General features: G+C 39.4%; 1 protein-coding gene across 2 annotated transcripts; it reads right to left on the bottom strand.

The window, feature by feature from the left end:
• Positions 1-11,124: 11,124 nt before the first annotated feature.
• On the bottom strand, positions 11,125-30,924 carry opn6a.S (opsin 6, alpha S homeolog). 2 transcript variants are annotated; one of them, XM_018265189.2, is made up of 6 exons: positions 30,603-30,920; positions 27,842-28,047; positions 16,897-16,996; positions 14,620-14,724; positions 13,461-13,684; positions 11,125-11,639 (listed from the first exon to the last, which is right to left on the bottom strand). In XM_018265189.2, exons 1-6 carry the CDS (start codon positions 30,721-30,723, stop codon positions 11,187-11,189), a joined length of 1,209 nt encoding a protein of 402 aa, XP_018120678.1. In that variant the 5' UTR covers positions 30,724-30,920; the 3' UTR covers positions 11,125-11,186. The 2 variants fall into 2 exon arrangements, with proteins under 2 accessions (XP_018120678.1, XP_041420348.1); XM_041564414.1 differs by lacking the exon at positions 14,620-14,724 and having other exon boundaries at positions 30,603-30,924.
• Between the last annotated feature and the right edge of the window lie 30,024 nt (positions 30,925-60,948).

The following is a 60,948-nucleotide window of genomic DNA, read 5'->3' as shown; positions in this document are numbered from 1 at the left end:
ATTTGATTTTTTGTTAATTCTTTTTCTGCAAATTTTCTGAAAGTTATGGAAAGAATAACTTTGGATAACTTTGAATACATTTGCCCCTACTTGCATCAAAGAACAGGGCACCAATGTGGTGTAAGGAGTATAAAACCTTTTCAGGGGAATGTAATAAAAGTCGCAAAGAGCAAAACAATTCGCACCAATAAGACTAAAAATCCACATCTCGCAATGTAATATTGTTCCTTAAACTGTTATTGTATTGCGAATTTTAATTGCGCACTCATAAGAAGTGCTTGAAGGTGTCGTAATCTTTTGGAACAAACATAACGACTTGGCGCAAACTATAAAATTCGCAAACGGTCTTTCACTGTCGGAAGTGGTCGCTAAACAGTTTCCGGGCTCGCAAAAGCTATATTAAATTTGCACAAAGCAAAATTTGTTCACGCAAAGGCATAAATTTTCGCATTGCGAATAGTTTTTCCGTTAGCGATTTTTATTACATTCCCCCGTTTATCTTTTTTGGACTTTTTTGGACTTATTAAATTTGCATAATGAACCATGTTGTATGATGTCCAGTAACTTGTAAACCCTTTTGCAGTTGGATTAGTATTGTTAACCTGTCATTGATTCATGCAGTTTTTCCATATTTTGGATCTCCATGCCTTAAAAAAGACATTTAAACATCAAATAAACCCAAAATAATTGTTTTTACACCAATATGGATTCATGCAGCTTAGTTACTATCAAGTACAAGATATTGGTTTCTTATTAGAGAAAAAATAGACATGGCTTTCCCATAATTCAGAGGTTTCTTAATATCAGGTTTCTGGATAAGAGATCCAATATGACAGATTGAAATAAAAAGGAAATACAGAGGAAATTAGAGACTGAAATGTAGCTATGGTATCAGGCTTAATACATTCATCAACATAACCTGAAATTGAAGAGCTACTCATTTAAATTCCACCATATATCATAACTATATTGGTGCAAAAAAAGTATAAAATAAAAAAAACTGTAAACTATGACTTTCAAGCAGCAGTGTAAAGTTTACCTTAAATATCATGAATAAGGTGAATCTTGCCAATTTCATTTTGCTGGAAATGTATATTTGGCAACTAATACTTTTTGAACTTCAAAGAACTGCACACTCCTTTGATAAGATTTGAATGTGCCTCTGGCACCAAAGCTCATAAAGGAAGACAGCAAATAAATTGCAGGTTGTTTTTTTTACCTTTAAACCATAGTTTAAATTGCTAAAATATGATGTAAGATATACCATTATGTTTTGTTATTGGGTGAAACCTTACTCAGTGCCTATTAAGAAAAAATGTACAGTACAAGATCACATCTCAGGGATATGTCTGGATTTGGAAAGTAATTAAGTGCAATATCCTGGTCATTGAACAGCTTCCACCGCTTGTCATTTCCTTTTGCTGAGCAGAATCCCTGAGTCTCATTAAAGGATGCTGTTAGAATTGATAAAATAGTTGCTAATATTTAACAGATGCTGCTGAAAAATGTATCAACTCATGTAGCATTTGTAACAGTTCCGAATCTGCGCCTGGATTACTGAGCTGCCAGACTGAAACCCCAGAAACAGGAACATTCAGCTTACATTTTGGAAAAAACTGTAAAAAAAGGGGTATAAAAAAAGAAAGCAATTGACAAAAAGTCTTTATTTTTGGTGAACAAGCTCAAAACAAATGCTTAAAAACAATAAGCAAATTGTAGGCAGATTTAGGAACAAGTGGGAGCTTGTCAGCAGCACTCTTCTCATAGTCAAGATGGCAGCACACATAGCTGCACACTGATGTCATTATGCTGTGATGCTGCAGGGTGTGACATCACCATGTCATGCTTTAGCAGTAAAATATAAAATAAAAGCATGCTGGAGACCCAGGTTCAATTCCTGAATATAAGTCTTTCTTGCTAAAGTTCCTGGGTGCTCCTAAATTTAAATCTTGCCTTGAGCTATCTGTTCCTGGCCTCCTACTTCAACTTGACTTTAGCTTTCAAGTGACCCACCCACTCTGAGTATCTGTAACCATGTTACGTTAACCTGTTCGGACTATACCCAAAGGGCAATCCCTGAAAAAAAAAATTTTTTTAAATCCTTTGTACATTTTGGTTTTGGGTTTGTTTTTAAATAAAAGCAATAAAAAAGATTATGGAAAAAAAATCTGCATTGCCAAAGCCTATTTCCAGTAAACACCCAATTACAGTATACCAGTTATAATTTAAAGCTAGTATCTTAGCTGTAAATTGTTTTTATTCTGATATTCTATGCCAGCCTATTACATTCATTCGCATTCAGCAGTGATCTCCAACCAATGACTCATAAGCAACATGTTGCTCTGAATCCCTTGGATGTTGCTCTCAGTGGCCTCAAAGCAGGTGCTTATTTTTGAATTTCAGGCTTGGAGGCAAGTTTTGGTTACATAAAAACCATTTGTGCCATGTGCTGCCAATCCACATAGGGCTACCAAATAGTCAATATCAGACCTATTTGAACCCACTATGACCCTTTTTCATGCTTGTGTTGCTCCTCAACTCTTTTTACATCTGAATGTGGTTCATGGGTAAAACCCCTGGCGCACAATATAACGAATGCTTTAGCGCATCAAACAGATAATTTATAAGCTCTGTCAAATCAATTTATTTGTTTTACCATTGATTGTAATTTTAAAAACAATTATCTGGATATTCTTAAGCATTAACACTTACAAAAACCTTTTGTGTTCAGGGATTGCCAGTAAAATGCCACAGGCTTGGCTTTCCCCCTTATAGAGAAATAAAAGTGTTTCTGTTATTCCAATGAATCAACAACAGGCTCTATTTATCCTTTGTTAAATCAGAGGTGGTCTCTCATATTAGACTTTTTCCACAAGGAAGGTGTTGGCACAGTATCAGTAAAGTTCAGTAACATTTTACACTGCCTCTTATTGTAAATGGATTATTTGCAGTTCATTCTATTCCAGACCAAGTGAAATGATCCCACGCCTGAACAACAGTGCTTAAAATAACTGTCACTGATCAACATGAAGAACAGGGCTGTGCTTGAGTGAACAGAACATTTCTGTGTCAGTTTCCATGCAGTTAATAACATGGAGTGACTGCCTCGAGTATTGTGGGAATACAGTTATTTTAAATCAAAAATTAACATCATAGGGTCCCTTAACCCATGTGTGATTAGAAGAAGATAGACACTGATAACTGTGAGAGTAACTAATTCACACATAGTAGAGTGGGGTCAACCGTGCAATTACAATTTTACAGCCAAAAAACAGTCAGTGCTGCAGGACTAAATAAAAAATCAATGAAATCATTGAAATGCATAATCTATTTTATTAGAGGACATAATACCTAATCTGCTTGTCACACCATGCAGTAAACCATTTTTAAGGGGATGAACAAGACACAGATTGTTAAAGCAAATATAAAAGATAAAAAATTGCTGACAATGCAGAGCTATCCCTGCAGAACACTGTTATTATAACAAATAAGACAAGGTACAGGTCCCATTCTTCATGACTGGTAAAACAAAGTAAGAAATGAAAGTTTGTGTGTATGTCTCTACACTTGCTGAAACTGCGTATACATATATGTACTGTATATGTGAGTGTGTAAATGTGTCCTAATAAGTATACAAAAAAAAAAGTTAATTTTGTAATTTGATGTTTGTGTAAATGTTTGTGTGTCAGCAAACATGTTTGTGTGTCAGCAAACATAGATTCTAGGTTTTTGGCACATCAGTCCTTAGCCTACCAATTAGTAGTAGAATCTACACACTCGGCAGGCAACAGGTTGAATATGAAGTCCATCACCAGTGGCGTAACTAGAGTGTGTCGGGGTCCCTTTTCAAGAATGGTATCTGCACCTCACACTTTTCATTAAATAGTGACATATGAAAATGGTTCCCCTTGCGTTGTAATCAGGTTATCAAATATTACTGCATTTGTTTCTGGGTGATATTAATTCTCTCCTTTGTAAACAGTGGGCACTAGCGTCGCTTGATAGAAATGTGTGATCCAGGTTTCTTTTTGGTTTTTGCTTTTGACATTATATATGAAAGCCTGCCTGGTTAACTGCTTCTTGTATTTATCACTCGACACTTTGCTCCAAGAGTTTGGAGCAGAAACTGTCAACACTTTGCCTAATTCCTCGAAAACAGTTTTCTTCCCATTACTCTAAGATGAGATTTATTACAGTAACACGTTTGTGTGCTGGATTCTGTCTTGTATACATCACTGCCAGGAAGTTAGTAACCAGCCTGTCATTCCATGATGTCCTTGCCACTACTTAACCACTCCATATTTGTTCCTTCTTTAGCAAGAAAGAACCTTTCTTCTCTGTTTTTACAGTTTATACAGTAGTTTTTACAGTACATACATCCCCACTTGCCATTTGCTTCTATATCTTCTTTATACTCCCCCCATTATTTTATTTTTTTAATAGTGTTAATTATTCCTAATGCCATTTGCTACTGCTCTTTAAATTCATATACCTCTCCATAACACTCTACTTCATTTCAATGTCATTTACCCTTTCCTTTCTTCAAAGTTGTCTTAGCGCCTCTGTCCCCAATATTTATCCTTCTATGCCGTTTTTATTCCTCTCTTCTGATTTTATTATACCATGGGTCAGACTTTCTCCTTTTCATTTTATTCTTGACTTGTTTGTGCAATAAATTTTTAGGCCATTTACTAACCTTTTTGAGAAAGCATTTGAATTCTGAAAAACAATTGAATCAAGTCCATGACAAACAAATTAGAAAAAAAAAATTCCAATATTTGGAAATATTTTTAAAAAGATATTAATATTGAACATTTCAAATGTAAAAGAATCTTTTTTTAATACCTCTAATTTTTTAAAAATTTCAAGTACCTAGGATATTTGAAAGGTATTAAATGTATTAAAGTGGACCTGCCACCTACACATATAAAGCTGAAAAATCAAAGTAATTTACAAATTAAACATGGAAAACTAATTATTTTTTCATTAAAAACAGCCATACCTGTTATAAAGCTGTTTAAATATCTGAGTTGTCAATCAAATATTATCTGCCCCGCCTCTAAGCCTGAGGCACAGAGACAGGGCAGACAATTACTTTCACTTTCCATTCAGCACTTCCTACATGTCACTGCACTCCTCACATTTCCCCTTCCCTCCTCAGGCTCTTCAGTTGTGTAGGGCACTGTGCATGGGCATAAGGTCCACCATTCTGGTGCATACACAAGATGGTGTGGTACACAATTTATCTTAATAACAGTGCCCACAAAATGGCTCCTGCCTGCTTGCTGTGATTTTGTAATTCCAAGACTGAAGGAAACAACATTTATGTGTAAGTTAAGTTTATTTTGCTCAACTAACATGAAAATAATTTGGAATTATTTCTTAGGGCGACAGGTCCCCTTTATTTAAAGGTAATTAATTGTTTGTGGTCTGTCCTATCTCCTCTTCTACATTCAAGGGTAAGTCTGGCTTGAAGGTAAATATTTCAGCTTGCCTTGCGTTATGTCAAAAATGCCCCTTTTACTCTTCTATTTCTGAATATCAAGTCTGCAGCTTGTGATAGGCCTCAAAGTAAAGTGTCCCAGCTCTCATTTTAATGGCTTCTGCCTCAAAGCAACTGTAAATCATTCTTTTTTATTTTTACTTGCAGCTGTCTGGTAAGTATAGCAGCTTACTGACAGATGAGTAAGTCAACCAATATTTTAATAAGATTTTAGAGACCAGCTAGATAAAGATCATACTTTTTATGCACTTACTTTTATTATGTAATGTGTATGAAACCAGTATTTAATTACCATGTAAACTTTGTTACTATGATATTTATTTTACCTTATGGTTCATTCAGAATCCCTCACAGATAAAAGGACCTGAGTCCCCAATGGGGAAGTTAGAGGCAGAAGATCATGCTGAGATTCTTTCTGCATACTTGACTTTAAAGAATGTGCATCCTTATACAGGTATGGCATCTATTATCCAGATCCTGTTACCCAAGTATGAGCCCCTCGCATAAAGAAGGTTGCATGGCATAAAAAATATGCAGCCCTGGTGGGCCCCCAATGTTTCAGTCTAACCCTGGAGGTGTCTACATACTTTTGTCCACTTGCATGTATTTCTATACTGCTTTCTACAGTAAAGTAATTAAAAATATTTTTCCAGTAATGTACTATCACAGACAGGGGAACAAATATTGCAGTAAATTTACATATGTAAGCTTATAGTAAAATCAGCGGCACAGTTGCTCAGTATAGGTGGCCATAATCTGGCTTTCTCTAGAGAGACTATTACAGGATCTAGCTACCCCTTACAAGTCCTGACTAATGATGTCTCCACGAAAGGCCCAAATCCACTTATGTTGTTTAGATAACAACCCTGATCAAAAACCTCTGGCCAGAGCCTAGGCAACCTGGCCGGGCATGGCGCCGGCTGTGTGCGTGCTTGAGTGCGCATGTGCAAAAGTGCACTCGAGCACGCATGCGCAAAAGTACACGCGCTCGAGCAAGCATGCGCAAAAGTATGTGCGCACATGCACAGAAGCGCATTATTACAAAAAAATATTTGTGGCAGTCGGAGAGAGACGAGACCGGACAATGGGGTAGGTGTCAGAGCAGGAACGTGCCTGGCGCCCCCCCAGCTTTGCGCCCTAGGCACGTGCCTACTCTGCCTACCCCTAGTTCCGGCTATGCAGTCATACTATGACCCAACAAGTGGGGAATTACTCCCTTCCTTAGATTAAGGGTCCCCTTTGGGCACAATCTTTGGGGGAAGGCAAAAAAATAGGGATACATTTACCAGTCCCCTACATTCTCCCCCCTGGCAAACTCCTTCTGTCCTGGCAAGAAACATATTCAAACATGAAGGGGGGAATGTAATTAAAGTCGCAAAGATAAAATCAATTTGCACCGATAAGAATAAAAATCCACATCTCGTAATGTAATATTGTTCCTTAAACTGTTATTGCATTGCAAATTTTAATTGCACATTTCGAATTTTAATTGCGCTCACTTAAGAAGTGCTTAAAGGTGTCTTAATCTTTGGAGCAAACGTAACGACTTTTTCAGTAAGAAGTTTTATTACATTTACTGCGCATTGTCACATACTATAAAATTCGCAAACGGTCTTCCGCTGTCGGAAGTGGTCGCTAAACAGTTTCCGGGGTCGCAAAAGCTATATTAAATTCGCACAAAGCAAAATTTGTTCGCGCAAAGGTATAACTTTTCGCATTGCGAATAGTTTTTCCATTACCGACTTTTATTACATTCCCCCGTAAATGTATGAGATAGCATTCAAAATACCGTTAACATTCTCTTCAGTAGCCTCTCCAGAGGACTACTAGGGATTAGGGAACAACAGTTAACCTGAAGATGTATTTAGTAAAGACACTTTACTTTGAGGCCTATCACAAGCTGCAGACTTGATATTCAGAAACAGAAGAGTAAAAGGGGCATTTTTGACATAATGCAAGGCAAGAAGTCTTTTAAAAGTTAGTTAGTAGACAAAACTTTTGCATTTCTTGACATCAAAACACAATATATACACCAACCACTTTTAAAAATCCTTCACAGGTATATCCTTCATACCCTCAACAATGGAGACGCTGTAAAGGAAAATGCAAAGTAACCACATTCTGCATTGCAGGTACTTTTATATCCCAGTCCAATAAAGTCCCGAACTCTTGACCCTTTAATACGCACTTAAAGGAGAAGGAAAAGTAAGCCTTATCAGAAAGGTCCATCTAAATATACCAGTAAACCCCCAAAGTAATGTTGCTCTGAGTCCCCTGTCAAAAGAAACACTGCATTTCTTTCCTTCTATTGTGTACACATGGGCCTCTGTATCAGACTTCCTGTTTTCAGCATAAACCTCATTGCCCTGGGCAAAAGCATGCTCAGTTTGCTCCTCTTCCCCCTCCCCCTTCTCTGCTCTAATCTGAGCCCAGAGCAGGGTAAAGGTCTTTCCCTCCAATGAGGTCCTAACAAAGCTCCACATATCTCACAGTGGAGAGAAATATTAACCACTTTGTGGGCAACATACAACAGAGGAATGGCCAATCACCAGTCAAATCATATGGAGGAAACGGATCTTGGTTTCCTTATAGGGTATATAATATTTGGGATGTGGCTTGTCTACCAATCTACCTTCCCCAACATAGATCTCTTCAGTGAAATATTTGATAGGATTATACTTGCCACAGCTCCTTACAGTGTTTTTCAAAATGGTATGGCCATGCCACCACTCATGCTCAACTGAGCAGATGTATTCCCAGTCCTGCTGCTGCCTCTTTGTCAGGATTGGTTAGGCAACTGGGGTGCATTTTCTCTTTCCTGAAGATCTCATTAATTACCCAGTTTTCAAACAAGGTAGCCCCCCTTGTCATAAACCTACACAGGGGGCATATGGCATGAAATACCCCCATGATGGTGCACCTGAAAGTTGATAACCTGCTGGATGCGGGATACAGACCTAAACACATTGGGGTCTGCACAGCCAGGTAGCACCCAGACGTCTTTCTCCTACTAGGCACCAATCTTAGGGGGAGCCAAAAAAACAGCAGGGAGAGATTACCTTTACTGTAACCTTTACTGTAGTCACCTTGTATTCCTCCCATCCAGGTGTGGTGGCCATGGTGGAGTCTGAAGTAGCTTTAGAGATATCCGCCAGCAACCCTTTGCTAATCTCCAAGCTCCGGTGGTTCACTGGGAGTAAAATGTGGGAAAGCCATCTGTCCCACAGGCTTGACAGGTTTCTGAAGTGGCTTTAGAGATATCCTCCACCAACCCTTTGCCAATCTCCAAGCTCCGGTGGTTCACTGGGAATAAAATGTGGGAAAGCCATCTGTCCCACAGGCTTGACAGGTTTACTGACCACACTGCACTGGCACTCACAACACAATTGCAGAGTAGTCTGAGTTAGTCTCTTCATCACCATCTACGGGGAAAAAGTGCCTAGTGGGTCAATCACTACATCGGGGGGATCCCTGAAACTAGGGGCCACAGGCAAGACATATCCCAGTCTGCCAAAGGAAAATCTGGCCCAATCAATATTTTCCTCACTCTCTGGTCTCTCTTCAGAAATAATAAACACTAAATGGGTAGCAGCCAGCGCTGTTACCTGGCCCGTTATGTCATCCACATTGGCAGGCTCTGAAAGGGGACAACCCATGCATGTGTGTCCTCCAGCTGCCTCAGCCCTCGGGACCTCCCCTGGTTTGGGGTCCACCAAGGATTATAGCCATGGTGTGGGTGTAGCAGCAGTAGTTATGACACTTACATAATCTTTAGCAGAGGAAGTCTTTGATGCCCTTGTCCTTTCCATCTCCAGCTGCTGGCTTGGCCAGCTTTTTACCCATGGAGCTGGTCCTTAGCAGTTGCAGGGCTTTATCTTTCAGCTCTTCCTTGAGCACTAAGGGGAGAATCATGCAGGCTGGGGCTACTACCACCTTTTCCACAGTGGCACCAGTGTCCTTGCCGACTGTATTGATCATTAGCATATGGGCATGTTCATCGGGCCCGGGCATCTCACCTAGGGTATCTGTAGTCTCAGTAAGAAAAGTCATTGTGGCCTCTGCCCTTTGGGGCAACTGCAATCCAACCTCACTAGAGGGTCCCAAATATGTAGGGCAGGCCGGGAAATTTTGTCGGCCAATAAGGTTGATCCTTGGGTCTCCACTGCACTCTGTCTATTCTGGATGGTAAGTGTTACAGCCCTGGGGAGGTGAATCATTATCTGGTGCCGGTGATACTGTGGTGGTTGGCTCCAGTTCTGACTCCTCATATATAAGCAAAGAGACTGGGGTCAGCTCCGGTGCAGAGGCCACAGCCACAGACACCTCCAGGACAGCTTCTATCTCCCGGTACACTATGGGGACATTGTCTCACCTCTCCTCCCCCAGGTAAAATCAGGTTGGCATGCTAAAAAGACACCATCCACAGACAGGTTCCATACTGGGGACAGACACTGTCCATGTCTTCTAACGGCTCAAGGATCTCTATATCACACAGACCACAAAACGTTATCAAGGGTCCGCTCTCATTGCCAACGAAGGCCCCTTCCAGAAGTAGCACCACTCAGGCTCCATGGAGTTGGCATTGAGTTAGTATCTGACATTGCTTTCCCTGGTACTTCTGCCTCTGCACTCAGCTCTACCTTACATGCATCTTTTTCCAATTGGCTTAAAATGGCTGCTATGATGTCACATGGGCTTACTTCCTTGGTCTCTGGCACCAATTTGACACCTAAGTCAATTAAATTGGTGGGAGGTGACAAACCAGTGGGGGATGGCTCTACAAGGGCCCCCAGAGGTCTCACCTTCAGTCTCTGCTTGCCCCAATGCATACCTCCCAACATTTTGGAAATAGAAAGAGGGAACAAAAAGATTTGCCACGTGGAGAGGAGTAACTAACCCGGGACTGCGGGTTGTTGGGAGGTTGCCAGTGAGTGGACTAAGTCTTGTTTTTCTGCACACACACCAGCCAACTCACAGTCTATGGGGAGCAGGGCCGACATGGGTCCCAGAGCCTCTGACACCAGTGGCCTTAGGGGGATCTCAGGCTCAGTCTTTACAATTACAGGTTCACTTCTCTCAGCCTAGGTATCTGTCTCAGCGCTGGTCAAGGTTTCTTCTCCCCCGGTAGGCTGTTTACTGGGGAGGAGGAATTGATTATTCTTTTGGTTCCACATATGGGAAAACTGGAGCAGATACCCGAGGTTTAGATGGGCTTTTAAGCTTGTCCCTTGTCCAGCATTTTAACAAACAGCCTAAGGTAAATTATAGGACATTCTCCTGGCAGGGCATCCATAGGGAAAATCGAATAGGGCCCCATGGCATTGTTGATCTTTTAGGAGAACTCGGTAGAGTAGAATCAGATGTCCCTCTACGTTCTGTGACCCTCTAGCTTTCTGGTGGATTAGCTTCACATCACACTGACCAAAGCCTCCATCAGAAATCCCCTGAAGTCACATGGCTCAGGCATTATTATTCTATCACACTGCCATCTAGTGTCCAAACCTTGGATAGCTATAAGTCACACTATGACCCATGAAGTGGGGTATTACTCCCTTCCTTAGACTAAGGAAGGGAGTTTTACCCTTATGGCAGAAATTACAGATAAAGGCACTTCAAGAGAATAAATATCACAACATATTTAATGGTTCAAATAAAAATATGAAACATATCTGGAGTATTTCCCTCATAAACGATCACATTGATAGCTGGGATTATCAGACACTAAATCTATATCTACAATATGGACATCCTTTGTTTGAAGGGGAGGAGTATTACTTGGGCTTCCCACCCCAGAGTCCTGGCATGGTGCTGGCTGTAGTTGCACTGGGTGCTCACTCTCAGTCTGCTCTCTTGTTTGAGGTGCTGCCCCCTGCTTCTGTTTGACGTTCTTGAAGCGCTTTAGTTTCACTGGGTCCTTTTGGGCTTTGGCGCATGGCAGCTGAAAACAAAGATCTCTTCTGAACTTGGAGCTCATCCCAAAATAGATCAAGGGATTATAAAAACAAGCTGATTTTGCAAAGAGGGCAGCAAGGATACTTGTGAGACTTGGCACGTAGTAACCAAAGGCAGACCACATAGATATGACAGCATACGGAGACCAGGCAACAATGAATGCTGTACAAATGACAATAGAAACCTGAAAGGCAAAATAAAAAAGGAATACGTTTATTGTTATTATGTACATAACTTGTAATAGCACCTTAAATCTGCAATCTAAGCAAATATTTTCAACCAGGTTTATTTACTGTATTATGGCAGTTGGCTGCATGATTTTAGATGATTTGAACTCTGAATTTTAAAGTTCCCCAAACAAGGGGCAAAAAGAAAAATGTACCTGTCCTGGAAAATTTCTAGGGAAGTGCAAGACTCCCATCTTACCTGCCTTTCCCAGTTGCCCTAGCATAGATTTAGACTAATATTTGTTCTATAAAGTAAAACCCAAACTTTTTCCGGGTCGATGCATTTTTTTTTCTCCAAAAAAGGCACACTGGCTGGGGAAAAAAAGCTAAAAAAAAAAATCACTGTGTTATTAGTACTCTTGACTGGAGATCAGTCTTCTGCAGAAAGAGGCCAATGCTACTCACTTGCAATATCAAACATTTGTCATTTAAAATAACATTAAAACCTCTGAATATGTGAATGTATTGGAAAATTGCTCAGAAGTTTGGAGGTAGAGATTAAATTTCAACTAATTATGTTCCAGTTCAGGGGTTCATTATTGTTAGGAGATATTTTATTCAGAAGTAGATTCAGTTCAACCATCAACAGCAAACAATATATGGGGTGCACCACTAGATCACTCAAAGAACGCATTAGAGAACACATTAAACAGATAAAAAATGTTAAGCTGAGTAACAAAACCAATGTCACTAGACATTTCGCAGAGTGCAATGAGAGCAACTTGAAATATTTGTCCATACAAGGGATAGAACAGATTAGAATAGGTACTAGAGGGGGAAACTTTTTGTTTAAATTGCGTAAAAGGGAAGTATACTGGATATTTACAAACCAGGTTGCCACTTGGATTGAATTATACCTTTGATGTAACTTGTTATACGTAAATACTTAGGACTTTTTATGACTCTGTATAACTTATATATATACATTTTTTTTTACAATACTCTGTAATATGGATTGTGTAATATACAGATCACATGATGTTGACCAACTGACAAACTGAGCCAATAGCCCGCGTTTGAACAAATTATATATGCAACATGTGTGTTGAACTGTGATTGGTTTTATTGTGGGGAGGGCCTTTTAGAGCCAATATTTAAGGTTCAGAAGTAACTAATCTGTTAGAGATTGCCTATGACTAAGTGCTAGGTAAGCATGAAACGCGTTAGGTGCCATAGGGGGAATGTTTGACTTTTTATAACATGGAATAAACGTATACTTTTTATCTACAAGCATGTTTTGGGACTATTTTTTTCAATGAGGGCCAACCTTTAGTGAAACTATTCCACTTGAGGAAAGATTCTAGCCTTATCTTGAGGCAATAATAGTGCTGAGTATTAGCTTAGACTGCACCAAAATCATAGCCTGTGATTATGTTCTTAAGCCTCAAATGGATGTTACTAATTGCAACCAATCAGCAGTTAGATTTCAACAGTAACCTATGAGTTAGAAAGAAAAAGTAAAGATTTGGTTGCTGTGGGAAACTTCAGCAGTGATGTTTGCCTCCAATGTTTTACACAGCAGGATAAATTGGTCCCATAATGTACCCCCTTTTGTAAAATATGAGGTTATGTAGATCCTAAATAAAAGCAGGGGGTTTACGAGAGGCAAATAGTTTCTTAATGAGGCAATTGGAGATCAGCTTTCCTTTAATAAGCATATGTTATTTTGCACTAACTCATTGCGGCAGGAGATGTAAATGCAGGACACTGAATAAAATGGGTTGCTGTAATACAGCTTTCTGGACAATACTTGGAACTTTAGTAGTTAATCAATGTACCCTGGTAACATCCCGTTCCATTTTTCTCTGTCTGTCAGAAAGATCCCCTTCACTTGTCAAAGCACGACTTGATTTAACTGTATTAATAATTGACACATAGCAGAAGACCATGACCAACACAGGAAGGAAGAAGCAGCAGATAAAAATGGATATAATATATGATTTGTATATGGTAGAGAAGCTGGCCTTGGTCCAGTCTATTTCACATGTCCCATACATGCGTTCTGGAAAGAGAAGAACACAGACTGTTTCAAAGATTCAAAAGGGACAATAATAATGCATACAGCATTCTTCTATAGCAATAGTTCCCAAGCCATGAGTTAGATATTGTCTAATGTGGTCACACACAAATATTGCTCTCAAGGGAGGTACAGTCCTTGTCCCTTTACAAGAAACAGAGTGAACAAGTGAATTAGCCAGTCTTCAGGTATGGGACCTGTTATCCAGAATGCTCTACTAAAGTCTACTAAAACATCATTTAAACTTTAACTAAACCCAATAAAATTGTTTCGATTCCAATAAGGATCACTTACCGTATATACTCGAGTATAAGCCATCCCGAGTATAAGCCGAGGTACCTAATTTTACCTCCAAAAACTGGGAAAGCTTATTCACTCGAGTATAAGCCTAGGGTGAGAAATGCAGCAGCTTCTGGTAAGTTTCAATCAAAAAATTGAGGGTTTCTGTTCCCATTAGAGGTGCCGGCGTCTCATTTTTGGATGCCAGCGACCACTCTTGGACGCCGGCGAATATTCTTGGAGACTATTCTTGGACGCGGCGACTATTCTTGGACGCCGGCGACTATTCTTGGGTGCCGGCGACTATTCTTAGATGCCGGCAACCGTTTTTGCGATTGACCCGAGTATAAGCCGAGGTAGAGTTTTTCAGCATATGTTGGGGGCTGAAAAACTCGGCTTATCCTCGAGTATATACGGTATATCTTAGTTGGATACTGTTTTATTACAACAGAGAAAATGGATATCATTTAAGAAAAAAATTATTTGAGTTGGAGTTTATCGGAGACATTCTTCCCGTAATTTGGAGCTTGCTTAGTGGGTTTTCTGATAAGGGACCCCAAACCTGTACTGGCAATTCCTTTCACAGTGCAAATAGTATAGTATTTACTGTGTTTTAATAAATGTGTATAAATATATGTTACCTCTGAAGCCTCCCCATCCTAGCAGTGGTGCAATTGACCAAAACAGAGCCGCAATCCAGATTAAAGCCAATGAGATAGTGATGCTGCTATTGCTAATGCAGCTGGCTGAAAGACAAACATTGAATATAACTACAAAACAAAAACTGTGGTTCTGTGTTAGCCAGTAGCAAAAATAACAAATAAAAAAACAAACAAATACAAATAGTATTGTAGAAGTGATACCTATATTGGCTAACAATAAAAATACATTGCAAGCTTTCGGAGCACCAAGAGCCCTTCGTCAGGCAAAATAATAATTGAAATTGGCTATGAGAACAAAGTCCATAAATGTGATACTGTGATAACTGTAACTGCAACTGAAAATAATTTTCTAATACAGTAAAGGGGATTCACTGGGCTTATGGTACAGACAAGCATCTATTACTCCAAAAACATCTATTTGTGTCAAATGTCAAATTCCCTGCAGCAAGGACAGGGCCTTTGCCTCAGGGGATTTGAATTATTTCTGTTAAAACATATAAAAAATAGGTTAAAAGACACCTGCCCAGGTCTAGTAACTAATAGTAGTACAACATCTTATCACTAAATTCTATTTGCTTATTGGTTGCTATGGGTCTCCAGCCCATTAACAAACTATGCATCTGTTATTACATCATCCCACTGGAACAGTAGTTCTAGTCCCACCTTTTCATCGGGCAATTGGCCAATTTATTCCAAAAAATGCAAAACAGCAAAATTTTACTGCTATTTTTCTGCTAAAAAAACAGAAATGCACAAACGAAGTGAAAATCCGAATTAAAAATATTCGAATTTAGAGCTAATTTTTGTGTACTTCGACTAGGGAATGGTCCAAATTCGATTTGAAAATGAAAATAATTTGAAAATTCGAATTTAGAAATTTATCATGTACTATCTCTTTAAAAGTACGACCATTCGCCATCTAAAACCTACTGAATTGCTGTTTCAGCCTATGGGGGACCTTCTAGAACCAATTTGAAGTCATTTTGGGGAAAATACGTACGGACCTATTTGATCGAAAACGGACTAATTCAGACAAAAAAAAACCTTTGATTTAATTTCAGTTGGTCTTTTTGAATTTGAATTTCGAAGTTTTTCAAATTCGAAATTCGACCCTTGATAAATCTGCCCCCTAGACTCATTTAAGAATGTGGCGCATGGTGCAAAATAGAGTTTTTGGGATAGCAAAAGTCATGTTTTTTGTACCCACAATACAGTGTTTTCCCCAGCATTCAGGCATAAATGTGACCGTATGCAAGTGCTGCAGCAGTTCCCTCAAGTAATTGCAAGTGCAAAAAGTGTAAATGGGAGCAATAACCTTTTATGAATGACGCTTAGGGGCCCATTCACTTAGCTCGAGTGAAGGAATAGAGGAAAAAAACGTTGAATTTCGAAAGATTTTTTTTGGCTACTTCGACCATTGAATTGGCTACTTCGACCTTCGACTACGACTTCGACTAAACTAAAAATCGTTCGACTATTCGACCATTTGATAGTCGAAGTACTGTCTCTTTAAAAAAAACTTCGACCCCCTACTTCGCCAACTAAAAACTACCGAAGTGCAATGTTTGCCTATGGGGAAGGTCCCCATAGGCTTTCTAATGTTTTTATGGTCGAAGAAAAATCGTTCGATCGATGGATGGCTACTTTGACCTTCGACTTCGAATCGAACGATTTGAAATAAAAATCGTTCGACTATTCGATAGTCGAAGTACTGTCTCTTTAAGAAAAAACTTCGACCCCCTAGTTCGCCACCTAAAAGCTACCGAAGTCAATGTCAGCCTATGGGGAAGGTCCCCATAGACTTTGCGAGCTTTTTTTGGTCGAACAAAAATCGTTTGATCGATGGACTAAAATCCTTCGATCGAACGAATAGCGCTAAATCGACAGATTTAACTTCGACAGTCGAATATCGAGGGTTAATTAACCCTCGATATTCGACCTTAAGTAAATTTGCCCCTTAGACTTTCACCCATTTTTTTCACTTTGCACCTGTGTCTAAGATTGTAAATAAACACGTGTATTCATTTTTAGGATAAAGGTCATAGAATCCCTTTAAGGAATCTGAAATCAAAGTAACGTCCTCTCATGTGAATACTGTACTTGTTTCTTTAAGGTTAATTTATGTATATACAGTAAGTATATAAATGGCACTTCATTCTACTGAGATTAAAAGTTATTCTATTTAGCTATAAAGTTTTTTTTATATATTCAACATATGACTGCTTCCTCAATTTGGAAAGATTCTTTTTTGCTTACCTCTTTGAGGATGACAGCCTTTAATATACCGAGTAACACTGATAAGAGTAAGAGTATTTATACTGGCTAGACCAAACAGAAGTGTGAGAAATCCATCAACCTGAAAAAAAAAAATACCATTGTTTAGGAGTTCTTGTAGGAATAAACAAGAAAAGAAACTCTTGGGACTGAATTTTCAGTTTTAAGTTACTGCAGGGTGTGCGGTGCTAAACCACAAAAACTCAGCATATTATAATAAATCTGTTAAAGGCATCATTCAATAAAGCCAACTCTTTCATACCCAATAACTCATGTACACACCCCTGGCTTTATTACAGATGGAAGAAGAGAATCACCTCTACTAGTCCCATGCTAATCATCTCTTGTTACTGGACATACTAATAATACTTAGCAATGTTAGCTTTCCATTACTACGCTGTAATCTCAAATTGAATATATTTGAATAAAGTATATTTGAATATAGTGCTGTTGAAGTGTTCAGTGTTAATACCTTCAGTAGCAGTTGTATCAAGTGTAAACATTATAGGCAGGATTCTCATTGGATGACCACTTGCATCAATGGGGGACTTGAAATATGTTTTATTGTTCAGTGTTGCTGAACTACAGTTCCCGTTATGTTTTAACCCTAAATAATATGATGTAGAATGCTAGGTGTTGTAGACCAGTAACATTTGGGCAGATCAATGTTTTTATTTTATATTTTATATATGTTATATGTTTTAGTATGACAAGGAGGGAAATTTACTAAAGGGTGAAGTGGCTAACGCTGGTGAAAATTCGCTAGCATGACGTCATTTCGGCACCTCGGCGATTTACTAACGGTAGCTGGCGATAGACTCTGGTGCAACTTCGCACTCTAACGCCAGGTGAATTTTCGGTCTGGCGAAAGAGCGTTACTACACAAATTCACCAAGTGGGACATTCACTAAGATTCGTTGTTGCGCCAGAGTCAGCTTTGCCGTGCTTCGCCAGGCCTATTTTCGCCAGCGCTACGCAAATTCACTAAAATCCGAAGTTGCGCTCAGGAGAAGCGTATGGTTGCGAAGTTGCGAAGTTGCGCTAGCGTTAATTCGCCAAGCAAAGCAAAGTTAATAGTTAATTTGCATACGGCGCCAAATTCAAGTTACAATGGAGGTATATGTAGCAGCACTACACAAGCCTGGGAAACCTTCAAAACAGCAAATACAATTTTTATTTTGCCCTACACATGTGCCCACTGTATAGTTAAGGTGCCATGAGTTAGGAAATGTAGAGGGGGAAGGAGGGTAGATTTTTTCGATCTTATTCAGCCTATCACCCATAAAAAATTAAAAAACGCCAGCGTTTTTTGGGACTTAGAAAATTGTGTAACTTTTTTTGAAGCAATCCCTATCTAATCTATTGCACTTCGCCTGGTCTGAGGTGGCGAAGGAAGTCTGGCGTAAAAGGTAGTAGTTACATCCGTTGCGCAAATTCACCAGGCGTAAGGGTGCGAAGTAACACTAGTGAATTTACGCGTCCGTTAGTGAATCGGCGAATTAACGAAAATTCGCTATGCTGGCGCATTCACGCTAGCGTTAGGTGCTTCGTCGTTTAGTGAATTTGCCCCTAAGTTTTTGATTTTACTGACTGTTACCTCTATCGCCAGACTTGCCTTCGCCACCTCAGACCAGGCGAAGTGCAGTAGAGGAGTTCCTCAAAAAAAAGTTGAAAAATGTTCTAAATCCCAAAAAACGCTGGTGTTTTTTCCTATTTAAAGGGTGAGACTGAAAAAGATCGTAAATTTCTTTTGGGGTACCCTCCTTCCCCCCTACATTTGCTAACATATGGCACCTAAACTATACAGTGGGCATATGTGTGGGGCATTATAACAACCTTTTACTAAGGTTCCGTGTCCTTGTATAGTGTAATGTATTTGCTGCAGCATATATGGCCATTGTACTTTAACTGCATGCCGTATGCCAATAAGCCAACCCCAGGGTAACTTCGAACTGCTGAGCGTAATTTCGCCAGCGTTACGCTCAGCAGTTCCCTGTGCACAACTTCGGATTTTCTTGAATTAGCGTTGTCCAGGCCAATTTACACCTGGCGAAGTGTTGCGATGTGCACGAAGCCAGTGCTGGCGAATTTTCGCCGGTTAGTGAATTTGCCCCATAGTGTGAAAAAATATTTTAATAGGTCGGCTTACAGTTGTAATGAGACTCAAACCAAGTCTACTGAAACTGTCCAGTGTCCCTTATGTTCTAGACTAGAAGTCTGTTGGACTGGGACATCAGGGGCCCACCCAAAAACCTTAGACAAGGGGCCAACTCTCAGTGCTACTATTCTTCCTCTCCTCGCTCAACCTCTATTCTCCTAGTATTTTTTCTTTACATAATACTATTATGTATTATTCCATTTATTTAGCCTCTTTGTTCTCATAGAAATAGGGAATGACCATGAAATAAGGCCAAATGTTTAGAAGCAAGAGGCCCACTGACACCTGGGCCCACTGGGAGTTTTCCTGGTATCCTAATGGGCCCGTCTGACACTTTTAGAAGTGCGTGTTTTCCTTTTATTAAAGCTTTTCTGAAAGGGCAGCTACTGTATATAAGATTACCTGGGATTCTCTATAATCCAATTTTCACAGAATTAAAATGGATTGAAAACAGATTGCAGAAGGAGCTACAGCCTGCCCAGATACACTGCTCTACTAATTCCTGCATTATTAGCTTCTAAACCTACTGGAACTCCACTTTTCAGCCTCTGTTTTATCGTGATGAATATTAATTCCCGCAAAATTTAAATCTATGACCATAGTTATATTATGTAAATGATTACATACAAATCTTTAAAAAACAAGATTTTTTTTTAAAAAAAAAATTCTTACGCTAAATTGAGTTCCTTGCTTTTCCCTTGCAGTGGTGTACCTGCCATTTAGCACTACATCATGCTTACATCCCAGACTGAGACTGCCATCATGTCCTGTTTAAGCTGATAAAAAGAAACTAGTGGTATAGAGAATCCAACATTCAGCTCATAGGTCAAATGACCCACAAAAGGAATGTCAATCTATGTGTAAGGGGTCAAAGTCATTTACGAAGGGATCTGCAAGAGACAAGCAGATAAGGTACAAGATAGTGTGGATCAAAGAGGCTGAATATAAATTAGGGCTAAATTAATGGAAAGGAATTCCATGTGATCTATCCAGACATGTTGGTATTTCTGACCTGGTGCAGTTCTTTCTTAGTCCACATAATTAGCCATAAATCCAAGGCCCAGGTTTAGTCCCTTCTCTAGAGAATTGAAAGTTTCCATTAGTTTGTACTCCCTCACTTTTCTTTCATTATCTGTTTTAAAATTGACCTGAAGAACAAAACATTCTTAAATCCTTTATGGAATGATGAGGGCCATTGAAATTATTTTCTATTGGTGTGTTCAGTTTTTATTGGTTACAGTGAATCGGTGGTGAGTATTTCTCTTTCTCAGACTTTGCCCAGTCTCTCCTATATACTGTTCCCCTGTTATGAATTTAGTGCATTTTTAGTGGGGTGCAAAGAGGCACTTCTTGTTATTAGTGTCCTTAGGTTGGGAGGCTGTCTGAATGCTAGGAGAGGTGGGTCTGGGAATATGCTTTTGAGCCTCTCGTCCTTATAAAGGGTCCTTAGTTGTGGATTGTATGTGACCACTAGGGGAACCCGATTTATTTTAGGCTTTTGTTTATACATTAGAAGTTGACTTTTGGGAATCCTGGTGGCTACATGAATGCATTCAAATACATATTCAATACAAATGCATATTTTGTGCACATCTGCAGGTAAAAAAAATGGTGTAAAATCAGGGAAATCTTTTCTGCATTATATATATAAGCCCAAACCAAAATGTACAACATGTCTAGCCTACTTCGTTAGTTAAGCTTAAGTTCTCCTTTAAAGGGGTATAAAGTGTCTGCAATATACCAGCCGAGAAATCATATGTGCCATTGAGCTTAAACTGTTGTATACCCTGTTTTTATGCAGGTTTCAAGGAGGAGAACACAGAAGGGAAATATTTTGAATATAAGTGTATAAACATTTTACATTGTTGTAAAGCCCATTACAAATAACACATCTCAATGTATTTGATGTTGTTGGAATCCTAAAACAGCGGAAACCCATGCAAGTGTCTCCTTTTGTTATCTGTCTGACATATTTAGGTATATATTTAATTTACATCAGTGTTTGCCTGTCCAACTGGAGTTTACAATCCAAGATCCCTGTCACACACAGTAGAGTATAGTCAATATTATCAGGGCCAAACCTGTCTGTATGTTTTTGGGGTGTTGAAGGAAACTGGACTACCCCTGACAACATGCAAACTGGACCCCCAGTGCTGCCTCTTGAGCCACAGGAAGCAATTCTATGGGGCAAATTCACTAACAGGCGAAAATTCGGCAGTGATGGCTTCGCACACATCGCAACACAGTCGTAAATTTGCCTGGAGAATGCTAATTCACGTAGATCCAAAGTTGCACACAGGGTACCGAACGCTGGTGTAATTACGCTCAGCAGTTCGAAGTTACGCTAGCATTGGCTAATTAGCATACGGCGTGCAGTTAAAGTACAATGGCCATATATGCTACAGCAAATACATTACACTACACAAGCTCAGGGAACCTTAATAAAATTATATAAAGTTGTTCTAATGCCCTACACATGTGCCCACAGCTTAGTTTAGGTGCCATATGTTATCAAATGTAGGGGGAAAGGAGGATATCCCCAAAAAAAATTTACGATCTTTTTCAGTCTATCACCCTTTAAATAGGAAAAAACGCCAGCGTTTTTTGGGACTTAGAAAATTTTTGAACTTTTTTTTGAGGAACTCCTATCTACTCTATTGCACTTCACCTGGTCTGAGGTGGCAAAGGCAAGTCTGGCGATAGAGGTAACGGTCAGTAAAATCAAAAACCTAGTGAATTTGCGTAGTAACGCTCTTTCGCCAGACCGTAAATTCGCCTGGCATTAGAGTGCGAAGTTACACCAGAGTCTATCTCCTTGGAGAAATTACGCCAGCGAATTTGCACCAGCTACCGTTAGTAAATTGGCGAAGTGCCAAAATGACCTCATGCTGGCGAATTTTCGCCAGTGTTTGCCACCTCGCCCTTTAGTAAATTTCCCCCCATGAAGTTTACTTAATTCAGTGTCTTCCACTTGTGAATTTAGAGGTAAAGTTGTTGTACCGTGTTAGCCAGTAAAAATGCTACAGGGCAACCCTTTTGTAATAAAAAATAAAGGGGATACCTTTACTGACTAACTAATATAATCATAGCAAGGTTTCACAACATTTTAGTTCCTTTTTCAAGCTGATTACAATGAAGCTGTGGGGGCAGATTTACTAAGTTACTAATGCAGTGTCGGATTGGCCCGGCGAGACAACGGGAAAAAACCCAGTGGGCCCCAAACCTCATGAGCCAGACCCCCTCTCGATATATTTGGGAAAAAAAAAGTGATGCAGAGCGCTGTCATTGCGCATGCGCGCCTAGCGCCACCGTTGTGCATGCGCTACAAGCCGGTGCATCACAGTAGGGGGGCCAGAGGGGGGCCCTGGATAGCAGTCCCGGTGGGCCCCGGGCACCCAGTCCGACCCTGTACTAATGATTTACTAACACTAGTGAAAATTCACCAGCGTAGTGGCCCGCAGGGACATCACCAATTTACTAACAGGTGCAGGCACCAATTCGCTAGCGAAACACACCAGCTCTAGCAGTCATTCACACACTATAGCCAGGCAACTTTTCGCTATGGGGAACAGACATTACTCCACAAATTCACTAGAATATGGATTTTACTGAACGTTAGCTCTTTTGCCAAAGTTGCCTTCGTCATCTCAGACCAGGGAAGTGCTATAAAGCAGCTAGATCTTCCTCAATCTTCTGTCACTTACATCATATCCTGTGTGCTGAAAATGCATTAAACTTTGAAAAACTGTGGCGACTTTTCCTTTTTTTAAGCGGGATTGGCTGCAAAAGTCCTAACTTACTTTTTTGGGTAAGCGGTTTTCTCCAGACATTTTATGACATATGGAAGATTAATTTTACAGTGGGCTCATGTGTAGGGCATTATATTAACTCTCTTGTCTTTATGAAGGTTCCCTGGACATGTGTAATATAAACCGGTAACTTAAACCATTTGCAGCAACATTTATAATAAAGACGTCCATACAACTTTAAATCTCCCGCGCAAGATCCCTAGCGAAATTTCCCTTGGCACAAAGGAATGCTAGCACATCTTCGTTATGAAATGCTTGCACAGCCGAATTAACGCTAGCGAAAAGTCGCCAGTGTTTAACGCCCAGGCGATACTTCACATTTTAGTGAATTAGCGTATTCATAGAGTATTTGCACCTTGCGAAGTGGTGCAATGGGTGGGAAGCTGACACTGGCGAAAATTCGCCTTTTAGTTGGTGTTTTCTATATGCAACATGGATTTTCAGTCGTTTAACTTTAAGAAATTATAAATTTCATCATACCCTACAAAATATTCCTGTTTTCACAATAGTGTACCTTTAAAGAAAATCTCCTTGTTAGTTCCTAAGGAAAACAAAACCATGTTTCTATGCATGGTTTACTTCACCTTTATATTTGTTTTACAAAGATTCAGCCCTACTGGCATTCAGTTCTGCCTCGGTGTAAATAGCTTTATAACCAGATTTGGATTGTGTTTCTTTTAGGTAACCACAATGGGATTAGAACGTTTGTCCTGTTGTTGTTACATGAGCCTATAGTCAAAAACATTCTAGAGATACTTTAGTTGCTTGCCTGTGTCTATTTCCAGAACAGGTATAGGCTCTGTTATTTGGAAACCTGTTATCATGTCCCATAGACTTCATTTTAATCTATTAATTCAAATTTTAAAGTGTGATTTGCTTTTTTCTGTAATTATAAAACAGTATTACATATGTGATCACAGCTAAGATATAATTAATCCTTATTAGAGCCACAATAATCATATTGGGTTTAATTAATATTTAAATATATTTTTTGCAGACTTAAGTTATGGACATACAAATTAAGGATAGCCCCCCTAACCCTAGGTCCAGAGCATTCTTCATAACAGGTCCGACACCTGTACATTAAAAGGCAGATTAACTAAGGTTTGAATGGCAAATTCTAATTCTATTTGTTGAATTTTTTTTCCAGTCAAAACTCACAAATTCAAATTTGAAAACATCAACTTGAATTTGAATGTGAGATTTATCAAACCTCGACCCTGGAAACAGTTGTAATTTACTATTCTCCATCTAAAAGTTCATGTAGAAGTCAATGGCAGAGGTCCCTTGAACTATCTGAAGATGTTAATATTAGTGATGAGCCAAATTTTTGTCAAGTCAAAAATGATGCCCTCTAGGAGCACATTTACTTAGCTCGAGTGAAGGAATAGAAGAAAAAATTTTTGGCTTTTGGGTTTTTTTGGCTACTTCAACCATCGAATTGGCTACTTCGACAATCGACTTCGAATCGAACGAATAAAAGATAACTCGGAATAAAATTTATAAAGTGAATCACTGGGTTCCTGTATATATTTACATCCAAGATTTAATAATAATATACACTGTACTTTGAGATATATATATATTTAAATATATATTACACAGTAAGGCCTTGCAAAGGGAGAACTATATAGGCAGACATAATGCAAAACTAAAAAATGTTGAATATGTTCTATTTTGCTATATTTAGTATATCTCTCCACTGATTACAGGTATGGGACTCATTATTCAGAATGCTCAGGACCTGGGTTTTTTCCGGATGATGGATCTTTCTGTAATTTGGGTCTTCATACCTCTTGTCTACTAGAAAATAATGTAAATATTAAATAAACTCAATAGGATGGTTTTGCCTCCAATAAGGATTAATTATATCTAGTGATGGGCGAATTTCCATGAAAATTGCAAAACGGGCAAAAAATTAGCAAAACGTGAATTTTGATGCCAGCGACAAACAAAACTTGGACGCAGTTGAATTTTCACGGGAAAATTTTCGTGGCAATTTTCAGAATTTATTTGCCGGCGGAGAAACGTGCAAATTCACCCATCACTAATTATATTGGGATAATGAATCCCATACCTGTATATGAAATCATACTGTAAAGTATGTTTTATTTCAGGTAGGACATGCACATTGAAATTGTATAGGAGAGAAAACTGAGTGTACGGCGACATTATGCCACTAGTTAGTGCAACTGAATGACAGCAGGTCATTGCTTATTATCTCTTTCATTACATGAATTAGCAGATGGAATGGTTGGAATGCAATGTATTAAAAGTTTATAGCTGGAGAGACCGTGTGAACCTCACAAGTATAAGAAGGAGACCAGCGGAAACACTGGAAGCAAAATTTCAACAATACAAATTCAAATTAGAAATGTAAAGACAGAAACAGAAAGGTACAAAAGAACATCTTATATTTCCAGTATTGAAAGATGAAGAAACAGGTAATTGCAGTGCTTTGCTGCAAACATTTTTATTGCCAGAACTTGTTTCATGCTTCTGACTTTTATTGCGTGCTAAACCCAAATCCGCCATTACCACATCCTCAAAGGGAATGTCAACCCAAAAATATTTTTTTCTCCTAATAAAAGAAAACATAATTCTAAGCAACTCTGCAATATACATTCATTACAATTTTCCTATAGCTTTAAAGTTATTTGCATATGTATTGCTATTGAAAGCAGTATTTTTCTGTCCCTTTCTATTCTCTGCCCTGATGGATCAGACTGTTGATACAATGTAAGACAAGGCAGCTGATTAACAGACCTTTCTTTGCTGGGGAGCTAAGACATTTGCAACATTGTTTAAAAAGTAACAAGGAGGAGTTGAATGGGAACTCCGGCTTCCAAACCAAAATTTAATAAACAGGCCACATAACACAGAAACCCCTAATATATCCATCACAGTTACCTGTTTCTTCAAAAAGTATGAATAAATGCAATTTTCTGTGCTGAAATCTAACTAACAGTTCTTCTCTTTCTGCATCATTTGAAATCCTGGCAGGGAAGGAGGGACTAAAACACTGATGTTACAAATTGTAACAACTACTCCACAGCTTACAGACAGTATGCAGGAACTACATAACCCACAATGCATTGCACTATTCAGTTCCGTTCCTTATTGAAATCACGTGTGCAGGGAATTGTGGGGTTTGGAGGATGCAGGTTAAGGACAATTGTCTGCTGATACAAAGTAACAGTAGTCAGCCAGCTCAGCAAAGTAGTCAGACAGATCAGCAGAAGAGCAGGGGGCTAGGCTTAGGGAACTGTCAGAAACCAGTAAAAATCATGAAAAGTCTGCATATTTTTTAATTGATGTATATTGCAAAGTTTTGTGAAATTATGTTTACTTTTCAAAAGGCTTAAAGGGCATGTAAAGGCAAAAAAATAAAATCCCATTTCCAATCCCAATCTCCAATATACTTTAATTAAAAAATGTTTACCGTTTTTATAAGAAACCTGACTATATGCAGTGAAATTCTCCCTTCATTTACTGCTGTGGTGAGGAATTGTCAGATGGTCCCTAACTGCTGAGCAGGGAAGCAATCAAACTTATGAACATCAGGGGGAGCCCTCGCCTTACTTCCCAGCCATGCAGAACTCAAGCAGTTTTGTTTAAGACGATCCCTAAGCAGCCCAGACCACACTGAGCATGTGCACAGTCTTGGTCTTTCAAAGGTATTTAACAAAGTTACAAGATGGTGACCCCCCCCCTATAGCCAACTTAGAAAGCATACATTATTTGTTTGATTAGGCTTGTGATGCAGTAAGTTCATGTTTATATTTAGTATACAAAATACAGCATTTCTAGCCTTATTCTATTTTAGACTTTACATGCCCTTTAAGTTATGTTTGTGTGACATTCTCCCTTTATGCAAATGCTGCTTTCAAAAGCAATTGGTTTTACAAAAAACTTTAAAAGCACTGAAAATATTTAATAAATATTTATATATTATAGAGTTGCTGAAAATCAAATCAAGTCTACAATTTGCTTGACCAATGACTACTTTAAAGAAAGTAGATTCCATCTTGGCATCGGGTCTTTTCAGGTGCGCTGCCTATCTAGCTCAACAAAGAATCTGGATTAAGAACATACTGTAGTTTCTATCTTGAAGTTCTGCTTTTGCCAAACACATGTCTAAATACCGATGCTACTGTTGCTCTATTTTGTCCACTGCACTTATTTGGGTTAAGAGAAAGTATGGGGGGCAGCTGACTGGAAACATGGTATTACAAGTACAATTTGTCTTGAAAAGACCTGTTTTAGTAGTGGAAAATGTTAGTAAAACTCACACAATTACTAAGGATAAGGGAAAATACTCTAGGAGACCTTAGCTTGACTCCTGATTAACTTTGGGCAAGTCAATTAACCTAGGTGAGCCTTAGGCATGGAAACTTTTTGTGTATGATGAAATCCTAAGGAATCACAGGAACATAAAGGTTAAAAGATGACTTATTCAGTACAGCTACATTATACATTCTGGGTGGATGAGCTGAGCAGTTTAGGGAATAACAGTTACTTCTGTAACTGCAGTGAACATGCTAAATCTCCCTTTCAGTAAGTGTAACTCTAGGTGCCTAGGTACAGTATATAAGGGTATAAATATTTCCCATGGATGTAATTATATGTGTCATAAAAATCTAACTACAAACAACACTTTACTATTTAAAATTTTACCATCTGAAACTCTATTTTCAGAATTATTAACGTTTAAGGTGAGACATTCACCTATACCTCGGTGAAGGTTTCACATAGTTTGAGGCATTGCAATATTTATAAAAGCAAACTGTAGGACAATTAAAAAAATGTAATGAAAATGTACTGAAAATACCCCAAACTTTGTAGGGCAAATGTTGTCTTCAAAAAAAGACAATCATAAATGTATTCTGTAAACGTATGCTTTCAAATAAAGATTTTCTTATGTCTCATTCACATTCATTATCTCTTATGAAAACCGTACCTGACAGGTCCATATGGATGTAATTAGAAAACCATCGTCCCTGAAAACATTGAAGATTTCAATGATTCCTCTGGAATATCCAAAGACAGATGTGCTTGCGTCTGACACAGCCAGGTTAAAGGTGAGATAATCAGTGGGTAGCAAATTGGCCCTCTGCTTGTATAGTATGAATATTACAATACTGTTTCCAAACCATGATAACCAGCCTACAAGATAATGAAACAAAAAACAAAACTAAAAAATGAACATCAGTACCTGGAATAAAATACACTTCGGGGCACATTTACTTAGCTCGAGTAAAGAATTAGAATGGAAAAAACTTTGAATTGTTTGCTTGCTACTTCGACCATCGAATTGGCTACTTCGACCTTTGACTACGACTTCGAATCGAACTAAAAATCATTAAGCTATTCGTTAGTCTCTTTAAAAAAAACTTTCACTACCTATTTCGCCAACTTAAACCTACCGAGCATCAATGTTAGCCTATGGGGACCTTCCTTTTGATCGAAGGAAAATCGTTCGATCGATGGATTAAAATCCTTCGAATTGTTCGATTCGAAGGATTTAATCGTTCGATCGATTTTTCCTTAGATCGTTCGATCGAACTAAATGCGGTAAATCCTTCCACTTCAATATTCAAAGTATTTTACTTCGATGGTCGAATATCGAGGGTTAATTAACCCTCGATATTCGACCCTTAGTAAATGTGCCCCTTCACTTCAACCCTGAACCAAAGATGAATGATCATATTTATTAAAGGTAAGACACTGTATTGGTAAAAACATAACATAACACAAAACCCTAATATAAGTCATTACATACGTGTAGATTTTCAATATAACCTGCATTTTATACGAGGCACCCTGGGCAACCCATCTGGCCAGCATTCTGCCCCGCCTAGCGCACAATAGGCCGCACGCTGCAGACCAACCAGTCGTGTGATGCATGAGTGAGTGGCGCAGAGAATAACTGGCAGGCGGTGAAGGGACAAGGCCCAGAACATGGGTAGGAGACAGAAGAGGTATGTGTCTGGCACCCACATCATTGTGCCCTGGGCACATTCCTCTTTTGCCTTCTTCTAGTTCCAACCCTGTCTTATACACATATATAGAGATCCAAGTTACAAAAATATCTCCCTTATCCAGAAAACCCCAGGACCCATAATTGTAATATTAATTGAATTTGCAAATTTATTCTGCACAACCCAGTTATGTCCATCAACTGAACTCAGTTATATTCATGTAAAAATTGCATTAGCGAATACTTATAAAGCACCACTATGTTCTGAAGAAATGTTGACAAGTTACATGGATTGACAAATAACATTCATGGACAAACCCCAATATGGTCGTACTGACTATGCAGGTTCTGGTCAACCAATGCCCCAATACAAAAAGAGAATCAGATCATCAGTCACTATTTGCATAATTAGTAATCTTATTGATAACCTCACCAATCATTTTAGATTTCTTACATTTTCTGGCGGAGCTGACATTGGGACTGACAAGAGCTCAGAAGAAGAGAGCTCATCCAGAAGTCCATGGACCATAATGAAAAAATGCCTATCTTCCTTTTATTGGGATATCTGCAAATTATGCAGTTCTTTATGATTTCAACTTTGGGGGGAATTGGGCAAATTGTAGGGCAGGCAGCACAGGAAAAGGTGCAGTTTGACACGGATATGCAGGCTCTTCAAAGAAACATTGGTTTATTTTCCCAAACAGTAAGTCATGCACAAACAGGGGTGACCATTTCAGTATTTATAACAAACCATGAAAATAAATCATTGCCCACTGGGCGCTACTTTCATATGAAGTGTTCCCTCACTATACTGGGCCCCTTGTGGACTACCAGTCAAAACATAGGTTGGGGTCATCCCCCTGTAATCACAGTCTTTGCACTTTTCCTTGGGCACTCTACCACACTCTTTACTGTTGTAAACAACAATGGTTTAGTATATTATTGATTAGGTGATCATATTGAAAAGTGTGGTTTCCTTTAATAACCAGATGGGACTGACCCGTATAACAATCACTTGCAATTGCAGAAAAATGGTTCAGTTGCTGGAGAAATGAAAGCATTTGCCGTTTGAAGCAAGGAACAGTGTTTTTTCTCTGTGTGATTTCTTTGCCAGACTAATAGACTCATTCTCCTAAAGACATTGGGGGTTTCAGATTATTTGAGTGGAACGTCCTCATTTTAGCTACAGATACTGTACAATAGAAACACTTTTTTACCAGTTAATTCTGCATCTTTCATTATTGATGAATGCTGAACAGTGAAGCTCATTCAGTTACAAAACAGTAGGTGAAGCCATCTTGATTGTTCAAGAGCTTAATACACATGAGTTAAAACAATATTTTAACCAAACTACTAAACTAACTTTCATTATTATCCAAGACAACAAAAAGGGATGGGCGAATTTGACCAGTTTCGCCAAAAATTTGCCGCCGGCGAAATGTTGCCGACGGGCATTAAAGTCTTTGAGCGACAAAAAAAATTGATGCGCAGCGCATTTATATTTTTTGACGTGCATCCTTTTTTTTTTGGCGCATGCCACCATACAAGTCATTTCCGCAGCAAAACAAGGCAAAAAAATTCGCCCATCCCTACAAATAAACCTTCTCCACAGAGCTCACTCTAATTCACCTTCAGGCCAGTATATACTAACATGGCTGTGTATTTAGCCTATACTTACACAAACACTGCATAGAGCATTTTACTGTAAATGCGCTGCTAATAATATTAATCTTATACTTACCCAGGGTTAGGAGATAGAAGCCGATAATAGTCTCTCCTTGTTCTGAAATGGGATTTTCCTTTTGTAGTAAAGTCAAATTGTTGTTCCTCCATGGAGCTGGGCGTGGGAATTGTAGGGACATTTTTCATAGGCTTGATTTAGATGGAAAACTGTTCCAGCTCTTCAATATTGTTACATAAAAGGTACTCTTTCATCCAGTGAATAAAGTGGCCTGCTGCTATCTTCCATGGTAGGATTAACAAATTAAGACTGGAAATCTTCTCAACAGAGAGCCAAGTAAACCTTTGACCTCCTCCTAAATCTCTAATCCTATCTATAAATATATGTGCGTGCCACAGTACAATTTTCTCAAATTAAGTATATATAGGAATTTTTCATTTGAAAGTGGAGTTTTATAAAGCAGAGAGAGGTTGAACTGTAGCAAACTGCTTCCGGTTTAGCTCCCTGTGTATATTTGTGGTCTCCCATTGTTGCAATTCTATCAAACAAATAGGTAAAACACTCAAAAATGTGGTAAATATTAAGAGGTTACATTAATGAGCCGTGCTTTTTATCCATGATATTGACAATTTGTTTTTTAATGATCATCATTTTTACAGAGAAAGCAAACTGTATATTCTTTATATTCAATGTATTCTGTATATTCAATATTCCTCTTATTACAATCGAAGTGTGCCATATGTCATAAATACAAAGCATAAAATAAAAAAGAAAGGAGAAAGAGACCAGTTTGGAGACCACCTTAACAGAGTCCAAAATGTAAAGGAAGAGTATATCTTCTCTACAGCTTTGATAAAACAGTGTATGTACACTGTATAGTCTGTATTATTCAAGGAATATTTTTATCTGTTCTCCAATATTATTTTGTGGTTTTGTTTTCCAGTGAACCTTGGACCTGGGCGTCAATAAATGGGTGTTCACAATATAGAGTAATCACTTCATCTCACAAAAGCAGCAAAGCCCATTGGGCACAGAAGTGATCATATATTCTTACATTGCCTTTCAGTGCACCAGGCCTGGCTAGCTGCATGACTATACTACTTTACTGTTCCAGGGTTTTATTTGGCCTTTTAACATGAACCATGACCTAAAACACCTTCTCCCTAATTTATTACTTTTTCTAAAATGTATTAACTGACACACACCTCTGAAGGCCTTCTGACATGCTTCTTCATGTTTACATATGCTCATTCTGGTGCCTGGATATTAAATAAACAAAAAGCTATGGGAAAATCCTTAACACAAATATGTACAATCAAGTGCCTGGATTTGTTCAGATGTGGAAGAAAAGAACTCTTTTTCATGATATAACAACTCTTCAGTTGTTATATCTTGTTGCCAGGTTTCTCTGGCTGCATCTACACACTCAACAACACTTACATCTTGGTACCTATTGGCACACAAACAAAAACACACTAATTAGTAGGGGCCTACAATGATGTGGGAATTCTGAGGAAAATGCATCCCAATTTTGTGCATTGTACTGTTATAAAAAATACCTTTACTGCTTACCATTTGGGTGGAGATTTATTGGAATGCTCAGTTCTGAGTTGCCATAAAATGCTCATATACAATAGGTCAATGGTGACCACATTTTCTATTTTATCTCCGCTTGCCCAGGTAGTGTGAATAGGTGAGGACTGGTTGTAAATCATATTTCTACTGCAGTAGTAGTAAGGCCTAAGACAGTGATGTGACTTATTATGTTTGAAATGACATCAGAACGTTTTTCTAGGTCTTGTCTTGAGAAAAACAATGCACTCCAATGAACTAAAGGTGGCCATACACGCCAAATGAGAGGATCTCACTCCGATATGGCCACATTGAGGTGGTCGATATTGGGGTGATCAGATTGTTGGCCCTATGGCCCAACGATAATGTAGCCAATACGGGCGGTTGGATCGCGGGACCGCATCTATTTGTTGATGCGGTCCCGCGATCCGACAGGATTTTTAATCCTGCCTGATCGGCATCTGCCTGACTTTCAGCCAGATATCGATCGGGAAAGCATTTGAGGGCCCTGCGCACAGGCCGATAAGCTGCCAACTTGGTCTGTCGGCAGCTTTTATCGGCCTGTGTATGGCCAGCTTTATGCCATATGCTTAAAAATGTGACAAACAACTGAAAAATAAGCAAATGTTTAAGTTTCAGCAAATTTAGTTTTTTGCCACATTATTTCTTAAACTAGATGCATTGGAGTAGATGGCCAATCTTTTCTCACTCAAAATGCATTGCTATCAATGGCCCTTTTTTTCTGGTGCCGAATGCATTGGAATCATTGCCTGTTTTTTCTGGCACCAAATACATTAAATCCCCTTGACAAAGGCCTTGGTGCCGAAACGTTGGGGCCATTCTCATTTTCCTGGTAGGTGTATCCGCTCCTTGTTGATGTCTTGCTTGCTATGTTTAACTAATGGGTGGTAGACATTGTATATTGTTATTTGATGTTTTGTACAAATTATGCCATTTACATTAAATTCAATGGGTGTTTGGTTTTTTTTCACTGCGAAAAAGCACAATTATTTTCCTCAGCAAAACAAAACACATGGTGAAATTCTGGCACAGATTTGTGACAATGTTTGTCACGTGCAAAAGCGTAAAGTAAGCATTGTTCTATTTTCCAGGAAATTGTACAGAGATACAGAGAATACTTGAAGATTGCCCATGCGGCTACTGTCACCTTGATTCCGGAGCACTAGCTGTTCTAGTGCTCCGGCAAGAAAATTGCTTGTGCGGCTGGGCGACATGCCGCCCCTTAATTGATGCGCCCTACGCCCGGGACTATGCGCCCTCGCCACATATCCGGGCGTGAATTCTCCTCTTTAGTTTAACCATTGCTCAAAGTAATAATGATAATGAATCCAAAGGCACTGGTATGATTCACTAATCCTTAAAAAATAAAAAAAAGCGACAGTAGCACCTACTTTACTAAATAAAGTACCTGTATAATATAAATACTTAAGGTCCCCATAGACGCGACGATTCTTCTTGCCGAACGACCGATTTTAGGGAAGCCCGACCAATCCTTCGAAATTATCGTGCGGTTAGTGGTATTCGAACGATCGTACATCTTACGATTTTTCGGCCGACATCTGTCGGGAAATTGATCAGCCAGGTCAAAAAATCTTTGTCGGTCCCAGTGCAATCTCTCTATGTTTGCAGGGCCAAGCAGGCAGCTCCCCTTTGTTTTCCTTCCAAATTGGTCTTTTTAGTTGATGGTAGATTCGTACGATCGTACGATCGTTCTGAGAAGATCGTGGTCTCACGATCAGGATCTGATCTTTTAAAAATCTCAACATCTATGGCCAGCTTAAGTACCTGCACAATGACCAATCACCATTGGCAGCAGTTAAATGATATACCTGTATATAATGCAAAGCAGTAAGATGAAACGATTCCCAGCATTTTCTGCTGTTTTACCATTTCCAATGTTGGGATTACAACAAATTACAATCTAGTTCAATAGCAGTAGATAGATTATGATTGCTGTGCAAGGTTTCTAGAAAGAGGAGGAATAATCTTATTAGGGATTAAGCTGTTTTAGTCACAAGAAAGAGAATAAAGAGGATTTATATTTTGCACTGTGGAAATATTTGAACATTTAAGACAGAATGTCTTTCTTTTCTTTTCTCAGTGTTTGCACAATACAATGATTCTTTCTGTGAACTTTATAAAAAACCTTGGCTAAATCATTTGTGCACCTTATTGAGTTTCACCAAGCAACCATAATGTATGGGCCAAATAGCACTGGCATTTCTAAAAAAAAAAAACAAAACACAGCCAGAGATGTATATCACAGAAAAGACTTGACTTGTCAAAGCTCCACTAAAAGCTATCACACTCGGGACATATTTTCTAAAGGGATATAGCTATATGCAGTGCCCAGAAATAAAATCATATGGCAATATAGTGTAAAAACAGGAAAAGATTCATAAGGAATTTATTAAGCCTACCAAAAATTTAAAAAAACATGATGGATCATTTATGACCACAAGTGCATTGGGCAACTTGTCCTTTTCTCTGCAGTCAGTTATGCGTAAAACCATTTCATTAAAGTTACTTGTGTTAGAATGTGCTCTTCATGCTTCAGGACTGCCACTCAGACCTTCCATTCTGAATCTGACACTGCCCTAGGGCCCAACGTTCAGATTATTCCGATATCGCCCTTTCGTTGGTGGACATTTTGGAGAAAGCTCCGCTCATTAGGCGACCTCGCCAAATGAGCAGATCTTATGGTCTATGGCCACCTAAAGGGTTTTTTGCCTTCTCTGTGCCTTATCTCAATGGTTTCCCCTGCACCAATGAATTTCTCCCTAACAATCACTAGGGTTACCACCAAATGGATAGCATGGGGGAGGTATTATTAGATATCTGGGCCAAGAGTTGCATGCTCATACTTCTCATGGCTTTTAAATGGAACAGTGAATGTGCATTTATCCATCGAACCTGAGTAAGTATTAGAGGCAGCTGGTAACTTGAAATTAACATGTATACAGGGGCGTAACTATAGAGGAAGCAGACCCTGCGGCTGCAGGGGGGCCCAGGAAGTATAGGGGCCCCATGAGGCCCTAATTCATATACAATTTCAATAAATATTGGAGAAACAAGTCAACCTCTAAACATTTTGGGGGCCTGAAAAATAATTTGCTTTGGGGCCCAGTAATATCTAGTTACGCCACTGCATGTATACAAGATAATTAGTTGTCGTGCGATTCCCAGTGAAAGAACTTCGGTCAGGCTGCCATCAGTTAATCCCCTGTCTGGCTGACCTAAAACATGTTGTGGCTTATTTCAAGTATAATAACTATTTACAGCTAAAACTACTTGCATTTCAGCTGGAGACTTCCTCAAATCGTGTAATTACTTGTTTAGATTGCAAAAACTGCTGTATAATGAACAATATTTAGCACTACACTTCCTTCAAATAACATGTAAATGTTTACATGCATAAGGAATATCCTACAGCTATTTATTCTACTGAACAAACTCTATATACATATCCTCTTTTCAGCCTCTTCCTCTTCTCTTCTACTAAACTGTAAATTACCATCAGTTTTCCCATAATAATCAAATGTTTCAGGACTTAAGCCAAATACAAAAAAAATAACTAAAACGGAAAAAAATAATGCCTGTGAACAGTGTGTACATTTTGAATCCAAAAATGACTTTTGTATAGTGAATGAAAATATAATTCTAAGCATTTCCAGTACAGATTAATTTGTAAAAATGTAAATGGTTTATATTCTCTGCACTCCTGGCACCAAAATTACAAGTCAGATGATTAACTGCCCAGAAGGAGAACTGAATCCTGTTACATTGTTTTAAGAGTTAGGCCCAGAGAACAGTACAGGATAAGCCAATACTGCTTTTAATAGCAAATGTATTTATAAATAACATTACTTTCATGAAAAAAATCTTTATTAAATGAATAGTGGAAATATTTCCTTTCTTCATGCAAAAATCCTTTTTAGGGCGAAATCTAGAGATTTGACGGCTCATATTAATATTTAAGTATAAATCATTAGTTTGGACGCAAGACTGATGCCCATTGCTCTTTTAAAACTTACAGCAAACCGTAATGGACCCCTTTAATCTGTTCTGATGAATTATGTGCAAGCACACTCATTGACATAATGGAACCTGCAATTTAGTGGAAACCTGGACCTGCCAGTAATTCCATGGTTCCCTCTGCATGCACTGAATCATATGGTGCATGTGAGTTGAAATTTATTTAAGTTCATGGAATTGTGTCTTCCAGCAGGCAAAGGGGCATCATTCTACTGTAGGTCAGACAGAACCCCAATAAATGCAGTAGAATTCAGTACACTGAGGGACAAAAAAAGATAATGCATTCAAAGCACACAGCTGTACTACCAGTTTAATTTTTGTAGGCTTTAGATATCCTATTCCTTTGCTTTAATACATTACTGGTATACCAGCAAACTGGGTCTGAGCCGAAACCAATAACAGAGAAGACTTTCCTGTACAATTTGCTGTATTTTGTAGTCAGTTGCCGGTACTACTCTGTCAATAGGTGTAAGTCAACCTTTGTCGAAAGTAAATTAAAGATTTAATACTACTAAGGCAATTTGTAGTAGAAGCCAACTAATAAACCAACCTAGAGGGGCCTCAATACATTGTCTCGATAGTCAGATCTAGGAAAGAGTATAGAGAATAAAAAGAGATCCACAAATGTGGCTTTCAATTGCAATTTGCATTAGCAAATACTGTAGCAACGGAAAGTTGAGTTGCTTAGAAAGGATTTGTTCATATTCACCCCTGGCCAGAATTTGCTGTAGGTTTAACCTCACAAACTAAACAGAGGAAGCTGACACACTGCTGAACACATATGGGGGAATGTAATAAAAGTCACAAAGAGCAAAACAATTTGCACAAATAAGAGTAGAATCCATCCTAAAGGCATAAAGATGATTTGGAAGTGTTATCATTCCCAGTGCATTAGTATGGCCTGTCCAGGGAACACATGTGGTCCCCTATCTGTTCATTTCAGCCTGGATCTGACAAAGTTAGTTGCTTAAATATCCACAGAAAGGCTCAATGGGACGCGTTAGTATTAAAGCATTGCCTGACACAAAAGCTACATTGAGTCATTATAATGAGCATACTGCACTACAAGCAAGTGACTGTGAACCCCTAACTCTGCAGCACAGACTGAGCCAGTGTAAATACAGGGGTGAGAATTGATTTTGCACAAGTCAAAAGCAAATGCTGTACTTTTCCCTAAAGAATACTATACTGGGGATTGGAAAAGTGAAATGGATGAGAATCGCCTTGCAGAAATGGAGCTATGTTCCAATCGAACCCAAATATATTTTAAAGGAATTGTTCAGTATAAAAATAAAAACTAGGTAAATAGATAGGCTGTGCAAAATAAAATAAATTCTAATATAGTTAGCCAAAAATGTAATGGATAAAGGCTGTAATGACTTTATGTCTAACATAATAGCCAGAACACTACTTCCTGCTTTGCAGCTTTCTTGGCTTCCACTGAGTGGTTACCCTGGTTACCAAGCAGTAACCAATCAGTGACTTGAGGGGGGGGGCACATGGGTCATACATGTTGCTTTTGAATCTGAGCTGAATGCTGAGGATCAATTGCAAACTCACTGATCAGTTATGTCCCATGTGGCCCCCCTTCAAGTAGCTGACTAGCTCAGAGTTAGAGAGCTGAAAAGCAGGATAGTGTGTTCTTGCTACTATATTACACATACAGTTACTCTAGCCTTTATACGTTACATTTTTGGCTAACTAAATATATTAGAAACATTTTTTATTTTGCACAGCCTATCTATTAACCCAGTTTTTTTTTACACTGAACTGTTCCTTTAAAGAGAGAAAATAATATAATTTACTGATTCAGAATAAAGCATTTTAATATTTTTACTAAGATTGTAAATTTAAGGGAGCAATGGTGTAACTGTAGATATACAGTTAGGTCCATAAATCTTTGGATAGAGACAACTTTTTTCTCATTTTGGTTCTTTACATTACCACAATGAATTTTAAATGAAAACAACTCAGATGCAGTTGAACTGCAGTCTTTCAGCTTTAATTCAATAGATTGAACAAAACGGTTGCATAAAAATATAAGTAAAGCGTTTTTTTAACACAATCACTTAATTTCGTGGGCAGGTGTGGGCAATTCCTTTTTTATGTCACTATCAATGAAGCAGATAAAAGCCCTGGAGTTGATTTGAGGGGGGTGCTGGTATGTGGAAGATTTTGCTGTGAACAGACAACATGTGGTCAAAGGAGCTCTCCATGCAGGTGAAACAAGTCATCCTTAAGCTGCAAAAACAGAAAAAACCCATCCGAGGAACAATATTAAGAGTGGCAAAATCTACAGTTTGGTACATCCAGAGAAAGAAAGAAAGAAAGCACTGGTGAACTCAGCAACGCAAAAAGACCTGGACGTCCATGGAAGACAGCAGTGGTGGATGATCGCAGAATCATTTCCATGGTGAAGAGAAACCCTTTAACAACAGCCAAACAACAGCCAAACAAGCGAACAACACTCTCCAGGAGGTAGGTGTATAAATATCCAAGTCTACCATAAAGAGAAGACTGCATGAAAGTAAATACAGAGGGTGCACTGCAAGGTGCAAGCCACTCATAAGCCTCAAGAATAGAAAGGCTAGATTGGACTTTGCTAAAAAAAGAACATCTAAAAAAGCCAGCAGAGTTCTGGAAAAAACATTCTTTGGACAGATGAAAACAAGATCAACCTCTACCAGAATGATGGCAAGAAAAAAGTATGGAGAAGGCGTGGAACAGCTCATGATCCAAAGCATACCACATCATCTGTAAAACATGGCGGAGGCAGTGTGATGGCATGGGCTGCCAGTGGCACTGGGACACTAATGTTTATCCATGATGTGACACAGGACAGAAGCAGCCGAATGAATTCTGAAGTGTTCAGAGACACTGTCTGCTCAAATCCAGCTAAAATCAAATTGATTGGGAGGCTTTTCATAATACAGATGGACAATGACCCAAAACATACAGCCAAAGCAACCCAGGAGTTTATTAAAGCAAAGAAGTGGAATATTCTTGAATGGCCAAGTCAGTCTGATCTGAACCCAATTGAGCTGCATTTCACTTGTTGAAGACTAAACTTCGGACAGAAAGGCCCACAAACAAACAGCAACTGAAAGCCGCTTCAGTAGAGGCCTGGTAGAGCATAAAACAGGAAGAAACCCAGAACCTGGTGATGTTCATGAGTTCAAGACTTCAAGCTGTCATTGCCAGCAAAGGGGTTTCCACCAAGTATTAGAAATTAACATTTTATTTTCAGTTTTTTTTAATTTGTCCAATTACTTTTGAGCCCCTGAAATGAAGTGATTGTGTAAAAAAAAGGCTTTAGTTCCTCACATTTGTATGTAATCTTTTTGTTCAATCCACTGAAGTAAAGCTGAAAGTCTGCAGTTCAACTGTTTTTTCATTTAAAATCCATTGTGGTAATGTACAGAACCGAAATTAGAAAAAAAAGTTGTCTCTGTCCAAAGATTTATGGACCTAACTCTACATGCACACAAAAATAAAGACAATAAAGACAAATATCATTATATACAGTGCTGTATTTATGCAGAAACAACAGGTTCTGAACTGAGCCAGTTGGTGCTAAAGATGGGTGTGAAGTACAAAAAACATGGTGGCTTGATCCTGTGTTTTGCACATTCCACCCTACCAATAATAAACGAGTCATTATGCCTCTAAAGTTGCAGAAATAATTGACTGACTGCGGTGTTGCTATTGCTGACCTGAAAGAGTACACAGTTTAAAGCAACATTATTAAGACAGACAGACCACACATTAGAATATGCAATACTAATATGTAAAGTTTCACAGCCCAAGATGAGAGGCAAATAGAACACTCTGCGTGAAAGTGCTCAGTAATAAATATGCCATCACGGTAACAGGCAGGACACAGCTGAGCTACAGTCTGAGGCAACTCTTCTAAATGCCAGAATTCTAGCAAAGCAAGGCTCATGGCTTAAGTTAACCAACATTTAAAAGCTCTAAGTGTTGCAGACAGACACAAGCATTCGCGGAATACTCTGGATCTCAGGAAGGATGCAAATAAGGTGGCAGATCAAAACAAGCCCAGAAGATAAGTTGGTCAGCAAAAATGTGCACCTGAAAGAACTGAAAGAGATTATAAATAGGGATGTCGCGGACTGTTCGCCGGCGAACTTGTTCGCGCGAACATCGGCTGTTCGCGTCCGCCGCAAGTTCGCGAACGTCGCGCGACGTTCGCCATTTTGGGTTCGCCTTACCTGGCACTTTTTTTTTACCTCTCACCCCAGACCAGCAGATACATGGCAGCCAATCAGGAAGCTCTCCCTCCTGGACCACCCCCACACCCCCTGGACCACTCCCCTTCCATATATAAACTGAAGCCCTGCAGCGTTTTTTCATTCTGCCTGTGTGTGCTTGGAAGAGCTAGTGTAGGGAGAGAGCTGCTAGTGATTTCACTGATTTGAGGGACAGTTGATAGTAAGTTTGCTGGCTAGTAATCTACTTGATACTGCTCTGTATTGGAGGGACAGAAGTCTGCAGGGATTTGAGGGACATTTTAGGGTAGCTTTGCTGGCTAGTAATCTACCTTCTACTGCAGTGCTCTGTATGTAGCTGCCTGCTGTGGGCACTGATCTCTTCTGATCTCATCTGCTGACTGCTGTAATAACCCAATAGTCCTTGTAAGGACTGCTTTTATTTTCTTTTTTGTTGTTTTACTTTGCTACTTTAACAGCCAAGTGCTATTAGTCTAGCAGTGTTGGGGAGTGGGACTGGTGTGCTACTGTGCTGCTCCTAGTAGTTCAGCAGCACCAACCCGAGAATATTTTTTTTTTTTAATATACATATAATTTTTTTTTTATTTTACTTATCTTACTGTTCTTTAAGGTGTCCAGTGCTGTTTGCTGTTCTTCATAGTAGTGCACCAATAGTAGTGCACTTGCAGGCATTATTTGCCCAGTGGCCATCTAGCTGTGTGAGCTTGTTCACATTCTGTCTAAATATCAATAATAATGCCGTCTCCAGAAACACCACCTGAGTGACGTTTTTCAAGCAGCAATAATATATTCCGTATCCACCACTGCTGTAGTGTATACGTTGACCTTGTAGGCATTATTTGCCCAGTGTGTTCTTCATTTTCAAACCACTGCCACTTAGCTGTGTGAGCTTGTTCACATTCTGTCTAAATATCAATAATAATACCGTCTCCAGAAACACCACCTGAGTGACGTTTTTCAAGCAGCAATAATATATTCCGTATCCACCACTGCTGTAGTGTATACGTTGACCTTGTAGGCATTATTTGCCCAGTGTGTTCTTCATTTTCAAACCACTGCCACTTAGCTGTGTGAGCTTGTTCACATTCTGTCTAAATATCAATAATAATACCGTCTCCAGAAACACCACCTGAGTGACGTTTTTCAAGCAGCAATAATATATTCCGTATCCACCACTGCTGTAGTGTATACGTTGACCTTGTAGGCATTATTTGCCCAGTGTGTTCTTCATTTTCAAACCACTGCCATCTAGCTCTGTGAGCTTGTTCACATTCTGTCTAAATATCAATAATAATACCGTCTCCAGAAACACCACCCGAGTGACGTTTTTCAGGCAGCAATAATATATTCCGTATCCACTGCTGTAGTAGTGTATACGTTGACCTTGTAGGCCTTGTTTGCCCAGTGTGTTCTTCTTCTTCTTCATTTTCAAACAACTCCCATCTAGCTGTGTGAGCTTGTTCACATTTTGTCTAAATATCAATAATAATACCGTCTCTAGAAACACCACCCGAGTGACGTTTTTCAAGCAGCAATAATATATTCCGTATCCACCACTGCTGTAGTGTATACGTTGACCTTGTAGGCATTATTTGCCCAGTGTGTTCTTCATTTTCAAACCACTGCCACTTAGCTGTGTGAGCTTGTTCACATTCTGTCTAAATATCAATAATAATACCGTCTCCAGAAACACCACCTGAGTGACGTTTTTCAAGCAGCAATAATATATTCCGTATCCACCACTGCTGTAGTGTATACGTTGACCTTGTAGGCATTATTTGCCCAGTGTGTTCTTCATTTTCAAACCACTGCCACTTAGCTGTGTGAGCTTTTTCACATTCTGTCTAAATATCAATAATAATACCGTCTCCAGAAACACCACCTGAGTGACGTTTTTCAAGCAGCAATAATATATTCCGTATCCACCACTGCTGTAGTGTATACGTTGACCTTGTAGGCATTATTTGCCCAGTGTGTTCTTCATTTTCAAACCACTGCCACTTAGCTGTGTGAGCTTGTTCACATTCTGTCTAAATATCAATAATAATACCGTCTCCAGAAACACCACCTGAGTGACGTTTTTCAAGCAGCAATAATATATTCCGTATCCACCACTGCTGTAGTGTATACGTTGACCTTGTAGGCATTATTTGCCCAGTGTGTTCTTCATTTTCAAACCACTGCCACTTAGCTGTGTGAGCTTTTTCACATTCTGTCTAAATATCAATAATAATACCGTCTCCAGAAACACCACCTGAGTGACGTTTTTCAAGCAGCAATAATATATTCCGTATCCACCACTGCTGTAGTGTATACGTTGACCTTGTAGGCATTATTTGCCCAGTGTGTTCTTCATTTTCAAACCACTGCCACTTAGCTGTGTGAGCTTGTTCACATTCTGTCTAAATATCAATAATAATACCGTCTCCAGAAACACCACCTGAGTGACGTTTTTCAAGCAGCAATAATATATTCCGTATCCACCACTGCTGTAGTGTATACGTTGACCTTGTAGGCATTATTTGCCCAGTGTGTTCTTCTTCATTTTCAAACAACTCCCATCTAGCTCTGTGAGCTTGTTCACATTCTGTCTAAATATCAATAATAATACCGTCTCCAGAAACACCACCTGAGTTGTTGTTGTTTTTGTTTTAAAAATAATGCCAGGCAAAGGCAGGCCGCCACGCAGAGGCACTAGGGGCCGTGCTGCTATGCTATCCTGTGGCCCTAGGAAATTGCCCAGTTTTAAAAAGGCAATGACCCTGAACTCCCAAAATGCTGAAGAGGTAGTTGACTGGCTTACACAGCACACCCCATCCTCTACCGTTTCTAACTTTACCACAACATCCTCATCCTCCACTGCTATGGGCACCCCACGTAACACTTCCTCCACCACCGGCGCCCCTTCTTCACTGGAGTCAGAGGAGTTATTTTCACATGAGTTTCTTGAACTGAGTGATGCGCAACCATTATTGGCAGAAGAAGATGAAGGAGATGAGGACGTTACACCAGATTTAATTCTGGCAGAGAACACAACAGAGATGGACATAATGAGTGATGACGAGGAGGTCCCCGCTGCTGCTTCCTTCTGTGAGCTGTTAGAAGAAATTGATGCATCTGAGGAGAATGATGATGAGGAGATTGATGTTTTGTGGGTGCCCAGTAGAAGAGAGCAAGAGGAGGATAGTTCAGATGGAGAGACGGAGAGTCAGAGAGGCAGGAGGAGAATAAGACTTAGAAGAAGCAGGGAGGACAGCTCGCAGGGAACAGTAGGGCAACAACATGTATCGGCACCTGTGGTCAGCCGGCCAACGCACCCGCCATTGCCGCCAACGCCGCCGACTTCTACTTTTACCCCCAGATTGCCAGCCTCAAAAAGGTCAGCAGTGTGGGATTTTTTTAATGTGTGTGCCTCTGACAAAAGCGTTGTAATTTGCAATGAGTGCAGTCAGAAACTGAGTCTTGGGAAGCCCAACAGCCACATAGGTACAACTTCTATGCGAAGGCACATGAACGGCAAGCACAAAGCACTTTGGGAGCAACACCTCAAAGGCAACAGGCAAACTAAAAGCCACCCTCCTTCTGGTCCAGCATCTTACTGCTCTACCTCTGCTGTCCTTGACCCGTCTGAACCACCCTACACTCCGCCTTCCACCTTGACCACCAGTTCCCATTCCCAGTCATCTGCCCCCAGCCAAGTTTCTGTGAGGGCCATGTTTGAGCGTAAGACGCCAATGTCTGCGAGTCACCCCCTTGCCCGGCGTCTGACAGCTGGCTTGTCTGCACTCTTAGCCCGCCAGCTTTTACCATACCAGCTGGTGGACTCTGAGGCCTTCCGCAAATTTGTAGCAATTGGGACACCGCAGTGGAAGGTACCCAGCCGCAATTTTTTTTCAAAAAAGGGAATACCACACCTGTACCACCATGTGCAGAGCCAAGTCACCGCATCTCTGTCACTTAGTGTTGGGCCAAAGGTCCATATGACTACTGACGCATGGTCCTCCAAGCATGGTCAGGGCAGGTATGTCACCTACACTGCCCACTGGGTGAACTTGGTCATGGCTGGGAAGCAGGAAATGTGTGGCTCAACAACGACAGTGGAGTTGGTGTCACCGCCACGGATTGCACGCGGTTCTGCCACCACCTCTACTCCTCCTTCGCTCTCTACCTCCTCTTCTTCCTCTTCTTCGTCCTCTGCTGCTGGGTCCTCCTCCTCCTCCACACCTGTGCACCCCCAGCTCCCCCTAGGCTATTCGACGTGCCAGGTACGCCGTTGTCATGCTGTCTTGGGGATGACGTGCCTGGAAAGCAGAAACCATACCGGATCTGTACTCCTGTCATCTCTGCAGTCACAGGCCGATCGGTGGCTGACCCCACACCAACTGAAGATCGGAAAAGTGGTGTGTGACAATGGAAGCAATCTGTTGGCAGCACTGAGACTGGGCAATTTAACACATGTGCCCTGCATGGCACATGTTCTGAATTTAATAGTACAACGTTTTGTCTCAAAGTACCCAGGATTCCAGGACGTTCTCAGGCAGTCCAGGAAGGTGTCGGCCCATTTCAGACGTTCCTATACAGCCATGGCACGCCTTGCTGACATTCAGCAGCGGTACAACATGCCAGTCAGGCGTTTGATTTGCGACAGCCAGACTCGCTGGAATTCAACGCTCCTCATGTTGGAACGTCTGCTGCAACAACAAAGAGCCGTCAACGAATACCTGTTTGAACTGGGTGGTAGGACTGGATCTGCAGAGCTGGGGATTTTTTTCCCCCGTTACTGGGTGCTTATGCGCGATGCCTGCAGGCTTATGCGCCCTTTTGAAGAGGTTACAAATATGGTCAGTCGCACCGAAGGCACCATCAGCGACCTAATACCCTTTGCTTTCTTCCTGGAGCGTGCCGTGCGATGAGTGACAGATGAGGCTGTAGACCAGCGTGACGAGGAGCAGGAAGCGCACGATTTCTGGTCGGAATCACCAGAACGAACCCAGGCACCTGCTGCAACGCAGGGAGAGGTGTCAGAAGTGGAGTCAGAGGAGGAAGGTGGCTTTGTGGAGGAGGAGGACCAACAGGAGCAGGCTTCCCAGGGGGCTGGTGGTGACCTTTTGGGGACCCCTGGTCTTGTACGTGGCTGGGGGGAGGAGACCGTGGATGATGCAGTCCTTGATAACGAGGAAGCGGAGATGGATACCTCTGCATCCAACCTTGTGAGAATGGGGTCTTTCATGCTGTCATGCCTGTTGAAGGACCCCCGTATCAAGAGGCTTAAGGAGAAGGACCTGTACTGGGTCGCGACTCTACTAGACCCTTGGTACAAGCATAAAGTGGCAGAAATGTTACCAACATACCACAAGTCTGAAAGGATGCTGCATTTACAAACCAGCCTGCAAAACATGTTGTACAATGCTTTTAAGGGTGATGTCACTTCAGGAACTCATCAACATTCCAGGGGCAGAGGTGCCAGTAATCCTGCCACGAGCGCACCTGCAAGGACAAAGCACTTTGGCCACTCTGTAACGTCAGACATGCAAATGTTTTTCAGCCCAAGGCAGCGGCAGAACCCTTCGGGATCCACCCTCAAAGAACGCCTCGACCGGCAGGTAGCGGACTACCTGGCATTAACTGCAGATATCGACACTCTGAGGAGCGATGAACCCCTGGACTACTGGGTGCGCAGGCTTGATCTGTGGCCAGAGCTGTCACAATTTGCCATGAACCTCTTGTCTTGCCCCGCCTCAAGTGTCCTCTCAGAAAGGACCTTCAGTGCAGCAGGAGGGATTGTAACTGAGAAGAGAACTCGCCTAGGTCACAAAAGTGTGGATTACCTGACCTTTATTAAAATGAATGAGGGGTGGATCTCGGAGGGTTACTGCACGCCGGAAGACTTGTTCTGAGTTTCTGATTCTGACTCCCCATGCAGCTGTCCTTCTCTGCACGCCTCATGACTCCACATACAGCTGTCCTTTAGCGTCCTCCTCCCTCCACCACCGTTACAAACTAGGGTGCAAACCCTACTGGTTTAATTTGAATCCAGGTAAATCCTGAGTTTTTCTGGCCTCTGTGCTTCAGTGGCTGCGACCAAAAAAAACAGAATATTTTCAGCATTTATATGGCATATTTTTTCTGGCCTCTGTGCTTCAGTGGCTGCGACCAAAAAAAACAGAATATTTTCAGCATTTATATGGCATATTTTTCCTGGCCTCTGTGCTTCAGTGGCTGCGACCAAAAAAATTTAATATTTTCAGCATTTATATGGCATATTTTTTCTGGCCTCTGTGCTTCAGTGGCTGCGACTAAAAAAAACAGAATATTTTCAGCATTTATATGGCATATTTTTTCTGGCCTCTGTGCTTCAGTGGCTGTGACTAAAAAAAACAGAATATTTTCAGCATTTATATGGCATATTTTTCCTGGCCTCTGTGCTTCAGTGGCTGCGACCAAAAAAATTGAATATTTTCAGCATTTATATGGCATATTTTTTCTGGCCTCTGTGCTTCAGTGGCTGCGACAAAAATAAATGAATATTTTCAGCATTTATATGGCATATTTTTTCTGGCCTCTGTGCTTCAGTGGCTGTGACAAAAAAATGAATATTTTCAGCATTTATATGGCATATTTTTTCTGGCCTCTGTGCTTCAGTGGCTGCGACTAAAAAAAAAAGAATATTTTCAGCATTTATATGGCATATTTTTCCTGGCCTCTGTGCTTCAGTGGCTGCGACCAAAAAAACAGAATATTTTCAGCATTTATATGGCATATTTTTCCTGGCCTCTGTGCTTCAGTGGCTGCGACCAAAAAAATTTATATTGTTAGCATTTATATGGCATATTTTTCCTGGCCTCTGTGCTGCAGTGGCTGCGACAAAAAAAAAATTAATATTGTTTGCATTTATATGGCATATTTTTTCTGGCCTCTGTGCTGCAGTGGCTGCCACAAAAAAAAAATTATATTTTCAGCATTTATATGGCATATTGTTTCTGGACTTCTGGTTCAGTGGCTGCGACAAAAAAATCATAATTTTTCAGGAAAGTACACATGCCTAATTTTTCAGGGTTCTGCAACAGTGGCAAAATCGCATCTTTTTTGGTCACCGCAGGTGATCAATAAAGTAGACCAAAACTGGGCCCACACTGCAGAATCAGTGTTTTTTGGTTCGCTTCACTGTACATTGAATTACCTCTGCCTGACCGTGCACGTGCGCACAAGCACGGTGACTGCTAAACACACCACTACAGAAATATTGCCACCAACAGGACGAACATCCTGGAGGTGACAAGCAACTAGTAATTAAAAACTATTATTTGCTCACTTGACGGTATCATTCATTAAAGCTCTTTGCGTCTTTTTGCGTTGCAGTAAGCACCGCGTTTCGTCTTTGCGTGTGAACAGGCTGTAACTTTTACACGACTTGATTGGCATGTAGACGCCGGACGTTTTAAAGCATTTTATTACACAGGTTTAGAAATGTAGTGTGATTTCTGCCCTTTACAGCACAAAACGCAGCGCTGTGTCAACAATGGATTTTTTAGAAACATTTTTGCCCTTGATCCCCCTCTGGCATGGCACTGTCCAGGTCGTTGCACCCTTTAAACAACTTTAAAATCATTTTTCTGGCCAGAAATGTCTTTTCTAGCTTTTAAAATTCGCCTTCCCATTGAAGTCTATGGGGTTCGCGACGTTCGCGAACCGTTCGCATTTTTGACGCAAGTTCAAATGCATAACACAAAAAAAAATTATTTTACGTTTACTGGGCTGGATTTTACTTAAATGGTCATGAGCTTCATACCTATTAAAATACCAGAAATATAAGGATGTATGGAAGTAAAGGAAACAATTTAGGTTTATGGGCAAATGTATTCATTTTGCATAATAATGGGAAATGTGCAAAGTGCAACCCAACCACTATGGTGTGACCAGCAATTCCCATGCATTTTTAGGTACAAACATTGCACATCCAGCATTGGACCCAAACATTTTGACATTATTCTCAAATCTTTGGCACAATTTATAGCCCATGGGCATAAACATGCCTATCTCTCCATTAGCCACTTTAGGTAGTGCTTCTGGATCCAAGTTTGATCTGTAGTCCTGCTATTATCACCTGTCTAAGGCAGGGATTAAAGGGGACCTGTCACCCACACATAAAAAGCTGTATAATAAATGCCCCATTCAAATTAAACAAAACCCAAATAATTTTATTAATTAAAATATCCATACCTGTTATGCATGTATTTAAAACCTCAGCTGTGCACCATATATTGCCTGTCCTTCCTCTATGCCTCTATAATTTCACTTTCCATTCTGCATTTCCTATAGGTCACTGCACCCCTCACATTTCCTTTCCTTCCTTACTGCCTATAATTAGGCAGCCTGTGCATAGGCATGGGCTTTAGGTCACCCATCAACAAGATTTTGGGGGTAATAGAAAGCTTGCCTTAATAACAGTGTCCAGAAAATGGCTGCTGCCTATGACCCTGTGCCTTTAATTACATTTGGGGGAATATGTTTTGTGAAGTTTTATTTCAAGTACTTGGAAAATGTAGGGTTAATTACTGTTAAGATTCTCTTTGCATTCAGCCAACAGTGGAAAAACCAACAACATAGTAATACATTTTACAAAGCAATCAGATTATTCTTTTTGGACTGAAGTTTCCACATCTGATGCTAAAGAGAAGAAAGCAACTGAGACACTACATATGTACAGTAAAATACCTTTAGTTTTATTTGAAAAAAATATAACTTAATAAAGAGAAAGGCTGCCAGAGTTGTATGGTTGTTCTTAATTATCTATTAAAGGGCTACATGCATGTAGATTATAGTGCTTTCCATTTTTCAAGGGTTTTACACATTTGCTTGTACTTTGAGGCAAAAAATGGCCATGCATGGATAGAGACACTTGTTTGATAATCTTGGCCACATTTTGCTTAAAGGGATACTTTTTTCAAAATGAAACAGTTAATAGTGCTGCTCCAGCAGAATTCTGTACTGAAATCCATTTCTCAAAAGAGCAAACAGATTTTTTTATATTCAATTTTGAAATCTGACATAGGGCTAGACATATTGTCAATTTCCCAGCTGCCCCAAGTCATGTGACTTGTGCGCTGATAAACTTCAATCACTCTTTACTGCTGTACTGCAAGTTGGAGTGATATCATCAAAAACTTGAAACAACTTGATCCAGTTTGTTTTGACCATCATTTATGAAGAATTTGAATCAGAAAAACTCAGTTGTGTTTGTCTGTACAATATAATTTAAAAAACAAATAAATAAAATAACTTGAATTTAGAAAATGCACTATATACTCACCAGGTTGTAGGCGCTGAATGTTTTCATCAGAATTTAGAGATTTAGAATATTTAGAAATAAGATCAGAAATAGAGAAATCTAGAAAATTCAAGTTCAGAATACTTAAATGCAGCAAAAACATGTAATACATCAGCCTGTAACAGTTGCCCAGTATGCTACCCAATGACAGCTAAGCTATAATACACTTAATACTCCACTGGGGATTATTATTTTTCTTAACCCTACAAGCAACACTCTGCAATTATTGAAAACAGAATGAACAACTGTTCTTTGCTGTGAAATCTTCTGAATAATCTAAATCACTGCAAATAATAGCCATTTTGTTATGGGTCTGCTGAAGGCTACTGTATTCCTAAACAGTGCAAAGAATTGTATTAAAAACATTATGGACCCAAACGCCGTGTCCATCACTCAACCCTCAAACGGGGCAGTGAAGCTACAACGGGTACACTCCCCTTAGGTCGGGACTCCAACTTTCACGTACCTTTATATATGTCGCCCCCACCGCAGGTACAGATTAACATTAATACGCAATAATATTTTACAAATTCCTTTAAAATTATGCAGTATTTTTTAAAATGTTAACTGGTGAGTTGTTCCTCAAGGGAAGATGCCAGAGGGTTTTCTTTTAAAAACCCTCTGGAAGCCCATTTTATTTTCTATGTGATTTTTTATCCAAAGCTCCACTCATTTGTGCAAAACATATGTCTTCCACAGTTAAAGTCCAGCCTCTTGTCAAATAAAACTTCCCAAGGAGTCACAAAAAAAACTCATGCCTTACATTAATTCATGCTCTTGGGTGCTGAGCCTGCCAATTCCGTGTATTAGGGCTGGGGTCAGTCCAGAAATATACATGAAAGTCTACATAGTATGGAAGACTGTCATGAGGCTGCCTCAGGCCTCAGAGGTATGGAGATATATACCTTTTTTCTTGGGACTTATTAAAAATCAGTGCTTGAAGAACAATCCCTTTGAACCCTTTGGCAGTTCAGGTGTTGTGCAAATGGAATTCAAAAACATCACCAGCACAGCTCAAGACTTTTCTTGGTTCAACATTCAGTACCTCCTAAACAGAATTGTGAGCAATAACCATTTTTTCTTGCCTGAGTGAACCATGACTACTGGGGTTTGATTTCACTCCCTGGAAAATGCATTGTTGCATTGTGCAGTGGATGGAAGGAGCAACCTAACCAGACCTGCATTTCATAAGGGGGCTTGAATTCCCCCTTGAATCTATTTTGGTCTTCATTGAGTAACTAAGGGTACAAATAGGCATTCACTAGTAATTTTACCCTAACTAGTATTTAGGTCGGTCCCATAATGTAAGTTGGTTAGGAGGTGGGGTGGTAAGTTATAGTGAATAAAGAAAAGATGGTAACAAGTATGATTATACCAGTATTAAAATTGGAGGACCTAAGTTGTAGCATAAAATATATCCTTATAGACATAATGGGACCCCTCAAAGTCCAGTTAGTTCTTGGCACATCACTGCTAAAGACAGCCTTGATTATATACATCACCATAGAGGAGATATCAGGTGCTTGCATTTCTCTAACATGTCTGGTCCTATTCAACCAATGAGTGACATATCTGTATCACTCCTCATAGGGAATTTCAAAGTACATTTTTAAGCTTGTAATTCAACAAACACTGTGCAGATCTCCCAAGTCTTCTGCGTTACCACAATCTTCTGAAAAGATTTCCAATGAATGCTTCTCTTTCAAACAGCAAGACTGGGGTTTTTTTTTAAGTGTCATTAAAAAAAGATTCAAGACATAGAAATATTTTTGTTGAGCTATACTAGCAAGGAACACCTGACTGCTGATGGAGCCAAACCTTGGAAATGTACCTAACACCTGATGGAGCAATATTGTGGCAAAGCAAAGCATGCTTTCATTTAAACACTATACACAGTGACCACTCTTGTCAAAATAACTTAATTACAGAGGCAGCTATGAGCATTAGCAGGTTAATAGCTGCCAGATCTGATTATCACCTAAACAGATACCTCTGTCTGCTTATTAGGTTATGGTTGACTGAACACAGTCATTTCCTCTGCTTTTCATATTTGTGTAACTTGTAGTGATGGGTGAATTTATTCGCCAGGTGCGATTATGCGGCAAATTTGCGCGATTCGGCGCCAGCGAATAAATTTGCGAAACGGCACTGGGGAAATTTGCTGGCGTTAAAAAAAACCCGACGTCTGCATCAAAAACGAGATGCCGGCGCCCATCACTAGTAACTTGCACTTTCCCTGACAAAAACCAGATGTGTTGTCACTTACTTTAATATTTATTGATTTCAAAATATCTGAGAAATTGCATATATTGCTCATAAGGTCAAATATTTTCTGAGCCAAATCAATCCTTTCTCAAAAATCTAATTTAGAGTTGCTTCCTGTCCACCAAACAGTATAGGCTTGGCAGGTGCTTACTAGGTATCAGTTGTGTCCCTTTAGAGGTCATACATTAAAAAAAAAAGTACAATGCTGAGCACTTTACCGACATGCACAATGAATGTCTGTTCTTAATTCTTGTCCTTAGCAGGGCCGGATTTACATAGTACATAGTACTATAGTACATAGTAGGCTCACTACCGTTCGCTCCTGTCCCAGGGGGACAGGAGCAATGGGGATTGGCACACAGGAAATTTAAAAAATTATTGTATCTCCAGCTCCTGTGTTTTTGAACCAATGTGGGTGTGGTGGGCAGCATGCCGCCGCCCTTAATTCCTAGGTGGCCTTTCCACAAATCCGGGCCTGGTCCTTAGCATAAGTAGCACTGCCTACATTGAGATGAACAACTGTATTCTAGGAGAACGATGAGCTGCAAGGTATAAATGTAAGCTATTAAATTATAAAAATCTATTTTTGCTTAACAAAATCCAGTTTTAATAAGGTAGTTGACAGAAACAGAAATTTTTACAAAATGTTCAGCTTGAATATTTGAAAAAATCTTCAGCAGCACCTAAAAAAATACTAGAAGTTTTTTGATGCAGAAGACAAAGTACTATAAAATCATTCAAACATTAAATAAACTAAACAGGCTGATTCTGCTTCCAATAAGGATTAATTATACGTTATACGTTAATTATAGTTTGGATCAAGTAGAAGGTACTGTTTTATTATTACAGAGAAAAAGGAATTCATTTTTAAATATTTGGATTACTTATAAAATGGAGTCTATGGGAGACGGCCTTTGCCGTAATTCGGAGCTTTCTGGATAACGGGTTTCCATATAATGCATCCGATACCTGTATAAACTTGGCTGTCCATTGGAGTTACAATCTTAAATATATTGATAATGGGTTGAGTGCAGAGGACTCTTGTATTTGACTATATGTATTTTGTGGTCACACCCTCATTGCACCCCCGCCTAATGATTTTAAAAACTAGTGGTGAGCACAACTTTCCCTTGTTTGTTATAGTTCTACAAGAGCAGTGACCAGCTCCATGTTGTAGCTCCCACCCCCTCCAACTATAGTCAGGTGATCCCACTGGTGTCTAATAAAAGGGCAGCCAAGTTTGGGAGTTTTACTTTGAAAGCAGCTAGTAAGTTGCAGGTAAAACGTATTCGTCCCTTTTATAAAATGTATAATTAAACCATAGAATTCTTAATGAATCAGATGAAAATTGAGCATAGGACTGGCCAGATATGGGATGACTTTGGCGTAGTTGGCCAGCTTAAATATATTGCAATATATGGACAAACAATCCCTGTTTTGTTTAAAGGGTAAGGCATTTTTCAGTAGCAGTATGCACAAAATGTCGCTGTCTTAAATATATTGATAATGGGTTGAGTGCAGAGGAATCTTGTATTTGTCTATATATATATATATATATATATATATACTGTATATATATATATATATATATATATATATATATATATATATATATATATATATATATATATATATATATATATATATATATATATATGTGTGTATAAAATACACAAAAGCCATGAATATCTTGTAAATTTTATCCTTATAAACGGGGAGTTCTGATGTCATCAGTTATAAACGGTGAGTTCTGATGTCATTTCTGTCACATGATTCACTGAAACTTGTGTGTTATAATAAATAAAGTACCCCCAGTTGCAAAATATGAGGATATTAGAAGTTACCTCGGAGTTCCATGACCTGTATAAAAACACTCGGCCTTCGGCCTTTACATGAGGGGTACTTTATTCGCTATATATATATTCTCTACAGATTCCTGGGTCAATTATGGTGACAACAAACCCAGCTGTTTGCTATTTTCTGTAAGTGCTGCACATAAAAAGAGAGCTGTTTCATACTGGTGCTTGGATACAAGAGCTATTGCATGGTTTTTAGTTACACTCAATAATCTAATATTTTAGTATTTTTACAGTCGTTCAGTTGACTAATCCTCTAACCTTATAATAATCCCTATGGGAGTATAGGCTTACAGCCTTAGTAAGGAGAGTTGTTTAATTGTGAAATATATATCATAAAACATAAGTGCTCAAGGGCAATAAGAGAACAAACAACATAACCCAATAGGTTGGAGGGATATCAAAATGCTGTTTATTCAGCCTCTATTCAAGGGTAGATTTTCCCTCATTGCACAGGTATGGGAGTGATTACTCTCTTTCCAGTATATAGAAAAAAAAAGCTGCTTGCAGCCATTCATTTCTGTTCAAGGCTTCGCTGCAAAACCAAAGCCAATCCAATATTTGTAGATGTCATTAGGTAATTATTTTGCTTCAGGCTGCAAGAGGAAAGTGGCTCATCATGCCAATTTCCTTTACAATGAATGCTGCTGTTTTATATAAAACGCTTGCTATAAAGCATCTTTCTTGTAGTTTTCTAGAAAAAAATGGAAAAATAAACTACATAGCTATCATCCTACAAAGTATTTATGGCAACTAAATCCCAGAGATTATCTTGCCCCTAGCAATTACTAGTATGGCCTATAATCACTCTGAAGCTTCAGACAACCAACAACCCTATGTCAAATTAAATACACCCCAATCATTACAGTTTAGAGTACTTGATGTGCAATGCTGCATTTTGGACTATCACAGCACTCAAATTATTAAAATTATGTCAAGGCATGCGAAAGAACAGTAATATCTAACCTTATGTTGGATAATCGTGTAGCAATGTTTGTAAGTTGATCTTGTAGCCTATCCTGTGGTTTATTGGTTCCCAGAGCAAATAGTAAGAGGAGGTACAATGTCAGGCAGCATGCAAAGGGTAATACAGGCATTGGTCCTTATCGAGAATGCTTGGGACCTGGAGTTTTCTACATTAGGTATCTTTTTGTAAGTTGGATCTTCTAAGTAGAAAATTATTTAAGCATTAATTCAACCCAATAAGGCTTACTTTTATCTTAGTTGGGATCAAATACAAGGTATGGTTTCATTATTACAGCGAAAAAGGAAATCATTTTTAAACATTTTAATGATTTGATTAAAATGGAGTCTATGGGAGATGGCCTTTCTGTAATTATTTCTTTCTGGATAAGGAGTTTATGAATAATGGCTTCCACACCTATAATGTGTTTTCTTGCACAAAATTATAATTTGGCTTTTTTTTTTTTTTGGTTCATCCTATGGCACGCACATTTGATGCCTTTTTATGGAAAGATATGTGATCCCTTATCTGGAAACCCATTATCAAGAAAGCACCAAATTATAGGAAGGACAATTATTTAATTTTTCTCTGGAATAATAACACAGTGCCTTGTACCTGCATGAATCCTTAAAGGGCATGTAAAGTCTAAAATAGAATAAGGCTAGACATGCTGTATTTTGTATACTAAATATAAACATGAACTTGCTGCACCACAAGCCTAATCAAACAAATAATCTATACTTTGAAAGTTGGCTACAGGGGGTCACCATCTTGTAACTTTGTTTAACATCTTTGCAAGACCACGACTGTGCACATGCTCAGTGTGGTCTGTGCTGCTTAGGGATCGTCTTAAACAAAGTTGCTTGAGTTCTGCATGGCTGGGAAGTAAGGCTCCCCCTGCTGTTCATAAGTATGATTATTTCCCAGCTCAGCAGTTAGGGACCGTCTGACAATTCCTAATGAAGGGAGAATTTCAATGCATACAGTCAGGTTTCTTATAAAAACAGTACACATTTTTTAATTAAAGTATATTGGAGATAGGTTTCTTTTTCATTAAAGAAAGTAAAATTGGGATTCTATACATTTCCTTTACATGCCCTTTAATGATGGCAAAACCGTCCTGTTAGGTTTATTTATGTTTATCTTGTGATCCAAATTCTTCATCTGGAAAACCCCAGGTCCTGAGCATAACAGGTCCTATACCCGTTTAAGAATTCAGCAGCCATAACCACTCTTCTATACATAAATGCTTTTCAACTATTATAAAATCTGTGGTTTTTGAAAATAACTCACTGTTTCTGCCCGTCACTACACAAGCTTTAGATGTCAATGAAAGGCATTAAAGAGATAGAAAGTAGACACACGTGGGGGTATATTATCCCACTAAAATAAAATCCTATTATATAGTTAACATACCAAGGCTTTCATATCTCTTTAACAAGTGGTTATATTGCTGCCCACCTAAATTATCAGGCACGCATGTGTAAATTATACACTATAGAGTATATTGCCGCCTTTAGTAGCAGGCTAAGCACATGTTGCTGCTGTTTTACTGTCTGAAAGTACTAAGCTTCAGGGTGGAATTTTCCAGTGATTGGTAAGTAAATTCCACTGCTTTTACGTGGTTCTAAAGCCCTCGGGGAAACACATTCGTTGTGTGTTTGTAACTATAGTTTTCAACCTGTCAACAATGGATTTCATAGCACGTAACATCTGTAACCATAAGTAACTGTTTGCTATTCTTTTCACTCATAACTGATGGCTACAAATAATCCCTCTATTAACTTTTCACTGAAAAACTTGATGATATTATTGATATTTCTAAGCCATTGATGTGTTAGGGAAAAATTTGTGTTATCTCAATTTTACACAAAAAATAACATTTGGAGGAATTGCTAACATTAAGGGGCAAATTCACTAACCTGCGTATTTGCGCTAGCGCAGGCTTCGCCACACTTCGCCAGGCGAAGTTTCGCCAGGGCGCTGCTAATTCACTAAAATCCGAAGTTGCGCTCAGGGAGGAGAACGGTGGCGAATTTGCGCTAGCGTTAATTCGTCAAGCAAAGCGAAGTTACGATAGCGATGCCTAATTTGCATACAGCGCCAAGTTAAAGTTGAATGGACGTATATGTAGCAGCAAATACATTACACTACACAAGCCTGGGAAACCTTCATAAAATAAAATAGAGTTTTATTTTGCCCTACACATGTGCCCACTGTATAGTTTAGGTGCCATATGTTAGGAAATGTAGGGGAGAAGGAGGGTACCCCCAAAAAAATTTACGATCTTTTTCAGCCTATCACCCTAAAAAAAGGAAAAAACGCCAGCGTTTTTTGGGACTTAGAAAAAACTTCAACTATTTGTGAAGCAATCCCTATCTACTCTATTGCACTTCGCCTGGTCTGAGGTGGCAAGTCAAGTCTGGCGCAAGAGGTAACGTTCAGTAAAATGCGCAAGTTAGTGAATTAGCGTAGTTACCGTATATACTCGAGTATAAGCCGAGTTTTTCAGCATCCAAAATATGCTGAAAAAGTCTACCTCGGCTTATACTCGGGTCAGCGGGCAGTAGCCGAGATTGCAGTCACTTTTAATCATTCCTATACCAACAGTTCACTTGGGGAGAGACTGCAATATCCCACAATGCCCTCTGTTGGTTTTATGAAAGAATAACAGTGCGCCCTCTGTTGGTTATATCAAAGAATAACAGTGACTGCAATATCACACAGCGCCATCTGTTGGTTGTATCAAATAATAACAGTGACTGCAATATCACACAGCGCCATCTGTTGGTTGTATCAAAGAATAACAGTGACTGCAATATCACACAGCGCCATCTGTTGGTTGTATCAAAGAATAACAGTGACTGCAATATCACACAGCGCCATCTGTTGGTTATATCAAAGAATAACAGTGACTGCAATATCACACAGCGCCATCTGTTGGTTGTATCAAAGAATAACAGTGACTGCAATATCACACAGCGCCATCTGTTGGTTATATCAAAGAATAACAGTGACTGCAATATCACACAGCGCCATCTGTTGGTTGTATCAAAGAATAACAGTGACTGCAATATCACACAGCGCCATCTGTTGGTTATATCAAAGAATAACAGTAACTGCAATATCACACAGCGCCATATGTTGGTTGAATAAAGGATTAACAGTGATGGCAATATCACAGAGCGCCATCTGTTGGTTATACAAAAGATCAGTGATGGTTTTATGACACACAGCACTCTCTGCACAATTCTCTGTCACCATCAACTTTGCAAAGAAGTCCGGTCGATCGCTGGGGGAGTCTCTTTGGCGGAAGGTGCGCTGCTGGGAGACAGGGCTGTAGTTGTGTCTAGGCTTATACTAGAGTCAATAAGTTTTCCCAGTTTTCGTAGGTAAAATTAGGTACCTCGGCTTATACTCGGATCGGCTTATACTCGAGTATATACGGTACATCCCTTCGCCATAGCCCAACTTTGCCTGGCATAAGGGTGTGAAGTAGAGCTAGAGTAGGTCCACTTCGCTAGCGAATTTATGCCAGTGCCGTCAGTAAATTCGGCGAAGTAACGAAATGACATGACGCTGGCAAATTTGTGCTAACGTTAGGTGCTTTGCGCTTTAGTGAATTTGCCCCCAAGAATGGATTATTTTGTACATGAATAGAACAAATTTGATTCTAATTTGAAAAAAAATTTGAATATCAAAATTTATCATGTGCTGTCTCTTTAAAAATTTGACGTTGACTATTCGCCATCTAAAACCTGCCGAATTGCAGTGTACTATTGGGAGTTATTTGGCAGACTTTGAAAAATCAAAAAACATTTTTTAAAATACTTTCAATCTAATTTGATCGAATACGATCCGAAATTGATTCGAACAAACGAATACAGCCTACACATTCGTAGTTAAGAAAAAGTCGGATTTTTCTAAAAAAACATTCGGTTGGTCTTTTTTTAAAAAAACTCCCATTGCCTCGAAATTCGACCCTTGATAAATCTGCCCCATATAGTAAAGATGTCATGAGTGGATTAAGTCAGAATTTTTGGAATGGATGAAACAAGGAAAGAATGACTACAATATTTAATATTGCACTGTAACCAGAAAACCCCTAGAGGGAAGGTATGTCTCTCCTAGAGTGTTCTATGAAACAGAGCAGATGTGCAAATAACAGGGCTGCGTTCACTAAGGCTGAAATCCAGTACAGGTGTTGGAATGATAAAAAGCAAACAGCGAGGACTAGTAGAAGAGAAGAAGTTAAAGGACTCTGTGTCAAATATTTATGTTAACCAGACTGAGTTACACTATTAGGGGGTTATTTATCAAAGTCGAATTCATCTCAATATTTAATGCTACAAACACCGATCAAACCCGCTTGGGTTTTTTACGCTTATTTATTATTACATTTTCCCAAAAATTTGATTTGCAGTAAAAAAAAATATCAGATTTTCACGTTTTTTACGGATTTTTTTCATCTGATTTTCTCAGATTTTTTTCATACAATTTTCAAGATTTTTCAGAATTTTTCGGGGTATTGCACGAAACCCAGTGCACATCAAAAAGTCATTGGGACTTCTCCCATTGACTTATATGCAACCTTGACAGGTCTGAGATGCCGGATTTTCAGATTGGGACTTTTCCATCCTCAGGGTTTAATAAATTCCGAAAAAGTCAGGATTTTTTTAAAAGTCACAAATTTTTTGTGATTTTTGCATTCGGAGTTTAGTAAATAACCCCCTTAAGTGACTGAGGCTGTATGATTTCCTAGGTGGTCTGCTGCTGGACTGGTCTGTTTGGATGTCAGACAAACAAAGTATTTGCTTTTTTTTGAATATGTTGTGTGTGAAATGAGTGCCTCACCTTGTAAAAAACTCTGCTGTGAAAAAATCACAGACGCATACCTGCTTGCTAAACTGGGTGTCACCATGCCTTCCTTTTCACAACAGACAACACAATACAGCATATATATATATTTATGGGAATTAACTGGCTAAATCCAAAGCTATTCTAGCACATGATATAAAGGCAGACCTAACAGCCCTATACTTCATTGAGAAATGATATTGGGTCAGTAGTACAGTATATCAAATCATTACAAAGTGGGGAACAGTAAATAAAAACATGCAAATACAGTATTTCTCTTCTTTTTTTTTTCCAACTTTGTCATATATTGCCCATCTTTTTTTGGAAAGAGATTGTTACCATCATTTTATATGTTCAATCAAAACAAAGATTTCCATGTCAGCTTCCTAAAAACTCCCTTTTGGGTTGTGTGAAGGTGTAGTTACCAATCAGTATTCTTGACAAATAAAAGAAGTAAAACCCCACACTCCCCAACGTTTTCAATAAATGAATTGGATTAACCAAGGTGCTTTATTGTAAGTTGCATAAGGTGCTTAGTGCCAAATCGATACTGCTTCCTTTTTAAAATATTTTTATTTATGAAATTTTGTCTTACAGCAGAATCATTGTAGGATGTAACCAAGCATGGAACGGTACAGTGTACAGAACTTAGACGATATATCATAGTTATGTGGACAATATAGTCAACAAATAAAGCCATATCCCAAGACTGGGGAAGCCCCAGTTATAATAATAGTAGTTCCACGTTACCAGTAGGATTATCGATCCGACCGGTGGTCAAAGAGTGCTACGGGTGCCCAGAGTTCGCCCAATTAAGTACCAGAGTACAGTAAAAACTCGGGGAGCTAACCTCGAATCTGTGTTCTAGGAGGCTATATGTGGGAAACTGGTAACAACCAACATATAAAAGTCCCCAGACAAAATGTCATTAGACAGATCAATTTTGTGTACAGAAGCAATAACTCAAGAATTCAAAATACAATATTAATGAAAGCAGGGAAAGAACAATACAAATAAAAAGAGAATAAAAACAAAATAAATACAGAGATCAACAAAAAAAAAAAATGAAAAGGGAAATGGTCAAACATACTCGAAGTACTGACAGTGGGTACCATTACTGGCACTTGACCCCTGAAGACAGCTCCTGGTGGCGAGAAATAGAGAAGGGACCGGAGGCATTATGGCAAATGCAGGTTCGGAGGGATGGACCCACCAAATCTATATAACAGCCATGGTTGCCAAATTTTCGAGGTCCGTTGGG

The sequence above is a fragment of the Xenopus laevis genome, chromosome 5S (assembly GCF_017654675.1).
Source record: "Xenopus laevis strain J_2021 chromosome 5S, Xenopus_laevis_v10.1, whole genome shotgun sequence".
In the NCBI taxonomy this organism is placed as follows: Eukaryota; Metazoa; Chordata; class Amphibia; order Anura; family Pipidae; genus Xenopus; species Xenopus laevis.
The sequence above is the reverse complement of the archived record's forward strand: the minus strand, read 5'-3'. Positions and strand labels throughout refer to the sequence as shown.

Excerpts from the sequence above, each read along its gene's own strand:
- opn6a.S (XM_018265189.2), bottom strand. The coding sequence starts at position 30,723 with ATGTCCCTACAATTCCCACGCCCAGCTCCATGGAGGAACAACAATTTG. Across the intron at positions 28,048-30,602 it reads CTTCTATCTCCTAACCCTGG|GCTGGTTATCATGGTTTGGA; the intron begins GTAAGTATAAGA and ends ATTATCTTGTAG. Across the intron at positions 14,725-16,896 it reads AGGCTGTCATCCTCAAAGAG|CCAGCTGCATTAGCAATAGC; the intron begins GTAAGCAAAAAA and ends TTTGTCTTTCAG.